Genomic DNA, 64,632 nt, shown 5'->3' with positions numbered 1-64,632 from the left:
GAGTTGTCTACTTTCAGCAGGGAAAGAAATAGACTTGTACCTCACGCGCCACCTAACAGCCGGAATGAGCGAGAAAATTCCAGGTTTTCTCTCTGCGCATGGGCAAAATTACAGTATAGACTGAATCTGTTTTAGGGTGAAGGATTCAAACTAAGTAAATAAGCCAATATGCGGTTGTGAAGTGAGGCCATGGGGAGGGGGGATAATGTAAAAGCCTAGGCAATGGGTGACTACCTTATAGGTCTCAGACTTTTAGTTTTACATTTTTCAAGTTCGAAGGCCAAATTTTTCATTGGAAAGACTGAATGACCGATGGAAAGTAGTTTACATTTTCTAGTGGTTTTCTTATGACAAGAAATGTAAAATGAGTATTATTTGGCAATTATGGGGCCCCTGTTCTTAAGGGGCCCCTGGGCCAGTGCCCAACGGGCCCAATGGATAAGACGGCACTGATAAGTGGGAACCAATGGTATCATGGCCGTATAAATGTAGACGTGGAACTTAAGCACCCAAAAGCGACGTTTAATATGAGAACTATGATGAAAGATAAAATTCCGTACTCGGATATTTATTCTAATACTTTTCATGCGAACAATCTTAATAACAAAAAGCAATATAGAATGAATAATGTCTTTGCACGTGCTCTTTCGAAAACAATGTGAGTTTAATTTTGGTGAAAAAACGAAGATAAGTGTTTTTTTTTCAAATAATTGATGTTTTATAATCATGTCTTTAAACTGATAAATTTTAATATCTTGTACTTCGGTAAGTTCGGTCATTCCATTTCCTTCTCTTAGCGTTTACTTTTCGTAGAGTTTGTCAACTAAAACATTTTTATTAATCTAATTAGAGTTAAAATTACAACAAATCTTCGGCCGGCCAACATTTGGTTTTGGCCTCGAACGAAATTCAAAGATTTTTCTCTTCAAACCAACTGCTTAGACTCTATTCCGACAGGGGTATCCTATTAGGCAATCCTCAGTCATGATCCATTACAATCAGATCATGCTAGTTAAAGCTCTCTTGGGTTCCCTAAATCTACTTTACTACTGGATTCATATCCAAAAAGTTTTGAAACTTGATTAACAATTGCTCCTTCTATTATCTGGTAATATAAAACCCATTAGTGAAATTTCAAGACATATGTTTATTTTTAGCCTTAGCCTCTTAATTCTAGAAATATCACAGATCTTTATATCTGCGAATTAGCTAAGACTTAAGGCAACTACTGCAGTTGCAATACGACAGTCTGGTTTTATTGGCTCTAGGGGCACCTGAGTATGAAAATGGCAGCAAATTGAAGCCGAATAGCCATAAGACCGGTGTGTAGGATATTGGGCCGCAAGCTTTGGATTGGAAAAATCTATCTTATTTTCTAAGAGTATAAGGTCTATGCAAATTTTCAGCCTTCTGGGTTAAGTGGTGTGGGCTGCGCGTTGATCACCAATTACTGACAGTTATTCAGTCAGGTTTTAAACTTAAATAGTCAGGCTATAACTTTAAATCAATATTCAAATAAAGTTTTGTATTATAAAGCACAAAATCAAATCAAAGGAAATTAAATGGGTGATTATATTAGGCTTGCAGAAGAAATTATAAGTTTTGTAATAATTTTAACTCGCTGCAAGCTAGACGATCGAAACATCACCATCAAGTGTTTTTTAGAATCTTGAACCAACTAACTTCTTCAATGTTAGGATGATCTGCACTAACGAAAGTAAGTATCCAGTTAGCAGAATCAAGAACGGCAAGACTAACATATCCATCTTCATCGCAGTTTCCCCGTCCTCGAAGGCTTTAGGTGGTTCAACAAAAGCGTTTCTTGCCCCGAAACGGATTTTGTCCAAACTTTTATAAAACATTCCGGAACTGAAGAGTACGTTCGTTCTACAAAATGTAAAAATTTTCATATTTAAGTTAAACATTTTGGTCTTATAATTTTACTAATTTGAATCCATAAGCCTGTCATACTTTCTAAAAGTCTGGGTCAAAAGAATTTTTACCACCTTTTTTAAAACGGCAGAGCGGAGTACTTCTTGTATATTGCTATCCTGGTGGCGATATGTCATAAACAGAACAATACTATGGTTATAAATAAAATAACTCGTTTAAAGGGGCGGAGGCTAAACTGGATAATCGGTCCTTGTCTATAGAATATGATGAACGCTCGCAAGCTCAAGAATAGACCAGGGCTTCGTGCTTTTTCCAATTTTTATGCAAGGATACTGTGACTCTAGATCTCTAGAGCGTGTTGGCCCGCATGCAGCGTTGCTTCACCTCTCTGATATTATATTAAAAAGACTTGGTTTGCCCAAGCCTAAAAAACAAAACGATAAGAGTTTTTCCAGTTGACTGAAGCGCGGATATTATTTTTCTAATGAAATTTAAACACAATCCGTATTTTACAGCTCTTTAGAATTTAATTCAATCACCTGATTTTCCTGGTAATGCATTTATTTCCTAGAAATAGTTACTTTTTCTAACGCGAGCTAGCCTCGCTCTGTAACCGTTTTCCTATAAAGACATGTAAACCTTTAGCTCATTATATTCGTTTCTGTTAACTTTACACCTCGTTGCTTTCGTTGATAATTTTAATGAGGATAAGCTTAGCGCTCTGCATACCGCTATTAAAACGAGCGATGCCGATGGTAACCTTCATAAAAGTTAGAAGGGATTTCGAGACGGCGTAAATCTGGTAGATGGACTCTCTTGGTGGCAGATTTGCCATAAAACGAACAATATGTGGGATGGAGACTAAACGTGACTTGAATTATGATACTAAGTCCTTGTGTGTAAGTTATGAGGGATGCTGAATGAGGGATCTTGCGCGTGCTCAATAATAGACCAGGGTCCTATCTATAATTTTCATAGATCTTGAATCGAAGATTTTATTATCGATCGAACACGTTTAGGATGCGAGAGTTATGTTTATTTAGTGTCTGTAGGTATTGTGCCATTAAAGTCAAAACTGAAAAGTCAATATGAAAATAAATATTTAATTGAAATTTAGCTAATACCTTATTATTTTTTCAAACATAACCCGCATTAAAACCTACATTTTGTTGTCCATATTTTTAATCCCATAGATCAAAACGTTTAAATTTTTCTCTAAGTTGTAGCCTTAGGAGATGGAAATTCCCGTTAGCTACGTTTCGCGCCTCCGTTTAAAAATATTGAGGCTTGTTTAAACCCAAAATCCTTAAAGCCATTCTAGTCAAGCTACTGAGTTTCAACTTCACCTCTTTCACAGTCAATATGGAAGTCGCCATGGCTCGAATACTTACATATGTTTTAAGATCTTCCGCGCTTCGGGATGTAGAGATTTACGAAATGGAACGTGTGCCGTGATGGATCCATACGGGTTTTTCGAAACATATATGTATTTTCTTGTTTTTTCGGATAGATCTAATAGATAAACATATATCTGGACCATCGTTTTATAATGAAGATAGCATACTGGCAGCTTTTCCAGGTCATCTTCCAAGCAAGACAAACTATCTACTTGGTTTTCCAATTTATATAATTCGTGAACATTTTTCTTCCTTGGCAACACTTCTGACTTAATTGGAACAAACTAAAGTTAAAAAATAATGTAACGTTAGTTAAATTCAGAATATTAGCAAGAAAAAAAATCAGTTTCTAAGCTTGTTAAAAAATTCACGTGTCATAATTATTCACCTTTAACCTATATTTTTGCATAGAGGACTTTTTAATTTCAAACTGTTTATGTTTCCCTTCAGGCAAATGTTTTAAAAGCATAATTAAACTTACCCATTCTTCTTCTGGAGCTCTACCATCATATAGTTCAAGATTGGGAACTTTGAGAATGTCTAAGATATCTTCAACGTACGATACGCGATCCGGTATTGTTATTTTAGATAGCAGCAGACCAGTAAAGGACATGGATATGTTAAAAATTGCAAGTATCCAAAAAGCCCAGAATAGCCGAAGAGTCTTATTTCGAAAAATTGAAACATCATCTAAATTCCAATAAAAATTGTAGATTTTGTATTCACGTAATAATTCTTGGCGTAACTTACTTCCCACATTAATTGTGGTTTTCAAAATACATTTCAAGTATTTGAAGTATAATGATTTAAATGACCGTGATTGTTTTAAATATAATGCAAACGACGCAGCAAGCACAAATGGTGTTATTAGTAGCGCTAAACATATTGATATCCAAACCTGAAAAACAAAGGCTTGCTGCGGCTTCAGTCGAAGAGTCATTGCCGCGAAAAAAAACGTTGCTTCAGTCAAATAGGACAACTTAGCAATTCAAAGATTGTAAGATAAATTATTGGACTGAGGGTAAGAAATTAAAATTTGAATAAGGTTAATTTCTTCGTGAAATGTTGTCCTTAACGTTCTCTATATTATTCGATATGATTTAAAATCTTACTCCTCTGCTGAAAGACCGAAATATGTCGAAATATCGCTTTTCCCTCGATATAGGTGATCCCGTAAAAAGATGTGTTGACTCGACACCCATGGCATTCGAAAACTCAATGACGTTGAAATATGACGGGATTGGCATACAAAATATCATTCCAATATCGGAAACCTTTGAATTAAGTATATTTAAACAAATATTGTAGCTAAACCTAAAATTGAAACTTGCACGATTGAGGTTGAAATGGTCATTTCTGTTATAAGAACCCTTCAATTTGACACACACTATTGCAAGAATTGCTTTCAACCTAAAAACCTTCGTTATAACCATTCTAAATTACTAATAATTAGAATTTTAAACAATTTTATTATCTCTCGCGCCTCTATTTGGTTGAGTACGAGTAGGGTTTAATTCGAAAAAAAGTCACTAGAATTAACTGTCCAAAGAAAGCGGTCAAACGGATCGATGGCTATATATTGTGGTTTCGAAAAACATTAGTACGCTTAACGGTTATTGATCAACTAGCTTTTACTCGCGGAGTCGCTCGCTAGCAATAAGAACTTCCATCAAAATGAAATAAAGTATGGGTAGGCTTTACTGATGACTAATATTTTTATAGCACCCTAAGAGCGAAGGCACGTTCTTGCAAATGGTTAGCCTTCTAGGGTAAGCGGTTTGGGCTGGCCCTTGATTATCAGTCAGTCAGGACTTTAATTTATATGGATATAGATAATGCCTACTTCACAAGCCTACGATGCTTCTGTCTCTCTGGCGGGAGCTACATAAATTATGCTTACGTTATTGGCTAAACGTCCAAGCATAGTTTCCACTTTTGTAACTTCAGAAGCATTAAACTGAATCTTCCATCTAAAAAAAGATGATGATACTTAATATCATTAAAAGTTTACTCGCGAACTCGCAATTAATTATAATTTAAAGAAATATTTAAAAAACCGTGTTTTACCCAAGTCTGTTTTTAATCATGTCTGTAAAAATTCCCACTATGCCCATAAGTAATCCAGAGACTTCTTGGGTATCTTCATTTAGTTCTATTAAGCTGGGAAACTAATATAATTTAAAATACATTTTATTAGCATAATAAGAAATAATAGGATAGAATATTAATATAAATAAAATGATATATATTAATATAAAAAATGATACATATTAATATAAAAAAATGATATATATTAATATAAATAAAATGACATATATTAATATAAATAAAATGATATATATTAGTATAAATAAAATTATATATATTAATATAAATAAAATGTTATATATTAATATAAATAAAATGATATATATTAGTATAAATAAAATGATATATATTAATATAAATAAAATGATATATGTTAATATAAATAAAATGATTTATATAGATATTAATATAAATAAAAATAAAATGATATATATTAATATAAATATAAATAAAATGATATATATTAATATAAATATAAATAAAATGATATATATTAATTTAAATATTAATATAATATAGAATAGAATCAAAGTTTATGTTTACAAAAAAGCGTATGAGAGCTTAGGAGAATTTGCACAGGCGAACATAGAGGATCATATAGTTGAGGAGTAGACACTTGAATTCGAGAATATGTCGCTTAAATTTAAGCTGGTCATATCCTCTTTTATCCCACTGCCTGCCTGCCTTCTGTACAAGACATATACTTAATTGGTGGAAGAATGTTGTCTGTTTAATAAATATCTTCAAAGATTTTTAATGCTTTCATAATTTATTAATTGTAGCTTCTTTAATCGTTTATTAATAAAGAGCAATAATTGCAAATTTGGTAAATATGTTTTAAGTATAGCTCTCCTCTCGGCTCGGAGAAGTAATATTTTGATTTTCCCAACTGGGATTGCGTCTGTAGGAGGGAGTCTTTAAATATGAGAGTCTGGTAAGATTATTGCTGGGGCTGCTGGCTTGTTGATAGTGTTCTTTGCTTGCCTCGGAAGCTATTTTTAGTAAGGTTTCCCACAGTTCAGTTCAAACAGTTCAGTTTTCGGTTCAGTTCAGTTATTTTCGTTTTCAGTTTAGGGACTAAAATGATTTGATTGCTTCAGTTCAGTTTCAGTTTGCACATCTCCAAACTAATCAGTTTTCAGTTCGGTTCGGTTTATTTCTTAAACTGAACTTATAAAAACTGAACTGAAAAGATAGTTCAGTACTCTTTCGATCTATCGCGATAAACGATATCATTACGTTCCCGCAAACATTAGTAGAACAATAGGAAATTGACATCGTTTAGTATTGCATGCTGTATGATATTTTGGGGGATGTGTCGCGTAAAGTTACCTTATTAGTGTCTCGTATATTCCATCATTTATGTCGTGTAGATTTTATTATGCATAGAAAAAGTCCCGTGATTAGCTGGGACCCTCTGCAGAGAGACACAGGCTAAAAGAATACCAATAATTAGTAACTAAAAAGGGTATCATAATTAGTTAATTAGTCAAAGTTAAATTGATCAATGTTAATAATTAGTAATTAGTAATTATGAAATAAACATGCCTCTTAATCTTAAGGTATGGCACTTCACGATTCCAAAATACTTAGTAGTAGTAGAAAATGTTAGCGGTTAATAGTTACAATCTGGGTATCTTGGGCCTCTGACACCGTATTTTTCTTCTTGATAATCTCTGAAGGGGTTTTCGGTTCAGTTCATCTATAACTGAATACTGAACTGATCAATTGGGTTTCCTGGCTGATCCGAACTGATAATTTCAGTTCAGTTTCAGTTCTTGAAAATCTTAACCGAAAAGTTTCAGTTCAGTTTCAGTTTTAGTCCAAAACCGATTTGAACCGAACTGTGGGAAACCTTAATTTTTAGGTTCAGCGTACTTTGTTTTTCATTAATTGTAATGGCTTGTTTGATGGTACTATTAATCCAATTGTGTAAACTTCTCTCAAAACACGTCAATTGTGGATAAGCATTCGTTTTATATATAGGTTATGTTTCCATGAAATGCGTGAAATTAGTATCAAGTGTCTGCAAAATTTATCAAATCCCAATTTAATTGGGCCAGCTCAGTTAGAAAGTTCAATGTATTGCGCTTTTACTTTATTTTTCTTATGCAAGGATAACTGTAACACGAGGAGAGGATAGTGATCAGACCCTTCGTAGTCACTTAGAACGCTAATAACAACTGCCAGGGTAGAATCACAGTCATAGAACAGCGTCTCGAAGCTAGTAAATAGCTAATAATAGTAATAGCTAGCTAGAGTGGGGTGGCGTAGCGGTTAGCGCTCTCGCCTCGCAGCAAGAGGATCCTGGGTTCGATTCCGGACTGTGGCACCGGGTGAAAATCTGGGAACAAATCCTTCTGCGTAGAGTTTGCAAGTTCTCTCCCCGCTTGGGAAAAGGAGTTTTACTCCGCGGTCTAACCCGGTTTCTCCTTTCCATCAAAACTTGCAGAGGTTAACGGTAATAGTTAGTATAGGTTAGCTGTGGCATAGAGGCTAGCCACCACCCCTCTATGCATTGTAAAGGGACCCACCTGTAAACAAGCCACAGGCTTAGTGTGGAAATCCCTTCATAGAAAAAAGCTTAGAAATACAGTCTGGTGTCTGGGGTAGACAATGATCAAAGATGGTGGTGTTTTGAAGCCAGTAAAGAAAGACTGGTGTCTTTGTGGGATAGACAAAGAACGTAAGGTGTTGTCGTTAAACAGATTGGTGATGACAGATAATGGAATAGTGGCCAGTGTAACTGCGCTATTAAACTTAAATGGAATGCAATTTTTGCAGATTTCCGTGAACTGTGAATACAGTCCGGAAATTGAGAACATGTTTGCACTGACTTACAAATGCGAACGCGATCCCCTGGGGTGTATACACAGACCGTCAAGTCGAGAACAGAGCCTCTCCGTGACGTACGTTACTCGATGACGTCGATGACGTAAAAAGGCTCTTTTTTGCACATAAATAAACCAGTTAAGAAAACCAAAATAATATAAACTTATTTACCTGGATATGGAATTATTTCTCTCTTTTTTTTTGATAAAAATAGATGGTTTTATAAAATAGGAGGAGCTTATAGAGAAAATGTTGCCCTCGACGTCATTTACTAAGTAATCTCGCCAGAACGAATGAAAGACTACTTTTTCTTTAATGCATAGTCTAATCGATCACGTTGGCTGCTCGAGTAACAAGCATGAGCGAGTGGACTATTCTCATTTCCGGTTCAGAACTGATGCTAGAAGATTCTCTGCTTTTCGTGATCGTGCGACGGTACAAAACCGTGAAGCCTTGTCAAGCAAAGTTTATACACTGTTATGTTATAATACTTAGATTGAACGTAATAGTTTTAAAAGCAATGTTTATAAAGAGAATCCAGCACAGCAAGAGCAACTAGTTTAAAATGTGTTTGTTTTACGAAATGGCTTTCTTTATATAGCGCACGTTATCGTCGTTATCTAAATATCTAGTTTTTTTTATACAGAAGCTATCGTTAGTAGGTAAATAGTTTATTGTTATACAACAAGTTTTTTTTTTCTTTCGTAGTTCCAGGTATACTTGTAGTTGTTTACGCAGGGGAGTACCATGCTGGTTTCATTAGTCGTTTGCCGAAGGATGGCACGCGGGTTATGGGGGCCATGTCCTTTGAAGTCGATGTTGAGGTTAAGGTGGCTCCTGGAGAGAAGTTTTCTTGAGTAGGCTCTTGGTCGGATGTTGATTGGGCAAAACTTGTTGGTGTGTGACTTGGTTGAATGGTGGAGCCGGTCTCAGTTTGCGACCTCTGATGGTATGCATCGTATAGTGAATCCGGAATGCTGAACCATTCCGGAGTTATCGTCACACTGTTGTACTGGTGGCTGCCATTTGAGATGTGTCTTGTTCCCCCATATTTGTACTGCCGTTCCTGATGTTGCTTTCGACCACAGTTTCGAGGTCGAAGTTGAACTCGTGTCCGTCTGAATATTTGGTGTTGTTCCGTTTGAATTACGTAGGAGTCCGGAGTCGTAGCATTCTGGAGGATTACAGCTGGTTTCCATAGTCGAGGACCCGCAATGTACCACACTGGTTCTCCACTCCGTAACGGCCGTAGAGTTTTTGTGGCTTTCTGCTGTGTTGGTGAACCATATTTTGTTGCCTCTCCCTCAGGCCTGCCTGTATTTTATGCGTCGGAATGTTAGGTCTGAGACTAGTGTTGCTCGTTGTCAGTGGGCTGCGTAATTTTCTTCCCATTAACATTTCCGAAGGAGTGAGCAGGTTGTCCAACGGTGTTGTTCTGTATTCAAGTAGGATTTGATTCAGATCTTTCCCTTCCGGCTCGGCTTTGGCTAGAAGATTCTTTAGTGTTTGCACCATGCGTTCTGCCAGACCGTTGCTCTGAGGGGCTTGACGTAAGGTGCTGGACGCCCCAATTTTGCAGGAACTTCGTGAAAGTGTAGGATGAAAAGGGTGGACCGTTGTCGTATAGAAACCTTGGTATGCCGTGGCGTGAGAAGTGCGGAGTCATGAACTTTATTACAGCTTCAGCGGTAGTTGAGGTCAGTTGTTGGGCTTCAACATACTTGGAGTAATGATCGATGATCAAAATGTAGTCCTTTGCTTTGAATTTGAATAAATCCGACGAAATGGTGTGCCAAGGATGAGGCGGAATTTCCAGTGGTCGAAGCGGCTGGGGGGTATTGGCACGTGCTCTTTGATTGCAAGTGGTGCAGTTTCGGACGAAATTTGTGATGTCCGTGGTCTTTGAAGGCCAATATACATTAAGTTTCGCTCTCGCTAGGCAGGTTGTTACTCCTTGATGGACGTTGTGTATTTGCCTTATTGTCTCATGTTGTAGAGTCATTGGCACTACCAGTCGTTCCCCTCTGTATAAAAGAGCATCTTGGGTGTGAAGTTCTTCTTTAATTGACCAGAATGCACGGACTCCGTTGTTCCTTATTGAGTTTAAGTTCGTGGGCCAGCCCTTTCCAATTTATTGATGGACTTGTTGAAGAACCTCGTCATGATTGGTGGCATCTTGGAATTTTTGTAGGCGGTCTTCCGATAGCGTTGTGAGTGCATGTTGTGCTGCAGATGGGCCCTCTAGGAATTCCGTGGACATCTTGCATTCCGGATGAGGAGCTCGTGACAATGTGTCTGCAATGTATAGCCTTGTTCCGGGGACGTATACTAAAGCAGGGTCGAACCTGGCGAGTCGCAGAGTCAGGCGTTGCAAGCGAGGAGATAGCAAATGGAAGGGCTTCTTCACGATGGAGAGTAGCGGTTTGTGGTCCGTTTGTACGGGTAGCGGTGGAAATTTTGTAGGCGGTCTTCCGATAGCGTTGTGAGTGCATGTAGTGCTGCAGCTGGCCCTCTAGGAATTCCGTGGACATCTTGCATTCCGGATGAGGAGCTCGTGACAATGTGTCTGCAATGTGCATAACGACTTTGTGCAGAGGTGAAGGTCATCGACGCATACTCGATTGGTTTTCATTCTTGTAACTAGACGGCCCCAATGCCGTGCTGGCTGGCATCAACTGATATTGTGTTGGGAAGTTTGGAGTTGTAGTACGAGAGTACGGGTGACGATGATATGGCTTGTTTCAAGTCTTCAAATGCTTGTTAATGCGTCTTGTCCCATTGAAATATGGCGTCTTTTTTCAGTAGGGGTCATAATGGTGCACTTCTCTCGGAATATCCTGGTATGAATTTCGCGAGGAAGTTGATCATGCCAAGGAATCGCAGTAATGTCGATTTGTCTGCGGGTGGTGAGAGATTCCTTATGATTTTCACCTTCTCCGGATCAATTTCTATTCCGTCAGACGTGATTATGTGACCCAGATAAGCGATGCGAGGTACAGCAATTGGATTTTCTTGGAATTGAATTTGAGGCCTGTTTGTCGTGCTCGTTCCAGAACCTTGTATAGAGTGATGTTGTCAGCAGAAAGTCATCTGTGGCGATGCTGGCTCGTCGGATGTCACCAAAGATGGAGTTCATAGTTCTTTGGCACTGCTCTAATGCTGTGGCGATACCGTATGGTAGACGTGTATAACGGAAATTGACAAATGGGGTGGGGAACGTGCATAGAAATGAGCTCTCTTCCGTAAGTTCGATCTGCCAGAACGCAGATTTGGCATCCAGGACTGTGAAGATTTTCGCATCGGACAGCTCGGAAAATATCTGCTGGGATGTTGGCATTGGATAGTGTTCTCGGAGGAGTGCTTTGTTAAGGTGTCGAGGGTCGAGGCAGATTCGAATGTCGTTGTCCACCTTGGGTGCCACTACCATAGGGTGTACCCAGTCCGTGTGCTCTGTTACGGGAATTATGACACCAGCAGCCACCATTCGTTTTAGTTCCGCTTCCACTCGCGGTAAGAGCTTGATGGGTAATTTCCTTGCTAGGGCTCTCGTTGGCACTGCATCAGGTCGAATTCGCATATGGTACTGACCGGGGGGGCTTCCCCATGGTGTCGAAAACGTCGGGGTATCGTGCAAGAATGGCTTGCAGTGTGCAGGTCCTTATTTCCGGTGGTACAGAGGTTCCATCTGAAGTGGTTGCTTCGTGAGTTTCCTTGATGTCACTGATGATTTCGTTCAGTGTGACACTGTTGTTGGAGCACGGGCCACTAAACTAAGAGGACATTTCAGCTCTAGCTTTGCCTATACAAACGGTTTGCCTCTTCAAAGAAACGGGCATCTATGTGAGTTAGGAGGGAAAAAGGGGGTCGAACCGGAACGTGTAACACGTACCGCAACGCCATCTACCGTACAATAGACTAATTACTCTGCCAGTCTGTCTTCAGCTACTATTATAATAGCTTTAGGCCTGTCTCGCTTTTTAGTTTTGACGTTTACTTCTTAATTTAACTCTATTTTTAATAATGGGTGTAAAGTATTGTGTATTCCCTAACTGCAACAGCGATAGTCGCTACAGCACTAAGCCCCACATGCAAGGAGTTCGGTTTATACCCTTTCCCAAATATAAAACTAAACAAGTATATTGCATTCAATGGGTAAACTGGCTAGCAAAGTATAAGAACGGATTTGCAGTAGATGACATTGGACCTAATACGTACCTGTGTTCTAAACATTTAAAAGACGATTGTTTTCAAAGTAAGCTATGCCTTAAAAAGACAGATAGTAAGCTGTACTCAATACTTCTTAGTCTAAAAAATACTGTTTTCCAGCCTCACTCACCTTGTTACCGAAATGACGTAGTTCCGCCTTTTATAACTACCGCTAGAGGCGACACTAGTAAATACCGTTTAGCTTGAGCGCCGCCCGATAGCAGAGCTGAAATGTCCTCTTAGTTTAGTGGCCCGTGGTTGGAGAGATTGTGGGGCAAGCGTGTGGTTAGTCCAAGCATACGTGAGGCCTTGGGACTGAGGATGGAAGTCCGGTATTGCGATGTTACGTGAACATCGAGGTTCAGTGAGGCTACTGAAGAAGAGCACGTGACTTGTATCATACCCAACACATTGACTGTGTGCCCGGAGTATGACTTGATAGTATGTTTAGCGGGTACCAGTGGAGGTTTTGGATAGATTTTGTTGTAGACCGTTTCCGGAATTTCATTCACCTGTGAACCAGTGTCGATCTTAAAGATGTTGTGGATGTTTGCAATTTCTATCACGGCACACCATATCTGATCATCTTCTGTAGGGTTGACATTAGGCAGTGTTGCGTGTAGTGTTAATGAGTGTAGATAGAGATGGTCGTCGTCTCGTGGCTCTTGATTGGTGGTATAGCTCAATTCATCAGCTTGCAGAAATTGTGATTCTATGGGGCGATCCATCCTGTGCTCGTTCACAGATGAGGAAGTCTCTAGGGTGTGTGTTGTCCGACACACCGATGCCCAATGGTTGGGCCCTCCACAGGCACGACAAGAGGATCCGATGGCAGGACATTATTGGTTCGGATGTCGAAGTGCGCATCTGGTGCATGTCGAAGTGGAACGGGAAGATGCAGATGCGTTGTTATTTTGCCGCGTCATGTGTCTATTAGACCATTGTTGCGAACGTGGCTGCATGTCGCTTCGCTGCGATGAGTGTTGGGACTCTGGTCTGTACGTTCGTGTTTGTTGGAATTGCGAAGGCTGGCGGTGCCATAGCTTTGATTGTTGGAGTCGTCTAAGGGCATGAAAAACTGTGGATTCGTCGTCGCGTTGAACTCTGTGACCCGCTTTCGCTGGGTGAATGGCTTGAGCACGGTGCAGGGCGGTTTCTTCGGCTTGCACAATTGCAATGGCGTCGCTGAGTGTATGAGGCTCGAGCGTCAAGTGGCGTTTTCGAAAGTCGGGGCTTGTCGTGTCAATCGCAATCAATGTGGCGACCAGAGAGTCGGTTAAGTTGGGCTTGTCGAGGTCGCATTCAAACGCTAGGGTCTTTAGTTTGGTGAGATACGAGTCAAAGGGCTCACCAGGTTCTTGTTTCGTGGTGAGAAGGTTATATCGGGCATACGTGATGTTCTGATAAGGTTTATAGTAGGTATCAAAGGCACTGTAGATGTCGTCTAATGTGCGTTCCCCTTGTTGTGCGGGAAACGGTAGCGTCTTGTAGATTCGAAGGCCTTCGAGACCGATGACGTGAAGAAAGACATTGCGCTGAAGTTCATGTTCTTCTTTATCAAGCTTGCATGTGATGGCGTAAATCTTGAACCGCTCCTTGTAAGAGGCCCATGCATCAGCAGGGTTCGCACTGGGAACGAAAGGTTCAGGGCTTTCGAAGGAAGCCATGGGTGCACGATTAAAAGACGAGAGAGATGACCACTTCTGATACCATGTTATGTTATAATACTTAGATTCAATGTAATAGTTTTAAAAGCAATATTTATTAAGAGAATCCAGCAGAGCAAGAGCAACTAGTTTACAGCAACATTCCAACAACATGGCCAAGACCACAAGTGCTATTTTTTAAAACCAACTATTGATGAAGTTAAAATTTATGAATTATTAAAGCAGTATTCGAATCTTCGCGACTAAACAGACGTCATTTTACATCCAATGAGGATAAGTTTTGTACACATGGAAATCAGTCAATAGGGAAAACAAGAAATGAAGACCATAAATTTTTGGAAAGATATTACGGTTATTACCCATATGTGTTTGTAAAGGCCCAATTGTTCGCGCCTCAACTGTATACTATCTATGATCCAAACTACATTTCCAACTGGGTTTCCGTGTAAAAACTTTCCTCTCGTTTCACCTCAACGATATTCTTAGTTCACCATCATGACTGTTAACGTTCCATAACACCAAAGTTGATTTGTGCTGACGCTTTTAAAGTGAATGCACACCATAATGTAATGAATGAAAACTCCGAGCCTATAACCCAATTACGAGCAGACGTTTCACTGATCTGATTGCCACCATGACGCTTACTTCTATTTTAAATCTAAACTTGATAATTTAAATGTGTCTTTAACCTTCGGCTCACTCTGAACCGTTAATCTGTCTTCATTACGGTCACGAAAAACAAAACCATATTCTTATTTTACTTTAGTGCCTCAATTGTTTACATTTGGTTCACTAGGCCTATTAACAATTAAAACATGGTTTGAACGACTGAATCTAAGCCTTGGCGACTTTGCAATCTCTAGAGCATGGTTTATACTATATACTGATGAATTATGGATTAAGTAATATATAAGCAGCCGGTACAAATAATGATAGAAAAATTTCTTGGAATGTTAAAATGAAACAGAGGTTTATAACTACTAATGGCATCGAAATGACGAAAATTATTTTCATATATTCTTTTTATATCATGAAAAATAACAAGGTTTTGTAGGATGTATTTCCATATGCTTCAGTCGCATTTGCGCCGAATCCCTATCAACTGAACCCAATCCCATTCGAGCGAAAAACCCTCACTTTGGCGGATTTACGATTCTGACCAATGGGACAATCCCATTGCATCGAAAAACCCGCACCTTTTTCCTAATGGACTTTAAATAAATTAAATTAAACTAAATCAATTTAAGGCCTACATAAAATGAACACTAGATCCAAACATTTTCTGAATTATAAGAACAAAATAATAATATATCAGCAAAATATGACATAATAAAACCAATTGCTAATATTAATTTATTTTTTATGCTAAATTCATCATGAAAAATTTTTAAGCCAGCCCTTTTACTGTACTAGAAGTGTGTAACTGCTCCAATGAGGAACAGACGTCCTCATAACAAACCAAACCTAACGTAACCTAACCTAACCAGTCGTCAAATAGTGGCGTTTCCAAAGCAGTAAAAATGTATTTAAAACGCTTTCATTAAAAAAACTAAATTAATAGAAATTAAACTACATTACATTTTTGGGTTGACTTAATTCAACAAATAGCGTCGTTTGAATGGTAAATACCAAACCCTCGGTTGGGCTAAATTCATTTAAACATTGGCGGGATTCGGTCTAATGGAATTCTGCGCAATGGGAATATACCTTTACGCATCACCAGGCGAACTGCTATCGCGGTGCACTAGTATAACAACGGACGCACATACATAGACAAGCACATAGTGATCGTACGGGGAACCCGAACCAGTCGGGGATCCCCGGTATTTTCCAACTCGACCCGGCCATCCCATTTTGAAATCGGGTTTAAACAAAATCGGGGTGGGCCCGTAGTAGAGGGTAAGTTAATATTGACGGTCGTGCTTTGTGATAGAGTAGATAGGAACTCGAATCTGATTAGGGCGAGCTTGAATATTTATTTTTTTTCTTTCTCGAGGCTTCTAATGCCAGTAGAACACTGATATATTTTGGCAATTTCATGGTCGTCCGCCAAACGCCAATGTATAAATTGTGCGTTAAGTTGCGAGCAATTGATTTCCAAATTTAAAAAGTGGTAGAAGAGTTTCACGAGTACCAGAAACCCCATTCAACCACTGCCCAAGACATAGGACAAGGACAATTTGGAAACTTTACAGATGAAATTAATTTGCGTCTGTTCTGGGACAATTAGTTACCCCAATCGCTTCCACGACGACAGATAGCAATGATATGGCGGATTCGCCGACTATTGGATTCACTAAAGCAGTGATATCTTGGAACTAAATTACTGAAAATATATTTCTTACATTACATAGCACTTAGCTACTATGTATAATTTTTTAGAATATGTTAAGGGACCGTCCATAAACTACGTCACACTCTTATGGGGGGGAGGGGGTTTCTAAATTTGTGACGGTCCGTGACAAGGGGGAGGGAGGGGCTCTTCGATGCGTGACGTCACATTTAGCATTGATTTTGTTACGAAGTCAGTAAGAGGCCGATTGGCTCTCTTATGTTATAGAAGAAGAAAGACAACATTCCATAGCCCACCATTACAATAATTTACCATAATTGTTATTCCATCATCGCTTAAATGGTAGACAATTTAAGGAATTATCTACTATCAACACCTTTACATAGCCAATTTGAATAGCGCATTTAAAATAAATAGCGTAAAACTCTCTCATGTCTCTGTTTATTCGCCCCTATTAAATGTGAGGATGAATCAAATCCCCCTGCCGATTGAAATGATTTCGATTCTTTGGCAAATTTTCTAAATCTCAAGCTCGATTAGTCTGTTTTCGGTGACAGTGTCAAAACCTAAAAAGTGTGCCCTTTTAAACTAAGCTTATGGAACTTTTTTGAATCTTATAAAAAGCACATCCAGACATTAAAATTCTAAAGGTCAATCAGAGGGGAAAAAGCTTAAAACGGAAGAGAACTAGAATTTTCAGCCGAGCAAAATATTTCTGAGAGGGCGGCATATCACTCAAGAAATTAATCAAATGAAATTTGTAAATTAAGACAAATCATAGCGCGGAGGGGGGGGGGGTTAAAGAAATGTGACGTGGTTTTTAGGGGAGGGGTCTGAGTAAAGCGTGACGAAGCGTGATCTGGGGGGACGGGGGGTCAGAAAATGCTTTTTTTCGCCTGACGTAGTTTATGGACGGTCCCTAATTACACTTATATTATTATTATTTCGCAACCCGACCCGGAGCCCGACCAGACAAAAATCTCACCTCGTATGATCACTACAAGCACAGACTGCTTTTTATCTCTTTTTGTATTAACTTTGAGATAAGAAACAAGATTATCTTAATAAATATAATTAATATTATTTATTTTCTTTAATATGATTTATACGCCACTCGCAGAGGATAATACATGAAAGAATAAAACTATGATATGACCGCAGATAAAACTATAACAAGAAATAAATTAAGATTGTTAGATTGGCCGCTATGAGAAATAAATGTATATACTGCAAAGGTGCTATGTACTAAAATACGACTAATTTCGTAACGTATTCAATAGCCTCTCCCCACCCCATGTATAATTTAGAAACACATACTTAAACCCCTCTCCCCGGGATCCGCGTTACGTAATTTGTGAACAGACCCTCTAAATGCTTAAAATTCTCCTTTAAAGCTTCGAAAGCAACCATTTGTTTTAAGAATCCTACTAATGAAAAATTTAACCAAATTCTCCATATCGCCAGCCAACTTTTTACGCTTTTTGAACATATTATTGACCAATAAATGGTTCTGATTTTATTCCCAAAAACTTATTAATAATGATGAAATCCAACCTGATAAATTACATCGTTGAGAGTATCGTTGCTCATATTTCACAGAATTGAAATTGTGGTGCGTAGTAAGGCAAGTGTTTAAAGAATTCTTTAATTTTATTTGCAAAATACGAAAAATCGATATAGCTCGTTTTTCACCTTATTGAACTTCCAATGTCTACAAACGTTTCGGCAGCTGGACTGTTGTTAATTTACCTTTAAAAAACAGACGACTTAGTGTATATTTTTAACCTTATTTATGTATTTGTTATTTTCCATAGTTTCTCAAAGATCATTCACAAAAAAAAACATTTTAAATTCATAAAAGGTATAAAAAATGTATTTCAGAAATGGCTGTTCCTTGAATCAGTATTTCCCTGTAAAGCACTTACCGTCGTCGAAGTTACCGAAATAGCAACCGCAATCAGTGTTGGGCACATTTATTTCGATATATCTTTTTACCTATCAAAATATTTTTGTTTTCGCCCCTATCAATTTTTTACCTATCAAAATATTTTGGATTTCGCCCCTATCAATTTTTTACCTATCAAAATATTTTGGATTTCGCACCTATCAATTTTTTACATATCAAAATATTTTGGATTTCTCACCTATCAATTTTTTACCTATCAAAATATTTTGGATTTCGCACCTATCAATTTTTTACCTATCAATGATAGGTTTTTACAAGTTCCCGTGATGAAATAGATAACAGAAATAAGGAGAAGGAGCTTAGTTACTAACTTACTACCGCGAAATTTCCGATTAATTTTATGTGTAATTTCTTTTGACTGATCACTAGAATAAATAAACCGATTCGCGGAAACAATCCAATGAATCTGCAGGCTAGCTTCGGAGGGAGAAATACCGCGAAAAGGGACAGCTTCAAAATAACTGAGGAGTTACAGCCTTTCATTTCTTCGGCATATTGTCCATCGCTTGAAACTTTCGTTCACACCGGGAGGGTGGGAACCGTCGGACCGTGGGAGGGGTGGCGAGAGTTAGCAGATTCTGGGTTAGAGCCCTGAGACCTAACCGAGGCTCTTTTTTTTCAGGCGCATGCGCGATTTTTTTCTCCGGACCGTCGGCCGCTAAAATTTACTCTCGCGTGAGTCGCGACGGCGCGAGTCGTTAGGCTTAGAAATTTGAAACTTGGTTTTCTCTTTCTCTAACGTCAGTGATGACGTACTTGCGCACCGCTGCTGCGTAGTAGCTACTAGTCGGCCTCGGGTAGATCTCTCTCCAGAGGGAAGGAATTCACTAAAATTTTATTAAATATATTAGAAATATCATTTTTGCTTTCAAATATTTTTAATAAGTAGCGATACCTATCAAATTTAAATCAAATTAAATTTTCTTAAAAACTAATGAATCAGGAAAAGTATCAAAAAAATTCCTTAGGAATCGGAACTTTCAAACTCAATTTTTCAAGCCTATCATTTATAGGCTGATCTATCACTATCAAAATCGGTCAAATGATAGGTAGATTTTTTTCCAACTATCAAATAAAGTATCAGATTCAAAAAAGATATGATAGCGCCCATCACTGACCGCAATTGCAAAAAAGCGGCGTTGTTCAGAACTGTTGTTTTAGAAATAGCGACAGGAGTTTTGGGAAATAGCAGTTTGACTTGAGTCTTGTTCAATTCTTAACCCTTAAATTGACCTTACCTTTACAACTCTATCATCATACGCTAACCTAACCTAACATAACCTGACCTAATATTATTGGAGTTCAAGCAAAAAACCCTAATATAATTTTATACTATTGGGGTTCAAATAACAATAGCTAAGCTGACGATTAGTATTAACCTCACCTGATCTAGTACTATTTGAGTTAAAATAACACAGCCTACACCATCATAAACGACTACCGTTTTATGCAACGCGTTTGTACACGTTTCTGTATATTTTCATGCGGCTGCCATTTTTTCCTACTAGAACTAGAGTAACAAAATAGGACTTCTTAGATAGTATGACTTCACAAAATTATTCTAAAATTAAAAAGGACACGATTTCGCTTACCATAACGGAAATAGAAAATACCCCCGGTAATGACGTCACAAAATATTACCTCAAGTAGGTCGACAATGCTCTCATTGCACGCATCTTGTTACGCAGAATCGAAAACCATTTTCAAATTGTAAATCGTTTCAGAAAATCAAAAGTTATGAAAAAACTATGACGTTCAAAACATTGGCAAATAAGCTGAACGATTTATTTTATTTTATCTATATTAACTTAGCTCCGTAGTAAGCATCACGAACAGAAAAACAAAATGTTCACACCAGAGAAACTTTAGTTTCACGCTGAAATATGGGAAATGAGAACTGGCGAATTATATTCTGATTTGGGGTGTTGTATATGTTGATTGCCAGTTGCACGAAGATTGTGAAATACCGATTTGGGACGATAATGATTTAAAGTTGGTCTTGTTAATGAAGCTTTTGGTGGCGGTTTTTAAACGTCTAAATATTAAGGTAGAGACTTGGATTTGTTTATGGCTAGCATTCAGAGAATAAATTTATTGTAATTGGTTTCTTTCAATTACAACATCAGTGGGTGGATGTTTGGGGATAATATGACGGCAATTTTAGGAAAGATAACGTTTTGCGTGAAATTTGATTACAAATTGAACGAACCACGGTATTGAATGATGGGTAGTGTTTCAAGGATATTCATTGAGAAAAACTGGGGAGCAAAATAAGTGGCATGACAAAAATATAGGTGTAACAGAACTTATTTGACGATCGGTAATTATACTTTGGACGCTTGAGAATTGGATGTTGAGAAGTGCTCCGAAAATAATATTGTGGGAATAGTATTTTGACGGCAAATTCATGAGGAAGGTTGAGAAGGCATGTTACTCATTTCAAAGTGGATGTTTATGTCCGATGAGAATGGTTTGAATTATAATAATATTTCTAAAGCTTAGATTATTTTCAAGGTCTTATTACATGAAAATATTTTATGAATCGCATAATTTAAACATACTTTCCGGTTTTTGGGCTTCACTCTGCAAGTTTCATATTTCCAGCACATTTTAAAGGTGATAACTATATCTTTAAACTTTAATTAAGATTTTTTTTAAACTAAGGCTGGTTTTAGAAAATGGATCTAAAACAGAGAGGCCCTCCAAACGATAAACAGAGCATCCTTTGCAATTGTGTTATTTTTCAGCGTAAATATTGTTTCGCTTAGATAAGACCAGTTTCAATGTGCATCACTTTTCCACAGTGAGAATTTAATATATATATTTTCCTATCGGCAATTTGGAACTAACTAAGATCCCCACCGACTGTAGCAAAAAACCAAAGATAGTTTGCTTCCATTAATAACCTTGAAATAATTTGATGTTATTCTATTACAGGTTAAAGTTTACATTCCATATTCTATTTAGTTAGCAGGACATTTAGATTTACACAGTAATCTAAGGCGCGTTGAATTTCTTACTTGTAATGAGAATTTTAATGGGCGCCAATGTAGAGTTAAATACCCTTTACTTGACCTCCCATAGGTTTGGTAAGGAGGTTTTTCGGGGGGAAATGTTCATTTTATTTATATATTAATTTCGCATATGAAGTTTTACAGAAATCATATTATGAATGTTTAGTAAAAAATACATCTTGAATATTTAGAGAAAACGCCACCTTGAATATTTAGAATAAAATCGTTTTCAGTATTTACAGAGTCGCAAAAAAGGCACGCGGTGTCGAGATATTTTATTACATTTCAGGCCGCCATTTTTTACTAAGGCTCCAAGAGGCATAAAGTCAGTCTTAAGGATATTGAGAACCAGTAATAAATATTACTGATTCAGTTGAAACGGGTGGACGTAATTCCATGAAGAAGATTTTTACTTTTCGGGCTGCCATTTATTTCAAGATAGTGAGGTGTTGAAAAATATCTTTCTAACTGTTCGCCTACTACTTTAGCAAAATTTAAAATCTCTCGGTAAAGCAATAGTAGATTATCAGACAAATTGTAAGTAATGTTACTGTAGATGTTAAGCCTACTAGCTACCGAGCTTTTCGTAGGCATCCTTACGATTTAAATTGAAATTCCCAATTTATAATACAACTTGATGTCTTACATTATTGGTGTCTTGGAAATTTGAGTACGAAGTGGTATAAAGAGCCTTGTAGAACAGTGTTCCATTTGTTAGTTTTCGGGTATTATTTCCTGTTGTAATATACTTACGACAGTTTATTTACTTATGCAAGAAACGCGGCAGAGGTTTGCGTGGGGCTCAAGGTTGCCATTTCGCATATTGGAACACATAAAACTATATTTATTACGTAATCCTGACAGCATAGTAAGGTCTTTCAAAGAAATTAGGTTTTTAATATAAGCGTTGGACATTTTATGTGTAATGCAGTTTTTACAAACGGAATTAAAGAATGCGTCTTTCTTTAACAAAAACTCCCTTGTCTATCATTAAAATTCCTATATAAATATTGTTGCTGCAATTGTCAAATTATCCACACTCTAGGTCTTATCTTACCTGTATAATAATATAATTTTATGAATCCAGTCGTATTAAAAATGCACTAAAAGAGTTGGTACCCTGACTTACGGACAACTATAACTCAAAAAAAAAAAACTAAATCAATTAGCAATTATCAAAAAATATCCAGAGAACATTGATTAAAATTTCTTGTGCAGAAAATTTTTCACAACCAGCACCTGTCGGACACTGATTTTTGGAAAATCATAATTCACCATATCACATTTCACAGTAATAAAAGTACAACGTTTCAACCTTGTTCAACGTATTTTTTGACATTTTTCTTATTTTGGGGAGGGGCCGCCCAAATCCATATTTAGACTGTACCCTCTAAATTCGAAACGTTCCTACAAAACTTCGCTTTTCATCTTGCAATACGTATTGGAAAAAATATAGGGGAGGACCACCAATGAATCCGAGGTAAGCTATAGAAATATTAAATATGGTTCAGCGGTTCAGAGTTCAGTAAGATAGTCACTCAAGTTCAGACCGTGTTAAGCTATAGAAATATAAAATATGGTTCAGCGGTTCAGAGTTCAGTAAAATAGTCACTCGAGTTCAGACCGTGTTAAGCTACAGGAATATTAAATGTGGTTCAGCGGTTCAGAGTTCAGTAAAATAGTCACTCGAGTTTAGACCATCTTAAGCTATAGAAATATTAAATATGGTTTAGCGGTTCTGAGTTCAGTAAAATAGTCACTAGAGTTCAGACCATGTTAAGCTATAGAAATATAATGTGTGGATCAGAGCCCAGTAAAATAGTCACTGAAGTTCAGACTATGTTAAGATATGGAACCTATGAAGAGGGTTCAGCGGTTCAGAGTTCAGTAAAACAGTCACTTTAATTCAGTCCATTGAAATTCAAACCTTTGTTTATTACTCCTATTGGAATTCTCTATGAGAGTGGATGGTATTTTTCACCAATGTAGAGATTTTAGTACCAAATTCAGTAATTCAGTGGTTCAGAGGGTGCAGTACTTTAGTCACACCCCTAAATTTTGACTCATTAATTAATTTTTTGGCCACAGTTCCTATAACGGACTCCGGAGTTATAAATAAATCTATTGGGACTGCTAATAATTCAAGGAGGAAAAATCATCCGAATTTCAACTACTTTTTTACCTCTCCGAGTGACGTATGTCACGGAGAGGTATTACACCGGCCGTGTCTGTCTGTCTGTCAGACCTCACGTGACCGCGTTCGCAGTTTACAAATCGGAGCAAACAAATACCCGATTTCCCGAACGCGTTCGCGGTTCACGGAAATTTGGCCATTCATCTGCCAACACCAGTCTTTACAAACTCGCTTCTAAGGACCACAATCTGCTAGTCTTTGTCCATCCCACATGGACACTGGCCTGTACTTGCTGGCTCGTAAGCACCACTATCTTCTGTTCTTCGTCAATCCCACATTGACACCAGCTTCTATGCACCACCATCTTCAGGTCTTTGTCCATTCCGGCTTCTTCTCCATCGTTATCGTTTGGTTTTAAGATATACGCGGTGATCGGCTAGGGTTACGAGAAACGTCTAGCCTCCCAATGGCAGGGCTTCCACCATCGGTTCACGCGAATGCGTTTTATCCATTATTATAATGGAAACGAATCGTATATATACCCCAAAACTTTAAACGTCAATATTATCAAAGTTTCAAAAGATAATAGGAACAACTTTATTTTAAACGATTTAACTATTTTTAAAGTTATTTACTGGCGATTAAAATAATTAATATCATTTATATTTAATTAATTATTTAAGATAAACTTATTTCCATGTAATGACACGAGTGAGAATTTATATAGAACGAGTAATGAAGATTGCATCCGAATCGAAACACTACACGCATATCAAAGTTAATATAAAGCGAGTAGGATGATAAGATCTCTTACAAAACGATAACATTTCCTTTTTGCAGAATATTAAATGGAAATATTTTAAATATTTTTCGGCATTACGATTCTTTAAGTAGTAGTAGCCCTGTTTCATCTTAATATTCCATGAACATCTTTTGATATTAACATTTCAAATTTGGTGTTTACTTTTTAATTCAGCTTTACTACATTTATATATAGTGTAAACGCATTTTTTATGGATGTTATTTCTTCATCTATCCACAAGTGTTGAAACGATTGGGTCTGTGAAATAAGATACCCTAGATTTAAACTAGAAATGACCTTGTTTCGCCTCCTATCATAGGAGGTGTTAACGGTTCAGAGTGAGCCGAAAGTTAAATACACCCTTCAGTGATACATTTTAGGTCCTCATTAGAATTATTGAGGATACAAAGGAAATTGTTAAACGCTTAAGCCTTTGCTAATGACCTTGGCAATATTTCGCCAATTGGAACTATTTATTTCCGGTTTTTCTCATCGGCAGGTGGACCTGTGTTTAGAAAGTAAATTCGTCTCGGCTCGGAGAGGTTTATTTTGGTTTCCCAACTTGTTAATTACTACGTTACACAATTAAACTTAGAGTTCACCAGAAAATATATGGCATTCTAAAATTGAAAGAATAGTTGTCTAATTTTAAAGGTTGTGGAAAATTAAACTTTCAGAAAAAAGAGAAAGTATAGGAACCTTAACCATATCAATATTTTCATGTCATAAGAATTAGTGAAATACAATATTTAAATACTCTAATAATTCAAACCATAACCCTCAGAGAGTTATGAGAATTGGCATTCTCATCGTTCTTCAAGAATTTGTTGTTGTTACACAATTCTCTAATGCATGTCATAGTGAATTTTCATTCCTGATTCACTGCTACACTTATATGGTAGGACAGATCACCTATTCTGCAAAGTGGAAATCTGCCAGGATATTTATTCTGTAAACATTCAAAACGTTTACTAACAAAAAGACACCCGAAAATTTATTACCGAAAATCAATCCAAACCAACAACTGCCGATAGTCCACCAAAACATTAACTACCGGAAAGTCACAGGAGAATTCAACCAAAACGCAACCTTCGTGCTTTATAGAATATTTTCAAAATCTTTAATTGCTAAAATCCTCCAACTTAAGTAATCACAAATTTACTGCCTAAACACTATCCAGTACACAAATTCAACATCTCTGCTTTCCAAAGCGCCATCCAAAATATTTCCTTCTAAGTTGATATCCAATCATCCTTTCAAATTCGAGCTTACGGACAATTAGCTTTAAAATCGCCCCATTACTGAACGTAATTATCAAAATTTCAGATTCAAACTATGCTATGGTTTGAACATCTTAGTTTTCTGATCGTTATGTTTTACTACGAAACTAAGTTGATATGGATAAAAAGAGATAATAGTTAGGCTTATTTCCCAATGCTTTGAATGTCATATTTTATGTCATACATTTTGATTTTTCGAACCGATTGACAGTTTCAAAACCGTTTTGGATTATGCGTGACATGACGCGTGTAATGATAGCTTTGTCGACCTATTTGATGTATTATTTCGGGACGTCATTTTGGCGGTCTTTACTATTTCTGGTAGGGCTAACGCACTATCAAAGTCACCGTGTCCGAGGATGACCATTTCCACAAAATTTTCGAGAATCATAGCCCAATTCCGCACAATGTTTACAGCACATTTGCGCACAGCTTTTACTTAAAATTTTAGGTCACAATTTTTTGCCATAACCCATTTCCGCAAAGATTAAGGGTTCGGTTTGGTTCCGTTAGGGTTAGGGTTGGGCTAGAAGCTTGCTATTTAACTTGTGATTTGTCCATTGCGTTATCACTATCGATATAGAAAAATGCATTGATAGACTTAAGCATTAAAACAAGTGTCTTTATGTTAAAAAAAAAGTAAAATATTAATTTTTAAATTCCGATTGTAGAAGCTGCGTTATAAATATGTTTCTTTTAACACCATGGAAAATTTTATTATCAACAAGAAAAAAAAATATTTTATTTGCAATTTGTGCTCAAAGGGGATATAGGTTTTTAAGATGTGGAGAATAAAACTGTGCGGAAACGGGCAACCACCACCGTGTCTTATCTAATTTTTAAAATAATTTTGTTAAGTCAACCTATATAGGCAGTCCTATTTTGTTACTCTAGCTCAAATAGAAACAAAGTGTCAGCCAAATAAAATTGTCCAGGAAATATTTTCCGGGACTGTACTGCTCCTTGAGTAATTGCTGTAACAGTACACCGCGTTTACGAGAACCAATGTATAGGGAACTGCCGAAAGGGGTAAACTGCTTTTTCGGGAAACCACTATTAAACGCTTTTATGAGGACCGCTACTATGGGATCCGCGTATATGATTCGAAATCGTGTCGATCTTTTAAATTTTAAGCCAACACGAATTTTTGCTTTCACACTTACCAGAAGGCAACGTCTTAGTTCTTCAACATATGTATTTTTAGCAAGGAAACGATAAACACGACCTTGAAAACTTCCAATACTATTTCAATGACTTTTCTGTGAGTAGTCCTTTATTTATCCTTTATTTATACAAATCCAACACTTTTCTCGTGAAATTGAGTGATGTTTCAAACACAAAATTTCGTAATCTTTGAAGAAATTACAAGGTCGAGAATTGGAGACAAATCCAGAATTAAAATGAATATCCTTTAAATATATAAATATATTTCGAGATCTATGATAAAATTCGAAGTCGATGAGAAAACCACGAGACATTTATATATCTACGGATTTTTGATTAAGTCGCGAAATGGAAAAATCTCTCCGAAATGTCGGACCGATTGAGTTGGTTGCCAAGAGTAAATGTTTTGAAAACTATGAAGTCTTTGATCATTTTTCTAACGTTTGCTCCAAGGTTATTTTGCTAAATTAATGCCGTGCCAAAATAAATAATATTATTCAGCTATAAGAATATAAGAGACATGAAGGTGAAGTTGATTAAAGGAATAGTATACCCATAATTTTTTTTACCAGAAAAGGTCAACAGTACTTTCGTAAAGTTAATGTTGTGGCTGAAATTAAATTCTTAATAATATTTTTAATTTTTTTAAAAATATATTTCATATCGACATCACCAACTTTATCTGCCTCTAAACTTCACTGCCAAGATATATTCTTATAAATCAATGATAATTTATAGAATTTAACTGAATAAAACAAAAATTAAATATCTGAAAATGCATTCTAAAAGAACGTAAATTGTTACATCTAGTGGGAAATAAGGTTTTATACCCGATAAGAACGCTAGCTTATGAGGCCTCGGCTAATAATGTTTAGGAAAAAAAAGGCCCTCAATGGAAAAAGTTCTACCGATTTAATATAAAAGCACTTAAAAAATTTTATTTTAAAACTTGGTTTTGGGTTTAACAGATGGGATTATTGCATAAAAATATGGGGTCCCATTCTTTTAAAAACAATTTTATAAGGCTACGACTTGAAATTATATAGGGTGAAAACATTCGCCGCTGTCCAGTCTCTTAACCAGATTTTAACGAAAATTTTTCTGAAATTGGTAGTTATCGCAATTAGTTTATAATAAGTTGTCATAACTAACATGTATATATACTATCAAAAAATAATCTTTTATGGTTAAAGAATTTATTTCAAATCTTCCCAGTTGATCTTTCCGGTTTCTTTCAACATCCGGACAACATTGGCTCTAAAAGCATAGTTCGGCTCTTGTGGATCCCCTACAAGTTGACTTTCCTTACGAACTCCAGTTTGGCTTGGCGAAGCTAGAGGCAATTGTGGGCGGGATTTATACGTGCATGTATAAATCCCGCCCACTAGCCTTTGCCAAACCAAACCCGGAGTTCAGGAGGAAAGCCCCCTTGTAGGGGATCCACAGGAGCCGCGCTATGCTTTAAGTATTATATGTTTAATTTTTAAAGCTGACAAAAAATTACTGAATCCTGTTTATGATCAGTGAAATATTGTCTGAAACAAGCCCAGAGCAACGAATTCCTCACTGTACATTTTGTTCAAATGTATTCTTATTGTCTTAGTTTTAAATGAACTTATCTCTCCGCCTTTTATCAGTTTATATTTCTGTATATTAATAACTTTTACTTTCATTTAATTACTTTTGTATAGCCCAGTATAATGACGCATGGGTGAACGCAAAATACTTGGATGTGGATCGATTATCTTTTTCAAGCTTCATTTTAATAAAGCTGTCATTAGGTTAAATTTAGCCGATATTGATCGTTATTTTTACTTGTACAGGTCACGTATGTCACGAAGAGGATCTGTCACGGTCGTTTATGTGTTTGTGTCTGTTGTTAGGGCTCTGGGTTTTCTGATCGATTTTTTGGAAAAGTACGATTAACTACAAATAATCAAAAGTTATTCAGTAGTTTTTTCGTTTAAATAAAACAGCAATTTTAGATGATATTTTTAGATTCAATGATCTTAGTAAGACTTTAAGGTATCTTCCCATTGCGAAGAATTCCCATTAGACCGAATCCCGCCAATGTTTTTAATGAATTTATCCCAACGGCGGGTTTGGTATTTACAATTCAAACGACTTAGACCAAGAGCCAGTGGCCTGGATCTTACCTCATAAAGTACAAAAGGTCTGACCATTGGAATGAGGTCAGGTTTGATGCTCATTAATAGATTTGGCCGTCTTACGCGTCACCGCTGGGGCATTTGAGGGGGGCGGGGTCATGTTTGACAATAATGAGGTATGATTTCTTACCTCATGAGGTACATGATTAAAAAAGGTGGCAAATGATAGAACTGAAAATGGCGATTCCAAATATATGAAATCTGATGTCATCAAAGGGGGCCATCAATAAATCAGACGGGGGTTAAAATGGTCGAATGAGGTATGAATTCTTACCTCATGAGGTACATGCATGAATCCGGTGTTGTTTGATAGATCTGGTCGTGCTAAATAACAGAATATAAAATCTGACTGGAAAATACGCGGCTTACGTTTAATCTGACGGCCTGATTCTTGCGTCAGACTATGACAACTTCGTGCCTCATAAAGCTAGATTCCCACTCGACCGAAAAAAAATCACGCAGCATAGGTAGAAATTTTAACTTACGCCGTCGTCCTGCTGTAGACTGTTCACACTACGACTGAATTTTGAGTTTGGCGGTAGATATTTTTGGGTCACGTGACAGATTAGAGTGGTTTCCATAATATTTATTTCGCACTCTGAATTGGTATCTCTGTCCCATTGTCGATTAGATCGTACAAGATAGTATATTTTCTAACCTCCTCAATAAAGACTTCCTTATTAACATCTTACCTCTATATACTTCCATTAGATACATTTTTCTTTCTTAGTGGCATGTTTCCGACCAAAAAATACATGGCGGCTATCAATCTATCTAGCGTATGCGTGCACTCTTGAAATTTTTGACGTAGTTAGTGGGATAATTTCATTGTCTGAGACACCGGCGTAACGCCGAACACGCCCGAAAAATAGAACAAAACTTGCGCCCGGCCGAGTTAAATTCCGTCGGGCTCGGCGTAAAGATTTTTCGGTCGAACCTCTTTCTGCCGGTTCTCCGTCGTGATTTCCGTCGAGTGCGAGTCTAGCTTAAATGAAGCAGGTGATATATTGTACATATATTGTACTGATGTCAAGTACATTAAACTTAACTTGTTTGAGCGAGTTGCCTCTGTTTCTATCGAGGTAATGTGGTGAAATATTTTTGACTGTGATAAATGAGAAGAACCTAATTTGGCATCATTTAATAATAGAGCTATTTCAATTCGGGGGTAGGGAGAGTTTTTGAGGCGGGGTTTCGCCAGTCGCCGCCTAGGTGCTTTATTGTGCGCGAAATTTAGATTAGAGTTCTAAACTCTACAGTGGCCCGCACGGAGGGAGGGTGAAAATCGGCTCCGTTTATTGGCAGGCCCAACTGTGACGTTTCCCCCTTCAACTGATATAGCTCTATGCATTCACATTTTATTTCACACTCATTCAATGAAACCTTCAAACGTTAAATTATTATTTAATGCAAATAAAGATACAAAAATGTTACATTTTAAACGTCATCTGGTTCATCATCCGAATCAGTCTGATAATCAATATATACGGTTTCATCGGCAGTCACCCTCCCTTCGTGTGGGCCACTGTAAAACTTTATGCTAAATTTCGCGCACAGTAAGGTACCTAGGCGGGGACTGACTAAACCCCGACTCCAAAACTCTCCTTACCCCCGAATTCAAATAGCTCTATTATTAAATGATGCCAATTTAATTTCATCTCATTTATCACAGTCATAAATATTACACCACATTACCTCGATAGAAACAGAGGGAACTCGCTCAAATAAGTTAAGTTTAATGTACTTGACATCAGTGGGGCTGGTTTTACAATATATCACCTGCTACATTTTAGCTAGACTCGCACTCGACGGAAATCACGACGGAGAACCGGCAGAAGGGGGTTCGACCGAAAATCTTTACGCCGAGCCCGACGGAATTTCCGCTCGGCCGGGCGCAAGTTGTGTTCTATTTTTCGGTCGTGTTCGGTGTTACGCCGGTGTCTCAGACAATGAAATTATCCCACTGACTTCGTCATAAATTTCAAGAGTGCACGCATACGCTAGATAGATTGATAGCCGCCATGTATTTTTTTTTTGGTCGGAAATATGCCACGAAGAAAGAAAAATGTATCTAATGGAAGTATATAGAGGTAAGATGTTAATAAGGAAGTCTTTATTGAGGAGGTTAGAAAATGTACTTTCTTATACGATCTAAGCGACAATGGGACAGAGATACCAATTCAGATTGCGAAATAAATGTTATGGAAACCACTCTAATCTGTCACGTGACCCAAAAATATCTACCGCCAAACTCAAAATTTAGTCGTAGTGTGAACAGTCTACAGCCGGACGACGGCGTAAGGTAAAATTTCTACCGTATGCTGCGTGATTAGCACCGGTTTTTTTCGGTCGAGTGGAAATCTAGCTTTATGAGGCACGAAGTTGTCATAGTCTGACGCAAGAATCAGGCCGTCAGATTAAACCTAAGCCGCGTATTTTCCAGTCAGATTTTATATTCTGTTATTTAGCACGACCAGATATATCAAACAACACCGGATTCAAACATGTACCTCATGATGTAGGAATTCATACCTCATTCGACCATTTTAACCCCCGTCTGATTTATTGATGGCCCCATTTGATGACGTCAGATTTCATAAATTTGGAATCGCCATTTCCAGTTCTATCATTTGCCACCTTTTTTATTCATGTACCTCATGATGTAAGAAATCATACCTCATTAGGGTCAAACATGACCCCGCCCCCCTCAAATGCCCCAGCTGTGACGCGTAAGACGGCCAAATCTATTAATGAGCATCAAAACTGAACTCATTCCAATGTTCAGACCTTTTGTACTTTATGAGGTAAGATCCAGGCCACTGGCTCTTGGTCTAACTCCATTTGTCGAAAACAGCGCCCCGAAAATGCTATGTAGTTTAATTTCTATTAAAGTCATTCTTAATGAAAGCGTTTTAAATACACTTTCACTGACTTGGAAACGCTACTATTTGGTTAAGCTAGGTTAGTAATACTTTATAAATCACTTAACAATGTTACGCCTTTTCCAAAATATTGATTTTTATCTTCATTGACTTCTCAAATAATATGCCTTTTCCAAAAAATTTCTGTTTGGTTAGGAGGACGTCTCTTCCTCTTTGGAGCGGTTATACACTTCAATTATATTAAAACGGCTTAAAGTATTTTCATGATGAATATAACATAAAAGGGCCACTATTTGGTTAAGTTAGGTTAGTAATATTTTATAATTCACTTGACAATGTTACGCCTTTTCCAAAATATTACTGTTAAGTTAGGTTTGGTTAGGAGGACGTCTCTTCCTCTTTGGAGTGGTTATACACTTCAAGTATATTAAAACGGCTGCCTTAAAGTATTTTCATGATGAATATATAAATATATATAAATATATAAATAAATATTAGAAATTGGTTTTATTATGTCATATTTTGCTGATATATTACTATTTTGTTTTTACAATCCTTAGTTTTAAAATAATTATTTAGAAAATGTTTGGATCTAGTGTTTATTTTACGTAGGCCTTAAATTGTTTTAAGTTAATTTAATTTTTGCTAGCAAAGATAAAATCTTTGCGTTCCCGGGATTTTATTTATTTAAATTCCATCGGGAAAAACCCGAAGCGCGGGTTTTTCGGTGCAATGGGGTTGTCCTATTTCCGAAAAATTTATGTAGAAAGAACTGTTGTACTCTATGTTCAGTAAATTTACGCAGGTTTTAGTGTGTATGAGCTTAATGCCTTTGATTACCGGGCTTGAAAACCATTTTTAGTTGTGGAATTATTCGCGTAGTAAATTATCAATAAACGGATACATGAGAAAGCTTAAATCATCTTTATTTTAAATTCGTATGTTTTAATAACAAGTGTTACCAACTATCCATTCCACCAGTTCCCATGCAATCAGAGAGTAGTACGCCAGTATACCGATCCAAGATGGCGGCCACTGTTAAGGCGGAGGGCCGGGTTTTTACGTTCTGTCTACTCTTTTTTGGAGAATTTCTCAACCTGTCAATATTTAATTGATCGATTGTTTAGGTTTTTGTAAGCTTCGTAAGATTATAAAGGAAGACCATAATATAAAGTAGAAAATTATTATTGACAAATTTATTCTAATCGTAATAAAACTTATTACGATTAACATACACATAAAATGTCTGCAGACAAAACCCCAATTAATTACAATACAAAAATTAAAAACTATTCAAAAACCTTTCTGGTATAAAATTATACAATTTTACAAATTAATAATTATTTATGATATCCGTATGGGGTTGTGGTATAGTCGGGGAAAACACGAACTTTACCTACGACGACCTGATATGTTTTTGTTTGATCTATCTCCTGACATAGTTTTCTTTGTCCTCCTCGGTGATGCAATCGGCAGGAAAACCGCTAGCCAAAATTTATATTCAAGAAAGGCGTTTTCATAGTCTTTAAAAAGACCGCCTTGTTTAGTATCGGTGTTGTATTGTGTTATTTTGTAGGACCAGGCCTCGTGCATGCGTGTGTTTTTGTACCCTCGCTCTACGTCGTATCTCAATTCGTCGGAAACCCAGGTACCCCGCAGTTCTCTCTGATCAGGTGTGTGTGTGTGTAGTCACCTTGAAATTGAGTTTTGCAACAGGTGTAGAATAGAGTGAAGTTGAACTTACCATTTATCCTAGCAGGTAAAACCGGATGAATTGGATTTTGAGCCCGAAGTACGTCGCATTTGAGAAGTCCATCGAAAGAGAAGATATCGGGGAAATTGTCTAAAATAATTTGAGGATAGCCAATAGGAATTTTTCCAGTTTTGTTGACGTATGGGTAAAAACTCGTGAAATCGACATTTCTGTCCCTGTTGTTTTATGGTACAGCTTGTTAGAGCAACAACGAGCTATGAAAAAAGCATCTCTGGGATCTTTTGGATGTTTTAATACGAACATCGCTGCGTTTTAAAAAAGCCGTTTATTTCGGTGTTATTTGCTTTGTCTTGTTGCCATACATATTAAACTGTTCGTAGTGTTTCTCGCTTTGTTCTAAAATCTAGCAGTATGGGACGTCCTCAATAGGTGAAGGGAAAAAATACTTTTAAAGGTGTTAAAAACACTCCAGTTTTTAAGCGTGTACAATTGAAAGTGTACATTGCACCTTTTCTAAAAGTAGCACAGTGTGGTAAAGGTGCCCAACTGTAATATAAATACACTATACCAAAAAACCCGTACTACCTTATTTCACGCCTATTCTGCACTATTTCCCACTTCAGTAGCTCAAGTTCACGCCATTTGAAGAGTATTGGAATAACATACAAACACTTTAAGAACAGCTTTTAAATTTATGGTTTTAAAAGGTGTAAGGAAAAGCGAAATGAGGTGTAATAAATATGTCAACGGGACATATTTTTCAGAGGTGTTGTTTCTTAACCCGTCAAAATTTAGACAAAAGAAGCTAAATGCCACCTTTCGTTTTAAGAGTGTAATATTCCTTTTCTGCACTATTTCATAGATCAAGCCAAAATTCACGCCATTAGATGGAAATTAGAAGAACATACAGACACTTTAAGAACACCTTTTAAAAATATGATTCTTAAAAGGTGTAAGATAAAGCTCATGAAGATGTTACAAATGTGCCGGTGGAAAATATTTTTCAGATGCAAAGTTTTGAAAATGGGCTATTTAACGCTTTCAGAGGTGTTCTTTATCCATATTAATGGTACTGTTTTTGGACCCGTCAAAATTAGGAGAAAGGTGCTAAATCATAACTTTCGTTTTAAGAGTGCAGCCAATCATTTCACCTTCTTCATCACCTCCACAGTAACATTATGTGATTTTCTTGTGTTTTTTGGAGGATTATTACTTGGGATTATTGAAAGTGGGGTTATGGGAGCGGTAGAAGTTGAAGGCTTTGTAATCAGATTTCTTTTCCCGACTTTAGCGTTGCCATGATTAATTAATTTTTATGTTTCATCACCTGCATTCTTATAATTAATAACAAAATTATTGATAATATCACTTAAAACTAAAAAATTCTTTTATCACTAAGAACTGAATTTTTCCTTTTACTTGGATACAAGTTCGGGTAGAATAGTGCGGTTGAAAAATGTACGGCCTTTTATAAGGATTTTCTAATCATTGTATGTGATGATCTTTAGTTGTCCACACGCAAAAATCGCAATAAGAGGATTTAGTCACAAAAATTTGAAACTGAATTTGGTAATAGTATGCGTGAGAATGAACTAACTTTAGTTCTGCAGCGTTTTCTTTCAAAAAAGAATTTTTATGGGGAGAGTGAACGGATAAATTTCTCATAGAGTAAGGGAATTTTATTTTTAAAGTTGCACTTCCACAACAGGAACAATTTTGTTATGCCATCAGGTGATGCCCCGATAAAAAATCAATCTTTGTTGAGACAAAATCCTGATTTTGTAACGGAGAAGTTAACATTTTTTTGAGATGTGAACAGCATTCATCTAATCAGTGGCCGCCCCAAATATTCCCTCTTTCATCGTCAGTAATACAACAATGTAAGGGATCATCCCTTAAAGATTGTGAATGCAAAACCTATAATGGGCATTATCATGATTGTGGGGCTTTGTTTATAAACTTAATTCAAAATAACTTACTGTGCCGTTCGCGAGGAAATTTTGGCTTATATTTTTCTTGCTCGAACGTTTCGTACGAAACTATTTTCAAATTGGTTGTAAGCCATTAAACTCTAGTAGTTTCTTAAATGCTTTTCATTGTATGGCGATATAGCCTCAATTAAATATAATTTAACTGGTCTAAATTCTGTCGGAGGCAAGTTTTGAAACTCCTCTTCCCCTCTAACTTCTTTAACATAACTCGGTTGTAGCGCATACGGGTAAAAATTGTGAAATATTTTCATTTTCTCAAAATACCTCTTGTTGTATGACTAGGAAGTTCATTAAAATAATTATCAGGAAGCTCTCTATTCAACCAACATGGCTGACGAACTTCTTTTTAAAAATAATACGAATCATACCATTGAGTAGATGGTGCTAAAATGAAATTGAAAAAATATTCTACGTCATCACTCAAAGACCTTTAGCTTGATGCTAGCCTCATATTTCTTAAGATAAAAAGGAAATTTTTGGAAACCGCTATGATAATGAAAGTGAGTTCAATTTTAATTCTATTTAAAGCTGATTTTAGTTTTCTAATGCATCTAACTATTACATAGAAATGTTTGTCTCGAAAGCACCAAAGTTTACACTTATTGCCCTTTAATCAATATTATTTCGGTAAGTTTTTTACTCACAGCTTCCCTCTTCATTTTTTCATTAAAGTTTTGAGGAATTTTCCTCATCCTTAGGTTTGTGTAAATGTAGAAAATTTTGGAGATGAGAAAGTTCAAATGGTGATCCCAACAAATCTCTTTGTCAAACATGCGGTCATTTAAGTCCAGGAAGAGATTCTAATGGTCCAAGCACCTTCTAACGAGGGACTCAATATATAAGGTTAGTGACTTGTTAAGGGTTCCAGGCTTTTCAAGATTTATGATTCGAATTAATTTTCCGTAATTTGGAGCAGCGTGACAACACTTCTTGAAAAATTAATCCTCCATGATCACGTAAATGTATTAATCCTTTTCCTGATAGGCAATAATCATGGAAGTTGCTGCTACCACTGCTTTCTTCTAGGCTAGACTTGCATAGTTGCATGTATCACATTTCAGAGTTCTTCGGAGTTTCATCACAATGAAACCACCTACATACTGAGTAATATTAATTCCTCAAGAGATTTGAGCCATCAAAGTAAAAATCTAGCTCAGTAAGATCATCAGACACTTCATTATCTGACGACTCCGTGGTTGTTGTTGCGCTTAGAAAGTCTGTTGACATTTCACAGATATCTGGAATAGCGGTGACATCGAGAGCTAGCACATTAGGTCATCCAGATGCTCTAAGTTTTGTTAAAAAAGAGCAATTGTATACTGATCTTAATTGCGCAACGGTTGTTTTATTAGTCCAACCACCCTTTGTTCGTATTATGGAGAAGAATAACTCCAGATGATCCGGGGATAGTTTCTATATTGGGAGGTCTCTATGTTTTACAGGTAGTACCCAAGGGTAGAGTAAAAACGTATCTGGATCACTTCCAACAAATACAGAATGCTGTTAATGGAAATGGCAAATCCAAGTGGTCTAGTTTTACGTGTGGACTCACAAATCCGATTTCCGTCTGTGTCTGTTAGGCTCGGCATAAGTTAGTTAGTTTTTTTCAGACTTGCTCATTTAATATTAATATTTGAAATATTTAATGGAACCTTATACCCTTAGTTATTAGGGTTCCGTGAGTTGAGGATATAAAATTCACTGAGTAATATAAAACCATTACAGCCAACATGCAATAACTTTAGTATGTTTTTGCCACCTGTCAGCTGTCTCCATAAAATTAGCAGTGTCCTCACAGTTTTGAAACTCTTTCACTTTCAATTGTTTCAGAATTTTTAGAGCTCTGGCCACTGAAGCACTCAAAGTTTGAACTGCTAGTTCTACTTTCATTTTTTGAGTGTGAAATTTTACATGAAATCGGCTCAGTTTACTTGCAATGCTAAGACCTTATTCCTCATGCAGCAATTCAAGAACTACGATTAATGCCCAAAATATATCCTAAAAAATAAAACTTCCAATATAAATTTATGATTTAGAAGTTCAAGCTTGTATATACCTTACCACTATGCTGATCCAAACGCATATTGTGATGTTAACACAAGCTTCTGACAATTTTCAACATGTGGCAAACGTCCAAAATAAAGGCAATGTTGTCTGTTAGATTTGCTGTTCAAGAAAGGAATTAAACGTTTTAAATTGTTGATAAATATTAGGTGTGTGAAATTACCTTTTTTTACGAGCGTTTGGAAAAACGGATTTGATTTCTTTTGTATTCATGACAACTTCGAGTCTGTGTGCCTTAGAAATGTTTATTTAACACCAGTTAAATTCAGTTGATGAAAAGCTACTCTAACGAGAGTATCTAGAAGCCAGACTAGTATGTAATGAACAAAAAATATCCAATAGATAGCTTCCAACTACTATTTATAGCAACAACGATAAACACAAGCACAAAGGTAGCGACTTCATCATTATCAGTCTTTGACTTAATGCTAGTGCCGTAATTGATGTGTTCATCAAATGATTTCCATTCCACCTTATCTATTTCCTGATGGCAGGGCCAGATTAATGGGGGGGCAGAGGGGATACCTGCCCCCGGGCGCCAGCCAAATAGGGGCGCCCAAAAAGTCTGGCGATACTCAAATCTGAGCTATTGTTTTATAAAGTTTTCGAAAAACTCAAAAATATGACGTTAGTTTTGAATGATTACGGGACTGTTTTCCGTTTTTAATTAGCGTGAGCGTATGAAAAAGTTTTGAATTTCGATGGTTGTCTATCGTGATTCGTATTACGTGTATAGGCTAAATTCTTGTTTAGAGAAAGAAAGAGTTTAGAAGTAGTTTTTGACTTTTATTACCACGCTTTTAACCCATTTGCTTAGGATCCACTTTTAGTCTATTTTCGCCTACTTTCCCACAGTTTCCATTTCCCAACTTTCCAAGCTGTTCCCAGAAGATATTGAACCCGATCTTGGACATGAACTATTCCAGTTTAAAGGGTTACTTTCTTCTTTATTAGAAAAATTTACAACGGGTCACCAAAATGCACCAAAAGCTCAAGATCTGTTAAAGATATTAAGAGACAAGAAGTAAGATTGCACATTTCCCAACGTCGAAATAGACTTACGGATATATCTTTGCTTACCTTGTTCAAACTGTTGCCATATTGAAAAGAGAGCTATTGAAAAGGCGCGAAATTTAAAAGTTTTTTTGGGGGGGAGGGGGTACAGTATGTGTGCCTTTTTAACAGGAGTATTGTTACAATTGTAACACTACAGACCTTGTATTTCTAATGGAACCGGCAATACCGCAACGCTGAGCCGAACAACCAGGATGGTAATTGTTTGGACCTATCGGGTGAGGACATTGGAGCACCAAAAACATACTGCGGTGACACTTGCTGAACGTTAAAGCGACCTTCATCACTTTAAATCCCATGACCTGCTCAATATGGCAATCTTTGAAAACTCAACTTAGAGGTACTTTCGGTCCCTTTTGATATACAGGGTCTTCAGTGTAGGAGCTAAGTAGTAGAATTACAGTAGTTAGTCTCGTTTCCTAGCAAAATGCCAACCTATTCCAACCGAAAAAACAAACGATATGTGTGAGGTTTATCAATTGGCTGAAGTTCAGATATTGCAATTTTTTAGTTATTTTTATCCATTTAATCCTTAATCAATATTAAATTCAATCAACTGATTTTACTGTTAATCGATCTATTCCCTCTAAATTAATTTAAAAAATTACATATCTACGCTTTTTCAAGTTTGCATCAAAAAAACTTAAATCGGTAAGTTGCTAAGAAGACTGATGTTAAAAAAATTATGATAATTTAAATTTATTCTGTTCAGACTAGTTAATAAACGATTGCCGTATACTAAAGACAAAGCAACATCGTTTATCCTGTGTGGTTTTTGTTAGTAGGTAGCACTGGAAAAATATGATATCGGTATACATCTAACCAAAGGTATAGGTAAAGATTACATAAAAAGAAATACGTTTCAGTACCAATGGCTTGTTATATTCATTTCCATTCATTACCAGTTAAACGAAGAAGGTCACACTTAACTTAACCCCCCCCCCCAAGAAAGTCTAAAGTACGAAGAGGGAAATTGCAGTGCAACCTTTCTTTCATAGTCGCGACATTAGAAATGTAGCATTTCGATATACGAAATTAAATGTTTGAATTCGTGCAACACCCTGGTTTGGCATCCACTATTAAATATTTACATTTTCCTTTCCAATTATGTCATAGCTCGCTTGGTCTTTTTAGACACACAGTATTTCAAATATTCAATATTGATCTCTCAACACGTACTCCCTTCAAAATAATTAATTTCATGATAAAATGTTTTCGGAAAATGTAATTGTTCTTGCAAAAGCGTAGATATGTAATTTCTTCAATTAATTTAGAGGGAATAGATCGATTAACAGTAAAATCAGTTGATTGAATTTAATATTGATGGATAAAAATAACTAAAAAATTGCAATATCTGAACTTCAGCCAATTGATAAACCTCACACATATCGTTTCTTTTTTCGGCCTTGGTCCAAACCAAGACGTTTTTATTTTGCACACGCCATCATAGATGGCGTTTGCAAAATATTGCTCTATACGGAAAATTTGACGAGGGAGAAGCCACTCTGTAATAAAGTCTTTCTGAGGGTGTAAGATGGCAAGCGTATAACGCCGTTTAACGCGGAAATACACTCGGGATTACTTTTTACAGTTTTTATTTCAATATTAGAACGGATTGTAGGCATATCGCCCGAATTTACGGCATTAAAACCTCCAAAGAGGTAATACCGGGGGAATACGCCAGTGGCTGATCCCTCGGACGAGGTTGTTCGCTTTTCGACTCTTTCGAGCGATGTTCGGGGCTCGCGTGGTTCGCCTAGGCGCCTCGCTATCACGGCGATTCGATATTATGTACGTAGGTAACCTCGTATTTTAAGCTTAAGATGATACCGAGTGGAGATTGCAGCTGTGAAGAACCGCGCGCTATTAGGGGCGCCTCAGCTTTATCGGGAGACGGGAGTCTATAGAGCTATTTCAGAGAGTGTTTGTGTAACGTCATATTAAACAGAGCGTACGCGACTGCCATCTAGCTGGCTCTATCTTCTTCTGGTTTTTTTATTTCATTTCTCGATCCGCCATTTTGTGCAGTTTTCAGTAATATTTAGTGAACTTAAAATGAATAAATATAATCGCCGATGCTATGTTGCGAAATGTAAGGGAGGAAAAAAAGGCTCCGAACCTCGAGAATACATAGGGTACTTTAAAATACCAGGTATAATAAAAAACCAAGATGAAAAAACATACGAATTGTCTTGTGAAAGACGCAGACTCTGGTTGAAAAAGCTAAGCCTTTGCTCCTACAAGGATGTAAACAAAGTGAAAATTTGTTCCAGACATTTCTTATCAGGTATGGCTGCCCAACAAAATATTGTCACCGCCCTAGGAGGCTAGGATTACAATTAACCTAAACCTTAAATTAACTTAAACTTACCCTTTACATTAACTTAACCTTTACATTAACTTAAATCTTAAACTCTGGAGCTGTAAGGCTGTCCCAGCCCTAGCTCGTCAATTACGTGGATAGAAAAAAGAAAGAATGCTTATTCAGTTTTGGTTTTAGGTAAACCGTCTAAGCTGTTTGACAAAACTCATCCAGATTGGTTACCAAGCTTAGATTTGGGAGTCAAGTCTCCTAATTCTAAGGAATTTGAGAAATCATCAAATCTCTTGGATGGACAGAGAAAACTTGACAGACACGAAAGAAGAATAAATCGATCTCGCGTTAACTATACAACACCTGTATCAAGGAAACAAAAGTTATTAAATTCCAGATTGGTTTCAACACCTGTTCCCCGAGTGCTTCAAATGGAACACCCAATGTCAGATCTTGGCGTCTCGTCAATCTTAGTGACACCTTCAACAAGTTTCGGGGAAGGCATGACTTCGGAAAACCAAGATTTGTCTATAAGATTGCCCAAAGAAGTGGTTCCTTTGCCAGTCTCTGAAGAAATTCAGAGTCAGTCCTTTTGGGATGAAGCCGGAGTTTCATTAATCTGGAAGGAAACTGGAATGATAATTTTGGAAGATTCTTCCTCTTTATCCATCACAGAAGCAGTCGGTTATTGCGATGAAGGTATCGGTTCATTGACCTCACCACAAAATAACTCTGTTTCACTTAGTGAGGATGAAAATATTAAAACTGCTAGCGTTAGCACCCAAACAATTTCTAGCTATTTGTTAAGAAGAGATGGCGATACACAAACAGAAGTAAAATTTGGTAAAAATTTAGAACAAGAAATGGTAGATAGTTCTACACAATGTGGAATAGAATTAGTGGAACGTTGTTCTCAGACCTTATTCAGGGTTTGTGATAGATTTGAATTAGAATATGTAGAACTTGAACTCCAAAAATCTTCTAAAGAAATAAGAAAGCTTAATGTTGAGCTCGAAAAAACTAATAGTTTGCTAAATTCATGTAGAGAACAAATTAATAAGCTGGTGGCTGAGGTAGCTAAGCTAGAGGATGAGTTAAGTCAGCATAAATACTCGGAATTTTACTTTAGAGGAGAAAGGGGAAACCTGAAAGTGAAGTACTTCACCGGACTTGAAAGCTTGGAGGTTTTACTGGTAATAGTTAAACATGTATCACCGTTTTTGTTTCAAAACTCTAAGCTGACATTATTTCAGCAAGTTATATTAACAATCATGAAACTAAGACTAGCTTTAACGAATAAAGATTTAGCTTATAGATTTTGGGTTTCGGAAGCAACAGTTGGGAGAATTTTCAACAACTGTTTAAACGCTTTGTATAACCGTCTATATAAATTTATAAAATGGCCAGAAAGGGATGAGTTATGGGCTACAATGCCCATGTGTTTCAGGGAAAAGTTTGGCAAACAGTGCGCTGTCATAATAGATTGCTTTGAAGTATTCACATATAAACCATCGAATGTTAAAAGTCGGGCTGAAACATACTCAAACTATAAAAGCTGTAATACCGTGAAATTTTTAATTGGTGTAACACCCCAAGGGTCTATAAGCTTCATTTCCAAAGGGTGGGGAGGATGAGTTAGCGATAAGCACCTAACTGAAAATTCCGGCCTTTTGGAAAAACTTTTACCTGGTGACCTAGTGTTAGCTGATAGGGGCTTTAACATAGACGATTCAGTTGGATTCTACTATGCAACTATAAAATACCCAACATTTACCAAAGGCAAAAAGCAGTTGTCCCCACAAGATGTGGAATCTACTAGAAAACTTGCAAATGTTAGAATTCACGTTGAGAGGGTGATAGGCCATCTCAGACAGAAGTACACAATTCTGTTTACTAAACTTCCAATTGAATTGCTTCAAGTAGCCCCTGAAGATGAAATGGCTATTCTAGATAAAATTGCCGTAGTCTGCAGTGCCTTGACTAACCTTACCCCATCAGTAGTTCCTTTCGATTAGATCATTAAAATGTCAGAATAATTGATACCATGAAAAAAAGTTCAGCTAGCTAATTGGACCAAGTCATCTTGCGACTTATTGCCACTTATCTAACGCCTTTACAATGCATAGAGGGGTGGTGGCTAGCCCCTATGCCACAGCTAACCGACAGCGCCCTATACTAACTATTACCGTTAATGAATGGAATATTTTAAGGTTATCGCAATCTATGTATATATTTTATTAACATATATCTTTAATAAAACCTTCTAAAACTTTATAACAATGGAAATTTCAAATTTGGCTTTAATAAATTAACACCTCAGTCCTCAGTTTTTAGTCTTAGGTTTTTTCTTTTTGAATTCTCTGTTGAGCTTTGCGCAATCTGGGCAAAACCACCTTGTTTTTGGAATCCTTTTGATTTTGAGACATTCTACATGAAACCAATTAATTGGACAATTTTCCCCTTCACAAAATATCATTTTCCCCTCTTCATCACCTTCACAGTAGCACCATTTGTTATTAATTTTCGTCTTGTTTTGTTTGATAGGAGATAATAGATATTGATGTGATCTTTTTGACTGGCCAGTTTTTTTCGGCGATGTAAACATTTTTTGAGATAAACAAATGTTTTCGGATGGTGATAAAATAGAACTTTTAGGAATGTTGGGTTTTGGCAAGTTTCTTGCGGTGACGTTGGATTTTGGCAAGTTTGTTGCAGGGACGTTGGGTTTTGGCAAGTTTGTTGCAGGGACGTTGGGTTTTGGCAAGTTTGTTGCAGGGACATTGGGTTTTGGCAAGTTTGTTGCAGGGACGTTGGGTTTTGGCAAGTTTGTTGCAGGGACGTTGGGTTTTGGCAAGTTTGTTGCAGGGACGTTGGGCTTTGGCAAGTTTGTTGCAGTGACGTTGGGTTTTGGCAAGTTTGTTGCAGGGAAGTTGGGCTTTTGGCAAGTTTGTTGCAGGGACGTTGGGCTTTGGCAAGTTTGTTGCAGGGACGTTGGGCTTTGGCAAGTTTGTTGCAGGGACGTTGGGCTTTGGCAAGTTTGTTGCAGTGACGTTGGGTTTTGGCAAGTTTGTTGCAGTGACGTTGGATTTTGGCAAGCTTGTTGCAATGACCTTGGGTTTTGGCAATCTGGTTGAAGTCACCTTGGGTTTTGGCAAGCTTGTCGCAATGTTTGTTGTTGATGCTGAAACTGAAGCTTGGGGAACATCTGAGACAGTTTTCTTCCCTACATTTGATATAGAAACTGGTTTTGTATTTGTACTGGCTCCGGTGATGATTGAAGTGGTTACGATGGGGCTAGAGTCATATTTTGTCCTTATTTTGGGTTTTAAAATTCTTGTGGAACCAGAATCTTGTTTCACTGAGTTAGTCTTAGCTTTTGGACCGACCATTGCAGAGTTTTTCATTTTTGGTTCAGGGATCACATAATCTTTTGAACTTTCATTAACAGGAGGAGCGTTAGAGCTTCGTGTAAAAAATTTTGCTAAAAGCTCTGGCAGGACAGCTAGTTTAAAGAAATTAAGTGCTTTAGCTTTTGCGTCACTCCAAAATTCTCGATCTTGAAAAATTCGTTCGATATGAAAATCTACCGTGGTCCAAACACAAAAATCAGCGAAAGAACTTTCAGTTAAAAACAACTGAGCCTGCACTTGGTAAAAATATTCATGATTTCTTTTCAGCTGTAATTTCCCAGACTTTGAGGTTTCTAAGCAATATTTAGAATCAAAATTTGAGCAGCGTTTATATCTCATGACGTATGGGCACTTTATTTCTAGAACCCCTGTTCCACAACAGTCACAGTGTACTATTCCATCAGGTGATGCCCCAAGATATGGATAAGCAGGGTTTAGAACTAAACCCACATTCTGTAGTTGAAAATTTTGATGCTTGGATTTCATTTCTTCAATGTAGATTTTTCTCATAGTTTCTTCATGCGTAATACCCCATTTTGTTGCATTTGTTTCAAAAATCTTGGTGTTTGGGTAGCATATTAACGCGATTAATGAAGCTGATGGCATAGCCGGATCGCTATGGCATGCCTTCTTTAAATTTGAAGCAGTTATGCAACCCGCCCTAAATCGATGCCACGATTTGCTTAATGCTTGGTTCTTTGTCTCCCTCTTTACCCTTTCAGCCTGTTCCTTAGTAAATTCAACATTAATTTTTTCACATTCATCAAGTAAAATATTGAATGTTAATCCACACTTGGCTTCTTCAAAAAGTTCAGTTAAAACAATAGGGTAGCCGACACTAATACATTTGGGTATATAACTTTCTTGATACTTTCGGTGAATACTGAAATATGAACATTTAAGTCCAAGTTGAAATAGTTCATTTTCCAACTCTGCATGTTCATCATTCGTAATTGGTGGAACAGTCTTTTGTTTCAGGACACAGGATTTCTTAGACTTATTACCTTTAGGCTCTTCTAATATTGTATCTAGTTGGGGTTTTTTCCCTAATGCAGATTTGAGATTCATTTTGCTAATCTCGGAATAAGAAGGTTGTTTCGTCACAGGTACTGACCAGTAAGCCGCTACTCCAGTGACAGTTTTCATTTCTCTGTATCGAACTGCGTATTCGATATAAAATAGCAGCGCAGCTACGTGAGTGCAAGACTCAGCAAGGCCTGCCATACACGTACAATGGGCTGAAATAATGTTTCCGTTTTCATTGATGATAACCCATGGTTTAAGGGGAGTTTCCCTTAATCGCTGGGAGTGCATGACCTAAGAATAAAATCATTATAATTCTTAATCGGCACCGTTTAATAAAAACCTGGTACTTACAGTAGCTAGTACGAGCATTTTATTGACGAACTTCTTGACTAGAAGGTCCCTCACGAACCCACAAACAAATAAATTATAAGCGTACATACTCTTATAGTTTTTAAATTGTTCTTTAGTAAAAGGGGAAATACCCTCAACAAGATACAAATATATATCAGGGAATGAAGTTGGTGGTAAATATTGAAATGTTTCAATTTCACTTGGGTTCACTCTTATACACGCATTTGCTTTTAAAACATACGGATCAACATTATCAATTACCAAAATCTTCGATTTGTATCTTTCTTTGGCACTTTGATCATTTAAATTATCAAAGTATGTAGAAAACTGTGCCATTTTTATCACAAACAGCACAACTAAGATAAGATTAAAAGCTCTACGCCACTAACAACAACGCTAGTAATGGCCTAGGCTTATAAAAAACTGCACAAAATGGCGACCCTCATGCTGTTGGTAAAAATTGAAAATGTATACTCCTTGGTTTTTTGTAAGCAGACGAAAAATTTCAAACTCCTTTCCCCCACTGAAATAACTCTATAGTAATGTACGCGGGAAGCTAATATTTTCGGTCGGCAGCTCTAAGCCTTTGCTTAACTGAATTTTCTACTTTGATTTAAATATTAATTTTTTATGCTAAGTATAGTTTTTGTGATCTAAGTGAGACCATTTTTGTTCGTAATATATTCTTTTACTAATAGCTCAAGTGTTGTTATAAAATTCTAATTTTAAAGTAATAAATGAATTTATCGTAGGTAATTAATTTACTGCCTTAGTGTAATTTATGCTGAAATAAAATTATGCAGTGAAAGAGGAAGTGACGTACATTTGGGTAAGTGTTTCGCGGGAGATTCAAATGTCGATTTGGGCTAAAGAATAAGAGAATAATTTGAGATGGTGAAATGTTTGGCGGGAGATTCAAATGTCGATTTGGATTAAAGAAATAAGAGAATAATTTGAGATGGTGAAATGTTTGGCGGGAGATTCAAATGTCGATTCGGATTTGGGTTAGAGAATAAGGTTTTAAGCTCTCTTTCCTTATGGAACCAACCCTAATGTTTACATTTGGATTTGGGTATTTAATCATTGAAATTTTTAGAGAATAGTGTCAAGTGTTCTGCTTATTTCCGCTCTCGCGAATTTCCAGGAGGCTCAAAGTATTTGACTTATTTCCGCCCCTTTTCAACCTTGTCTTGCTGTGATTTATTTCGTCGGTTTTATTTTAAGCAGGGACAGAAGTAAGATAACTTTGAGACACTTATAGGGGTCATTGCCTCACTGGACCAATGTCCTATAAATTGATTGGGTGTGCAAAATGTTCTGGTTGCTGGACCAGCTTGTTTTATAATACTTTAATGGGGTGCACAATTTCGTTTCAGTAATGTTATTTGAGATGTGACGTTATGAGAAATAATACTTAGGGATACACGATTGTGTTTCAAAAATGTTTTAGTTGTACGATTTATTTTAGTAATACCTTAACAGGGTTCATACAAACCTGGAAAGCTTAAAGAGGCGCGCATTATCGGTTTCGACATTGTCACACGAAAACCTTAGTCTAATCGAGCGTGGGACTCCGATTTCAAAAATCCAGGGAGCCCAGCGGTCCTATAATTCCTATAAAACCCTATAGTTTTGAACCTGTCCTACATGATCCTATAATTGCATGAAAGGTCCTATAAAACCCTATAGTTTTGAACCTGTCCTACATGATCCTATAATTGCATGAAAGGTCCTATAAAATCCTTTAGTTTTTATTTGTACGATTTATTTTAGTAATACCTTAACAGGGTTCATACAAACCTGGAAAACAGGGAAAATCAATGAAATAAATAGTTGACAAAAACCTCAGGGAAATTACGAATTTCAAGTAAAATTCATTGAAATTTGCGTCAAACAGGGGCCGAGTAATTAAGCGAAATGTCCGTGAACATACCCTCCATAGGATTAACATTACGCTATACTTTGGAGGCTCATAGCTCTGACATACGGAGATGTCCTTTGAATATGTTATAGTCCAATTTGTCCCCCATCCAACCATACTAAGAGCTTAGGCCTACGAAAAACAGGGTCCGAGTGATTAAGCAAAACGTAAACAAACAACCCCCTCCATAGGAATAGCATTACACCCAACTTTGGAGGTTCATAACTCTCGTTCTACTAGAGATACGGGGATGTCCTTTGAGTATCTTATAATCCTATTTGCTTCCCATCCAGATATACTACAGGGAGCCCAGCGGTCCTATAATTCCTATAAAATCCTATATTTTTGAACCATTCCTATATTATGGTATAATTTCATGAAAGGTCCTATAATATCCTATATTTTTAAGTTTTCGTATAGTTTAGTCTCAAATTTTCCTGTTTTTATCGAGATCATATTTGAATTGAAACCGAAATTGCGGAGCTCGCTTAGGATTTTTGTGTTAGATTTTAATTAAGTTCCTCTGAATTTTCGAAGTAAAATTCATTTAATTTTTTGTTGAGATTTTTCTACATAGTTTAAGCCCAAAATTGTATTAAATATGAGAAGGGATAGATTAAATTTTAGAAGTAGGCATGGAGAACAGAGTAACGTGGGCGCGCGTCCCGGACCCCCTTCCAATGGACGGAGGGGCACGAAAGAAGAGGCGGGTCATAGCGACAGAGGTAAAAAGGAATTTCTTATTTTTCGCTGACCCCATCAGCAACGTCATCAAAACGTAGTTTAAGTGAGCCAATAAGATAATTTAAACTTTTTGTTACGTGTTGGAAGGAGGGCCTTTATACTGGGCTTTGAGTCGGACTGAAGTAAATACTAACCGTTCTCCATTCCTACTTCTAAAATTAAATCTATCCCTGATATTTTCCCATAAAAACACATTTTCTCCTATAAAATCCTATAATTCCGGAAAAAATTTTCCAATTTATCCTATAAGCCGGGCTCCCAGAGTACCCATAACACCTATAAATACCTATAATTCCGAGATAATCCTATAAAAACCTATAATTCGTAAATTTATAATATCTCTATACAGTGCTTTGAGTCGGACTGAAGTAAATACTAACCGTTCTCCATTCCTACTTCTAAAATTAAATCTATCCCTGATAGTTTCCTATAAAAACACATTTTTTCCTATAAAATCCTATAATTCCGGGAAAAAATTCCTTTACCCATAATACCTACAATTCCGAGATAATCCTATAGAAACCTATAATTCGTAAATTTATCCTATAATACCTATATTTTGGTTATGTTGGTTTAAAAACACTAAGAAAGTTAAAAACAATCCAAAAGTTTTGATTATTCTTTAAAAGAGGTGACATTTTAAAGGGAGGGTGAAGTAGAAAATCAAGTGAATTTTTTATCAATTCTTTATAAGACCAGTCTGCATAGTGGGACATTCAGGAAATACTTCCGAATGATTTTAAAATTCAATTTAGGTTCAGATTTTAAGGATAATTTTAAAGAAGGACCTCCGACCAAAGTATTTCCTGAATGTTCCACTATGCAGACTGGTCTTATAATTAGTAGACAGGGTTGTCACGGGTCAGGGAAAACCTGAAAAAGTCAGGGAATTGGAAATAGGGCGAAAAGGTCAGGGAATTTTAACAATTTCAGCGAAGTCAGGGAAAAGTCAGGGAATTTTAACAATTTCAGCGAAGTCTGGGAAAAGTCAGGGAATTTGATTTTAGTGTGTAAAATTTCTGAGGATAAGTCTTTATTGAAAGAGTAATGAAAGTGTCTCCTGATCAGCTATTAACACAGGATACTCTAGAGCAATCCTTAAAAATGTTGTCTAGAATTGTATTTATGAAGTAAATGCCTCTCTTAGCCTGTTATTTATAGATAAAAAGTTTCTTAATCATTTTGGTGCAACAAATACATTGGAAAACTTAATTTAGAAAGTTTATTTAATTATTAGCACTTAAAAAGTTCTGTAAAACATTTACACTTTCGGCTTAAAAAGGTCAGGAAAAATCGCAGAAAAGGTCAGGGAAAACCTGGGAATTTGGTTCTGAAAATTCCGTGGCAACCCCGAGTAGAAGAATCGATAAAAAATCACTTGATTTTCTACTTCACCCTCCCTTTAAACCAAAGCTGCTGGCAAATCCGGCTTAGGGGATAGGGGAGGAAGAAATGAAATGGACCAATCGCGCATTCGGACTCGAAGGAGATAGCGCCGTGCCTGCATTAACCTAGCATCCGTTTGAAATTTAGCTTGGCCGGCTTGGGTGGGGCTGCTTTGTTACCTTATAGGCGCCATAGAAAACTTGGCGGGAAAAACGTCATCTAAATTTTGGCGGGAAAAAGTGGCGCGATACAGTGAGAGAGAGTCTGAGCGCCGTGTTAGAGTACGGACGTGTTTTCGCAACGCTCCGTAAAGTTTCAAAGTTAGCCGGACAATAGAGTAATGGCAGTTTCCCAGCTTTGACAGTATTATGGTCTATGGACAAATAACATGGGGTGCCATTAGTCTATTAACCAACAAGCTTAATTATAATTTAGAAGTTATTTTTGCGAAAATGTATTACGCGAGTGTGTGTTTTTAACAAAATTGGTTAGAAATAAATTTTCGCGGGCTTCGTAAAGACCCCAATTTCGGGAAAACAAGGAATCTGGATAAAAATTCAAACGTCGCATCATTTTGGTAATAATATTTTATTGTATTTATTTAGTTTAATTAGTTTCCAGTTGCATGAGAATGGTTTAAGCTAATTTTCGTGAAAAGGTAGTTTTTGGAATTTTAGTTAGGGCCGCTTATAGTTGGCAGGAAAATTGCGGCTATATAGTTGGAGATGCGCGCCATATTTTTCTAAGTCGAGGAGAAGGGAATTAGTGGAGCGAAAGGCAGGAAGGTGAAAAGCCCTATCGAAATTTTGGCGGGAAACTACTACCATCTTCCTTGGTAGTAGGAGATGGGACTCAGGCTGGGAAATAGCACACTTCCTCTGGTCCAAAACCAGTTTATTAATTGCTTGGACTAGTTTTTTAATTCAAAAAGTGGGGGTTACTGGTCCTCGGGACCAGTTTATTAATTGCAAATCTATTGGAGAACAAAGGCTGGGACCAGTCCGGAAACCAGTTAATTATTTCGGGGACTAGAGGGGTCACTGGTCCCAAGAACTACTTTAAAAAATATCCTTATTTCCCAGCCTGGATGGGAGCATTTTTTTCAACGTTGAGGGGAAGGGATTGAGGGAAAGGCAGGGACGAGACGGCTCTAGCAACATCAGACGTTGTCTAGCGTCGCCGCTCAGACGAGAGATGGGAGACGGATGAAATCGGCCAATCGCGCGTTCGCGCTTGGTTACTAAGGGAAGGGTGATCGTACGAGGAGCCGGTATAGACTCGTGTCGGTAGAGATCAGAGAAGACTGTGTATCCCTCCCTCCCTCAAGGCGCGCTTTTGTAAGAGAGGATACTGTACGCGACGGGTAGGGGGGATGACACTGAGCTAAGAGATAGAAGGGTATGACGTTTGCATACATATGTGGACGCCGTTTGTTGAAGGGGAGGAGCTTTTAAAAATTGGCGGGAAAAGTGGCATCTTAGGATGGAAAGGGAGCAAGTGCAAGAGGACTTGTCTAGAAACGAGGATGGTATTTTGTTTTCAAAACCTAATTTATTTTATAAATTATACTATTATGGAAGGAGGAACGTAATAAAGCTTTATAACATAATATTGTGAAGGTGACAGGTTGTTTTATTTTTCTAATCCGTGGTTGAATTGTTACAGATATTTCTGGAATGCTGGACTATGGCTCCGAACTTCGTGCGGTATTCTCTACGAACACTTTGCAATATGGCGCGTGTGACTCTCAAACTTTTGTGACAAATCAAGTGCTAAGAAGTTAAACAAACCTGCTACTCATCTGGTCCCAAGCAATCTACTGGAGTGGGGTCTGCGTAAAACAGGTGTGCGGCAGTATCGAGACAACAGAACATGTGTGGTGTTTATAAATCGAATTGGTGACCGTGATCCAACACCGTATGTGACTGTTCTACCATTGTGACAACACTAAGTGTGCTTCAATTTGGTGACCTTGGTCCAACACCGTATGTGACTGCTCTACCATTGTGACAACACTAAGTGTGCTTCAATTTGGTGAGCTTGATCCAACACCGTATGTGACTGCTCTACCATTGTGACAACACCAAGTGTGCTTCAAGTTCTATCGTGGAACTTTGTGATCTGTTACGCTTATGGAACAGTCTCAACTTAATTGGAACATTTTGATGTCTTCGTTCTATCGCTGGAATAAATGGGTAAGTCAAATTTTATTTTATGCATGGTTAGATTTTAAGATTTGTTAGGACGATAAGTCATATTCAGTGCACATTAAATGGTTTCAAATATTGTTTGCGATGACTAGAGGTTCCGAGTTTTTGTATGGTTACGGGAAAGGTTAGACTTTAAGGTATATTGAGCTTGAATCATTAATTATGTAAATGGTGGGTTTGGTAATTAATAAGTGTCAGCGGAAAGCTACGTCATGATAAATGTTGAAAAATGCGATACTCCAACGTAAACTCAAAGACCAAATATAGAGTAATATCTTTCCCATATACGGCAACGTCATAACCCTCTATCTCTTACCTTAGTGACATCCCCTCGCCCCTTCCCTTCCGGGGGCAAATAGTATTCTCTAGTACAAAGTTGCCCCTAACGTTGGGGATACACAGTTCACTCCCCCTCTCAACCGAAATTATTCTATTAGTACCGATTAGTTAGTACGTATTCCTGTTAGTACCAATAGGTGTTAAGTAATGCCGTTTTCCATTGGCATTCTAGAATAGGCCAATGAAAAATTACTCGATAGATGGAGTAATTTTCTTGGAGTGAGAACGAAAGTTCCTTTAAAATTGCATTATACGCATCTATGTCTCCTTTGATATTGCTCCATGGTGGTAGATTGTTAGCAGCCAACCGAAGCTAAGTAACATTAAGTGAAAAAAAATGGAAAACTTTTAACTCTGTGAATTAAAAAAAAACCGATTCGGTTTTCGGTTTTCATTTTAAAAAACCGGTTAAAACCGAAGAATTAAAAAACCGGTAAAAACCGGTTAAAACCGAAGAATAAAAAAACCGGTAAAAACCGGTGCTCCGGGATTGAAAAAACCGGTTTTCGGTTAAACCGGGCGGTTTTTGACATCCCTAGTCAGTACTTGGGAGGGAGACAACGCGGGTTCGAATCCCGCCGGGGACGTTTTATATTTAATTAAGTTTTATTAATTTCCGTATTGATTAATGGAAGGAAAAGTGTTTGTAAAATAAGGAGATGTTTATTAACAGAGAATTAAAACATTTTCAAGATGAAACATTATGGTATTTATTTTTTGTTCAAATTGAATAGCTCCTTCGCTCGCCAATAGGGGCGCTACGTATCAAAAACCCTATCACACACGCGAAGGGGTGGGATGGAAGTTTTCGTAACAGAATGTCGCGAGAGCCCCTCGCAATAGTTTGTCTAGGTTCTTAATAGTGTTCTAATGTCTATGGGGTGAGTAACGGGAAGAAATTCGTCTGTCGTCTGCTACAAAAGTCAAAAATGTGTACTGTAGCGGACAACAGACAAATTTCTTCCCGTTACTCACCCCCATGAATACCGAGCTAAGCCTAACTTCCGGCGAAAGGGAATAAGGTGGATTTGAAAGAGACTCGAGAGAGAATTTTAACAGGGACCCCAGAGCCATTATGGTATGTTTTTTTTTACGGAATGAAAACTATATAAGCCCTCCTGGTATGTATTTTAGCTCTAGTAGAAGGTAGCGTGACGTTGCATGACGTAGTCCCTATCCCGACGCGTACACGATTTGGCGGGAGAGAAAATTTCTCAGCGTTTGTTTTTCTTACAGAATGAAAGCTATATAAACCCCTCCTGGTGTATTTTTAGCTCAAGTAGAAGGTAGCGTGACGTTGCATGACGTATTCCCTATCCCGACGCGTACACGATTTGGCGGGAGAGAAAATTTCTCAGCGTTTGTTTTTCTTACAGAATGAAAGCTATATAAACCCCTCCTGGTGTATTTTTAGCTCAAGTAGAAGGTAGCGTGACGTTGCATGACGTATTCCCTATCCCGACGCGTACACGATTTGGCGGGAGAGAAAATTTCTCAGCGTTTGTTTTTCTTACAGAATGAAAGCTATATAAACCCCTCCTGGTGTATTTTTAGCTCAAGTAGAAGGTAGCGTGACGTTGCATGACGTATTCCCTATCCCGACGCGTACACGATTTGGCGGGAGAGAAAATTTCTCAGCGTTTGTTTTTCTTACAGAATGAAAGCTATATAAACCCCTCCTGGTGTATTTTTAGCTCTAGTAGAAGGTAGCGTGACGTTGCATGACGTATTCCCTATCCCGACGCGTACACGATTTGGCGGGAGAGAAAATTTCTCAGCGTTCATGCGTAGAGTGAGAACTGAGAATAGCCTTCCTCGTAGGGGGAAAGAGAGAAGGGGCGGGCGATTTGGAGAGAGAGATAGACGCGATCTTGGGAAAGCACCCGGGCCCGTGTAGAGAGCATGAACCGGCATGAACCCAGGGTACAGCGTGCCTCCTATATATGTGAGAGGGGGAAGAAAGATAGAGAGAGGAAGGGGGGCGTCCCGCTCTGAGATGAGAGAGCGGAAGGTAGTGTATTTCGCGGCCTTTTTGAAGGAAACAAGATGATAATTCTCCTAAACTTTGTGCACGTGATACATTAGATTATGCTGGATGGTTAGGTTATTTTTCGTTAAACAGACGGGACGGTTTTCGGTCGTAGTGCCTTCCGGTTTAGTGGATCGAGGATTTTGTGTTTGGCTTTTAAAAGTTATACTTTAGTGGGGTCCACAATTTCGTTTCAGTAATGTTATTTGAGATGTGACGTTCTAAGAAATAATACTTAGGGGATACAACGATTGTGTTTCAAAGATGTTTTTAGTTGTACGATTTATTTTAGTAATACCTTAGGCTTAAAGAGGCGCGCTTTATCGGTTTCGACATTGTCACACGAAAACCTTTGTATAATCGAGCGTGGGACTCAGATTTCAAAAATCCAGGGAAGCCCAGTGGTCCTAAATTCCTATAAAACCCTATAGTTTTGAACCTGTCCTACATGATCCTATAATTGCATGAAAGGTCCTATAAAACCCTATAGTTTTGAACCTGTCCTACATGATCCTATAATTGCATGAAAGGTCCTATAAAATCCTTTAGTTTTTATTTGTACGATTTATTTTAGTAATACCTTAACAGGGTTCATACAAACCTGGAAAGCTTAAAGAGGCGCGCATTATCGGTTTCGACATTGTCACACGAAAACCTTAGTCTAATCGAGCGTGGGACTCCGATTTCAAAAATCCAGGGAGCCCAGCGGTCCTATAATTCCTATAAAACTCTATATCTTTGAACCTCTCCTACATTATCCTATAATTGCATGAAAGGGCCTATAAAACCCTATAGTTTTGAACCTGTCCTACATGATCCTATAATTGCATGAAAGGTCCTATAAAATCCTTTAGTTTTTATTTGTACGATTTATTTTAGTTATACCTTAACAGGGTTCATACAAACCTGGAAAACAGGGAAAATCAATGAAATAAATAGTTGACAAAAACCTCAGGGAAATTACGAATTTCAAGTAAAATTCAGGGAAATTTGCGTCAAACAGGGGCCGAGTAATTAAGCGAAATGTCCGTGAACATACCCTACAACATTACGCTATACTTTGGAGGCTCATAACTCTGAGATACGGAGATGTCCTTTGAGTATGTTATAGTCCAATTTGTCCCCCATCCAACCATACTAAGAGCTTAGGCCTACGACAAATAGGGGCCAAGTGATTAAGCAAAACGTAAACAAACAACCCCCTCCATAGGAATAGCATTACACCCAACTTTGGAGGTTCATAACTCTCGTTCTACTAGAGATACGGGGATGTCCTTTGAGTATGTTATAATCCTATTTGCTTCCCATCCAGCTATACTACGGGGAGCCCAGCGGTCCAATAATTCCTATAAAATCCTTTATTTTTGAACCATTCCTATATTATGGTATAATTTCATGAAAGGTCCTATAATATCCTATATTTTTAAGTTTTCGTATAGTTTAGTCTCAAATTTTGCTGTTTTTATCGAGATCATATTTGAATTGAAACCGAAATTGCGGAGCTCGCTTAGGATTTTTGTGTTAGATTTTAATTAAGTTCCTCTGAATTTTCGAAGTAAAATTCATTTAATTTTTGGTTGAGATTTTTCTACATAGTTTAAGCCCCAAAATTGTATTATATATGAGGGATAGATTTAATTTTAGAAGTAGGAATGGAGAACAGAGTAACGTGGGCGCGCGCCCCGGACCCCCTTCCAAAGGACGGAGGGGCACGAAAGAAGAGGCGGGTCATAGCGACAGAGGAAAAAAGTAATTTCTTATTTTTCGCCGACCCCATCAGCAACGTCATCAAAACGTAGTTTAAGTGAGCCAATAAGATAATTTAAACTTTTTGTTACGTGTTGGAAGGAGGGCCTCTATACTGGGCTTTGAGTCGGACTGAAGTAAATACTAACCGTTCTCCATTCCTACTTCTAAAATTTCCATAAAAACACATTTTCTCCTATAAAATCCTATAATTACGGAAAAAAATTCCTATTTTTCCTATAAGCCGGGCTCCCAGAGTACCCATAATACCTATAATTCCGAGATAATCCTATAAAAACCTATAATTCGTAAATTTATAATATCTCTATACAGGGCTTCGAGTCGGACTGAAGTAAATACTAACCGTTCTCCATTCCTACTTCTAAAATTAAATCTATCCCTGATAATTTCCTATAAAAACACATTTTTTCCTATAAAATCCTATAATTCCGGAAAAAAATTCCTTTACCCATAATACCTATAATTCCGAGATAATCCTATAAAAACCTATAATTCGTAAATTTATCCTATAATACCTATATTTTGGTTATGTTGGTTTAAAAACACTAAGAAAGTTAAAAACAATCCAAAAGTTTTGATTATTCTTTAAAAGAGGTGACTTTTAAAGGGAGGGTGAAGTAGAAAATAAAGTGAATTTTTTATCAATTCTTTATAAGACCAGTCTGCATAGTGGGACATTCAGGAAATATTTCCGAATGATTTTAAAATTCAAATTAGGTTCAGATTTTAAGGATAATTTTATAGAAGGTCCTCCGACCAATCGCGTAACGCCCTGCCTTTTTATTAACAAAATTCTCGTGGCGCGTTCTGTGTCGAATGAAATTTATCACGAGATTTGATAAAACTCGCGCGCGACGTGATAATTGTGGCGCGAGACATGGAGCGTGCCACGAGAATTTTGTTAATAAAAAGGCAGGGCGTTACGCGATTGGTTGGGGGACCTTTAAAATCTGAACCTAATTTGAATTTTAAAATCATTCGGAAATATTTCCTATGCAGACTGGTCTTATAATTAGTAGAAGAATCGATAAAAAATCACTTGATTTTCTACTTCACCCTCCCTTTAAACGCCGTTACAGTGAGATCACGTTTGACCAGAAACCAAAATGGCGGAGCTCGCTTCGCAATGTTTTACGTTCAATATTCAAAAAGGCGATCGTTTAGTTATTTAGGTTAATGATAATTGGGCCTAAACATGTCCTGGAAAATCGTAATAAAAGTCAGACAAAACCTGAAAATGTCAGGGAATTTAAATCTAAAAATTTCGTGCTAAAAAGTACCTGAGATTTAAGATAATTAAACGAAAAATGTAAGGTAGTTAACTATAAAGGTTCCATGGTAAATAAATTAGTTACTACACTATTACCTACTAGTCCAAAGTAGATTAAATAATGATCATATTTTTATAAATATGTTTAAAAGTTCTAGTCTACTCTCCAATGTATAATTTACTTCCTGTAAAACTCCAGTAATTCGAAATTTTAAACGTATAAAATTTACATAAGTTTGAACCTATAAATATCCTATAATTTTGGCTTTTTAGACCCATAATACCTATTATTTTTTGTGCACTAAACCCTTTGAGCCCTGTATAAGGAATTTAGATTTATGAATGGCGCCCAGCGAATGTGTTTTTTAATTAGTTACAAATAATTGTTCGTAGAACTTCGAAATTACCAAAAAAATTGGATAAAATTTAAAACATCGCATAACTTTGGTAAAACAAAATTTATTGTATTTATTTAGGCCTAGCTTAATTAGTTTCGAGTTGAATGAGAATGGTTTACGCTAATTTTAGTGAAAAGGTAATTTTTGGCATTTTAGTTAGGGCCGCTTATATTTGGGAGGAAAATGGCGGCTATATAGTTGGAGATGCGCGCCTTATTTTTCTAACTCGAGAAGAAAGAGATTTGTGGAGCGAAAGGCAGGAAGGTGAAAAGGGCCATGGTAACATCGCACGTGACCCAGAGAGAGCCAAAGCTGCTGGAAAATCCGGCTTAGGGGATAGAGGAGGAAGAAATGAAATCGACCAATCGCGCATTCGGAATTAGCTGCCACCTTTTCCAAAATATCCTCCTAATAATTAGTTGCCACCTTTTCCAAAATATATTCCCGGTGTACAGCACATAAAGCGACAAGTAAATATTTAAACCTTTTCTTATTTAATTTTAAGTAGCTCACTAAAGACTTAAGTTTTAGAAAGCGTTGTGGTATTACTAAGGAAATGCTTGGCTTGTTATTTTTATATATACACCACAAATTAAAATAATAAATACATCATTTAAAATTAATTTAACAAAATTTAAAATCCTCAAAAAATTAGATTCTAATTTAATAAATGGCATTCACGAATTTTTGAAAGAGCGTAGTATTATCGTAAACTTAAAAATTATGGTGTGAAATTTTTTACAAAATGTGTTGTGTTTATTTTTTTTCTACCGTTTAAAACAATACAAAATTTGAGCATCTTTGAGTTCATGTCATGAGGAATGAATTGCTAGGCTTAATTGAAAAACAATTCTTTAAATGGAATTAACAACAACGCCTAAAAAATCTTACATTTATATCATTGTGTAGAAATAAATACTTGTAAGCATATTGAATTAATTTGGTTTTATTTTTATTATTTTTTCCTTAGGTTTTTGGCACAGCCTTATTTGATAATTGTCGTTACTGTTTGGGATCGTAAGGATTCGACTTTTTGGAATTTGCTGCAATTAAAGTAAGAAACAATATATATTTTTTAAATTGGTGATGGTTTTTCGAGAGACCAACGCTTAGATTACTTACCCCGCTGTAGTAGTCGTTATACCCATCCTGTCCCGGTTTTAATTCCTCTTGGAATGTTTTCATTTCGTGTCGACCTTTACCGTAAACCCTGGAAACAATGGTCCCGTCCCTAGAGGGTATACAAGCGTACGCGGCATAGGTTGACCCCGGGGTTATTGTTCCTGGTTCTTGGCACGCAAGGACGCCCGGTGGTAACATGGGTCGGGAATATAGACACACGCTCTATGATCTTAGTGCTAAATTTTCTGTTAGTTTCTTCAACTTTATAGTGACCAAGGGACCAAAACATGGGTTCTTTCATTGGACTAGCATTACGTAAGACCCTCTCAAAAATACCATATTTTTTATCATTCATATATACTCCAGAGATAAAATCAGACTATTTTTAGACCAGTTTGTATTTATTTTCCCATCTCTTACTTCGAAACTGCTTCTCTGCTTTTATACATAACGTTTTGGTTTTTAAATACATCATTAACCAGAAAAGTAAACCAAATAATCAAGCTGTGCTAACTTATTCAAACCTCTTTGTAGGATTTAGAGATGAATCGAGGTCTACCGTGGGGTACCGAATTTGCCAAACGTGACAGGTCATCATGCAAAAGCTGTGAAAGCAGCATAGCTAAGGATAAGCTAAGAATGGGGGCAATTATTCAGCCATTAGCTTTTGATAGAAAGGTAAATATCAAAATTGAGCATCTGATGACGCGAGTGACATTAATTTCTTATTGTGGAAACAGGTTCCAAATTGGTACCATTTTCGGTGCTTTTTCTCAAAGTTTAAAGTGTCAACTGAGGCTGACATCTCACACTTTGAGGCTTTACGTTGGGAAGATCAAGAGAAAATAAGGAGTGAAATTTCGAGTGGGTCTCAAGCAGCACCTGCTGCTTCAAGCAATACCCCATCTAAAGGAACGAAGAGAAAAAGCTCCTCCAATGAAATTCAAGACTTCTCAACTGAATATGCCTAAAGTAATCGGTCATCTTATAGAGGTTGTGAAGAAACAATCGTAAAAGGTCAAGTTCGCATTTCAAATCTTGACAGACAGAGTGAAAAAGCTAGACGATTTGGTCCATATCCAGCGTGGTATCATGTTGATTGCTTTGTACAAGCGAGAGAAACTTTGGAGTTTTTTGAAGATGGTTTTAAAATACCAGGATTTAAGGAAATCGGTGTTGAAAATCAAAAGGCGCCATCAAAGAAAAAAATAAAGAAAATAGAAGTGACTCCACTAAAGAAGATAAAGAAAGACGAAGTCCCTAAAGAAGATCTGGGCGAGAAGAAAATTCTTAAGGAACAGTCTCAGTTAATTTATAAACATCGTGACGCGCTTGAAAAAAATCTTAAAAAAAAAGTAATGGTGGAACTTTTAGAATATAACGAGGAAAAAATTGCTACAGGAAACAGCGAAATTCTAGATAGACTTTCCGTTATCATGACGTTTGGATCTCTTGAACCTTGCACAGAATGTGACGGTGGACAATTTGTTTTCTCAAATGATGGTTATCACTGTACTGGAAATGCGAGCGAATGTAACAAAACTACCAGCAAGAAAGCCTTTCCAGATTCCAGATGACCTAAAAGAGGAATATCCATTCTTAAACAGCTACAAATACAAAAAGCGAGACCGTTACTTTCCTACAAACTGCGTTCCTTGGTACTAATAACGCAAGCTGTAGTTTTGTCAATTTGAGAGACAACATTGCCTCCTAATCTCGCTATGGTTTTCTTCAGAGCATCTTTGAAACTATTGAGATTACCAACTAACACTATTTTAGTATGGTCCAATGGTTGTGGCTTTCTCGAGTTGATGGCAATTGTTTGGTGTACTTGGAGCCCAAGTACACCAAAAAATTTGCCATCAACTTCGGGTATCAAGATAAAGCCACAACCATTTGACGATGCTAAAATAGTATTCGTTGGTAATCTCAAAAGTTCCAATGCTCTGAAGAAAACCATAGCCCGATTAGGAGGCAATTGTGACAACGCAGTTTTAGTACACGTATATAAAATATTTAATCTTTTAAGGATTGTTTAAAGTGAAGAGTTTGAGTGATTAATAAGAATAAAATTTGTTGAACCTTAAACCGATCAAAATACATGCGTAGTAGTTAAGAGATGCTAAAATGAGTGTTTTAATTGACCTTTTATTTAAAAGTGTATGGTTGATGTCAAGAGGTGTTAAAAAAAGAGTATAAAAAGAAAATGAATGTATTAATAGAGCCTGGGCGAAATCAGAGAGAGAATGGAAGCGGAGAAAAATCGGAGAGCTCTTTAAGAAAAAAGAATGATTGAAATTGTTAAAATACAATCTCTTTGAACAGTTAATTTTGAAATAAATGTTGTTACTTGTTAAAGAAAGAGTTGGATTTATTTTACAGGTCCATACCAGAGTCCTAGTAATTAAGCTAGAGTTAAAATAGGGAAGTTTAAATTAAAGTAAGATTACTAACGTATAGAGAAAGAGGAAACAAGAGTTACTTCATGGTGCCGAAACCCGGGATCTGTGGATAAATCCATTTTGATTCTCTAATTAAGTTCACGTGATTTTTTTTAAAACATTTTGGGCCTATTTTTTGTCTTTCTAAGCCTAAGGTTAAATGATCACAAAGAAATAGTTGGAGAATTTTTATAATTTTCACATGGTTTCAACGAATATTAGCATAGTGTGTTTTTATACAGAACATTGTATTATCCGACCCTTCCAATTTCCAAATGTAAGTTACGATTTAGTGAAATATTATATAATTAGTCTTAAAAAATTGGACGATTGAGTTCGACTAGGGTCAGTGTGCCTAACTTTGGACAGCTGCAACTTTAGACACTTTTATTATAAAAATCATATTTAATTACTGGATGCATCAAATTGATAATGAAATAGCTTATTTTAAAGCTTAGAATGTGAGGAATTTAGAAAAAAATACTTCAAAGTCGTAGAATAACATCCGACTACGTTACGAGCAAAATTAGCCCACTCCCCAAACTCGTCCATTTAAATTACGGCCAAATTTGACGGGGGTCAACCCTTTGGTCCCGGGAAATAAGGTTTGACGAAAATTAGAGAAATCATACCTGAACAAACTAGAAACCATTCGAAAGAGCAACATTTTGGCTTCATAATCCGTATTTTAAACACTGTCTTACGCGGGAAATTCGACGAAATATTCAGCTTTAAAAACACCTGGGCAAATTTCTAACTTTGGACACTTTCATGCTGGCCGATTTCTCCGTTTGTTAACCCTAATTAACTCGCGATATTAGCCTTTGCAATGGGCCTAGTAGATGTAGGACTGGGCTTAAAAGAAACGTTTTATTCCCCCTATAGGCCTAAAAGGAATGAAGTATAGGTAGGCCTAAATAGGCCTACCCCCTATATACCTAAAAACCTAGCCCCATATTTAATAAAGTTTGTTTTAAAGAAATTTCTGATTTTTTATATATTTTAGGCATACGTCTAGGTCGGCCTAGGCTAAGCCTATATTTTTACTTTTGAAATTGTGATTCGCCTAATGCGTCCCCAAGTCACCCTTTTTTCGCTGTCCAAAGTTAGGAAGGGGTGTCCAACGTTAGGAAGGGGGCGTCCAAAGTTACATAGAAGTGTCCAAAGTTGAGCACGAATTCGGCCTTTGGGGAACTCTACTTTGTGAAAAATGTATTCCATTTAAAAAGTTGAAAACTTGTGAGAATGTGTCTTAAGAATGCTTCTCTCCATTGCTTTTTTAATTTTGAGTCTAACATATAAGCAACGGAAGTTATTCAAGGTTATGCAAAAAGTGTCCACAGTTATGCATACTGACCCTATTCCAGAACTAATTTATTCCCAAATCACGTTTCTCCCCAAAAAGGGACAGATATTATACAAAAACGAGTTTTGCTTCGCAGTCCTTAAAAAACTGCATTTATACGCAATCCGCGGCACTTTTTCAAACCCACAAAGGGCCAGAAACTGGAAATTATTTTATGTATTGCAATTTGAAATTAAGTTTAATCGATATGAGAAATTTGGTTTTAATTGCGTAGTTCAAACATTTTTTATGATTAGAAATTTTACAACAAAAACGGGTATAAATGCGGCGTTTCGAGATAAAGGGAGCTTAGATTTTCACGTATGAAATTATATAGAATCAGTTCCCCTAAAAACTTATCCCTGTCAAATAATTAAGGCGAAAAAATACAAAATGAGCTTTTAGCATTTTAATTCAGTGTGGAACAGATAAGAAGAACACTTATTTCGAGTAAAATGTCGCTTTACTTTACTACTCCTAAAATGAGGTCCCTCATTGTGAATTGTGGTTTTAAAAGCAGTGTCGTATTTCTAACATTTATCATACATTCAGAAAAGATGTTCATATGTGTGTTGTTACATCTTGTACAAGTTTTAAACTTCAATTCAAACTCGAGTCATAATCGTCCTTGATTTAGCTTTTTGTTCCGAAACGCCGCATTTATACCCGTTTTTGTTGTAAAATTTCTAATCATAACAAATGTTTGAACTACGCAATTAAAAGCAAATTTCTCATAACGATTAAACTTCATTTCAAATTGCAATACATATAATAATTTCTAGTTTCTGGCTATTGAGTTCTAATATGTGTATTTCTAGAGTTTTTGTTGAATTTCCTCCTCGCGTACTCGGATTCGTCTAATTTCATTACTTTATCATTAGTCGTTAGCGCCATCTGTCGCCTTACGTGAGAAGCTTATAAGAATTTCCCACGATTTTGCGGGAAAGCGCCCCGCAAAATCGCCGCAACTTGAGTTTGAAAATTAGGCTTAGGAAGAAGTAAAGCGTGAAATACGAAAGTTAGGTAATTGAAAAACAGTAAGTGGAGCCTAATAAATAAAATTTGATATTTAATAAATGGAATATTGATCAATTTCTTATTAAATGCGTGTTTTTACTTGGGAATTATATGTTATTAGTTATTAAAGTAACACATAATTTGAAAATGTATTCAATTTTAAAATGGGTCGAAATTGCTCAGTAGAAAAGTGTGTCAACACTGGTAGAAATAAAAATGTTGTGTGACATAAGTATATAGGATACGCATAGAAAATTAATAAATATTTAGATAGTTCAACCCTTTTTGAACTGTACCATTAAGATTCCCTACAAAAAATTCGGAATTACCAAAACAATGGTGTCAGGCCATAAATGGAATTGAATGGACTCCAAAAAAAAGACATTTGCGGTGATCATTTTTGTCAAGTTGACTTTCACGAAAGCTCAAAAATACATATACTATCGGTTAATTCAGTTCCTTCTCTGTTTTTACTCGAATCCAGCAATTTACTTCCATTAGCGGTTTCTAAACATTTCCTATCTATATTAAGAAATTATAACAGACGTCATAGTAACAAATACGTATTTTTCAAGTGAAATAGATGGCGCCACCACCTAATGATAAAGTTATCCATCCGTCCCATAATTTCAAAAGCGATGGTCGCGCGAGCGCGAAAACCCGATACCCAAATAGAACTCTAGAAGGATATATGTTCTGAACTCAATGTTTCTGGCCATTTGTGGGTTTGAAAAAGTGCCGCGGATTGTGTATAAATGCAGTTTTTTAAGGACTGCGAAGCAAAACTCGTTTTTGTATAATATCTGTTCCTTTTTGGGGAGAAACGTTATTTGGGAATAAATTAGTTCTGGAATTGTGAAACTCATTCGTCCAATTTTTTAAGACTAATTATATAGTATTTCACTAAATCGTA

At 36.9% G+C, this 64,632-nt stretch overlaps 3 protein-coding genes across 4 annotated transcripts; 1 reads left to right on the top strand and 2 right to left on the bottom strand.

Annotated features, from left to right (window-relative positions):
• Positions 1–43,449: 43,449 nt before the first annotated feature.
• On the bottom strand, positions 43,450–46,153 carry LOC149670944 (uncharacterized). Its single transcript, XM_089840373.1, has 2 exons — positions 45,731–46,153; positions 43,450–45,670 (listed from the first exon to the last, which is right to left on the bottom strand). Exons 1-2 carry the CDS (start codon positions 46,064–46,066, stop codon positions 43,595–43,597), a joined length of 2,412 nt encoding a protein of 803 aa, XP_089696499.1. The 5' UTR covers positions 46,067–46,153; the 3' UTR covers positions 43,450–43,594.
• Positions 46,154–51,302: 5,149 nt separating this feature from the next.
• On the top strand, positions 51,303–60,099 carry LOC149670942 (poly [ADP-ribose] polymerase 1-like). 2 transcript variants are annotated; one of them, XM_089840504.1, is made up of 4 exons: positions 51,303–51,976; positions 58,778–58,848; positions 59,458–59,594; positions 59,657–60,099. In XM_089840504.1, the coding sequence occupies exons 3-4, from the start codon at positions 59,460–59,462 to the stop codon at positions 59,885–59,887; spliced, it is 366 nt and encodes a 121-aa protein (XP_089696630.1). In that variant the 5' UTR covers positions 51,303–51,976; positions 58,778–58,848; positions 59,458–59,459; the 3' UTR covers positions 59,888–60,099. The 2 variants fall into 2 exon arrangements, with proteins under 2 accessions (XP_089696630.1, XP_089696629.1); XM_089840503.1 differs by having other exon boundaries at positions 51,929–51,976; positions 58,765–58,848.
• On the bottom strand, positions 58,586–59,114 carry LOC149670943 (uncharacterized). The gene is made up of 2 exons (XM_089840478.1): positions 58,917–59,114; positions 58,586–58,837 (listed from the first exon to the last, which is right to left on the bottom strand). Exons 1-2 carry the CDS (start codon positions 59,112–59,114, stop codon positions 58,730–58,732), a joined length of 306 nt encoding a protein of 101 aa, XP_089696604.1. The 3' UTR covers positions 58,586–58,729.
• Positions 60,100–64,632: the final 4,533 nt, after the last annotated feature.

This window comes from Phalangium opilio, unplaced genomic scaffold, assembly GCF_054372755.1.
Source record: "Phalangium opilio isolate 3A_F unplaced genomic scaffold, DU_Popi_V2 ptg000054l_1, whole genome shotgun sequence".
In the NCBI taxonomy this organism is placed as follows: Eukaryota; Metazoa; Arthropoda; class Arachnida; order Opiliones; family Phalangiidae; genus Phalangium; species Phalangium opilio.
Note: the sequence above shows the minus strand (reverse complement) of the source record. Positions and strands in the feature narration are given on the sequence as shown.

What these genes read in the sequence shown, in the direction of transcription:
- LOC149670944 (XM_089840373.1), bottom strand. Translation starts at nt 46,066, where the DNA reads ATGGCACAGTTTTCTACATACTTTGATAATTTAAATGATCAAAGTGCC. An exon ending in AAATGCTCGTACTAGCTACT is followed by an intron (nt 45,671 to 45,730) that starts GTAAGTACCAGG and finishes TTTTATTCTTAG; the next exon opens with GTCATGCACTCCCAGCGATT.
- LOC149670943 (XM_089840478.1), bottom strand. Translation starts at nt 59,114, where the DNA reads ATGTTACCACCGGGCGTCCTTGCGTGCCAAGAACCAGGAACAATAACC. An exon ending in ATAACGACTACTACAGCGGG is followed by an intron (nt 58,838 to 58,916) that starts GTAAGTAATCTA and finishes CTTTAATTGCAG; the next exon opens with CAAATTCCAAAAAGTCGAAT.
- LOC149670942 (XM_089840504.1), top strand. Translation starts at nt 59,460, where the DNA reads ATGAATCGAGGTCTACCGTGGGGTACCGAATTTGCCAAACGTGACAGG. An exon ending in CATTAGCTTTTGATAGAAAG is followed by an intron (nt 59,595 to 59,656) that starts GTAAATATCAAA and finishes TTGTGGAAACAG; the next exon opens with GTTCCAAATTGGTACCATTT.